Source organism: Quercus lobata, chromosome 10 (assembly GCF_001633185.2).
Source record: "Quercus lobata isolate SW786 chromosome 10, ValleyOak3.0 Primary Assembly, whole genome shotgun sequence".
Taxonomy (NCBI): Eukaryota; Viridiplantae; Streptophyta; class Magnoliopsida; order Fagales; family Fagaceae; genus Quercus; species Quercus lobata.
This window is the reverse complement of record NC_044913.1, coordinates 63,196,481-63,268,569: the sequence shown is the minus strand read 5'-3', so window position 1 is coordinate 63,268,569 and position 72,089 is coordinate 63,196,481. Positions and strand designations below refer to the sequence as shown.

The window sequence follows — 72,089 nt, the reverse complement described above, 5'->3', positions numbered from 1 at the left end:
AAATTGTTCAAGTGGAAATTACATAGATCCATTAATCTGAGTAACTATTTAGCTAATTAATTAGGTTAAACAAGTCTAGTTTGTTAGGGTCTAAACAAAACAAACAATTGGAAATTTCTATCACAACCCAAACCCCTCCCCTCCCTTTCAAGTCCTAGGTGCTTAGGTGCCAATGGACCATCGATGTGGTCAGCAGTTGAAATATTGGTTAAAGTGTTCAAAGTATCAATTTTTTTTTTTTTTCACTAGCTTCAGTCTTTGATATTTATACTTTATTTTATAATCCCCCTTTAAAGTTAACAACTTTATGATTTTTATTTTTTTAAATAAATAAATAAACTGTTAACAACTTTTTTGTGTTGGGCTTCACTCAATAAAGAGAAATTTGGTTCCATGTGGATCTTTTTGTTAGACGCCGGCTTCAGTTCTTTGCAACAATAAAGATGCAAGGGAGCACGCGCATTCTCTTTTACAGCCAAGAATAAGTGTAAAGTGGTTCACATTTGGTCTTACTCCTTTGAGTACTGATTACATAAGCAAAAGATTTTACAATCTAAGTTTCTTTTATTATTCCTTCTTGTTCCTGTCATCTTATTTCTTACGTGTCAATACTCATGCTGCTAAAATCTCAAACCCAAATGGTTCTTAATTCAAGACCTCTGGTTTTGCTCCACATTCTTGTCTGGTCATTGCCAGATACGCTTACCCTGAGTTCTGGTACCCTGAGCGATATCTCTTGCTTGAAATCTATTAGAGATTCCTTGGAAGATCCTCTCAATCACATAGCCACTTCTTGGACCTTCAACAACCTCACAGAAGGTTCTATCTGTGGATATGTTGGGGTCAGTTGTTGGTACATATCTGAGAATAGGGGCCTTGTGGACTGCAGCGAACTTATAATCTTAGACCTTTCAGGCAATGAAATTTCAGGATCAATCCCACGTGATATCAGTGAAATACTGCCGGCTGTAGAAGTGCTCAAACTCTCAAACAATAACTTGTCTGTCTGGAGAAATCCCATCGAGTATGGGTAATTGCTCTAATCTGGAGGTTCTTATACTCGACAACAACAGGCTAACGGGTCAAATACCTCAGCAACTCAACCAGCTCATCCGTCTAGAAGTCTTTAGTGTTGCTAATAATTTGTTGTCAGGGCCAGTGCCAGACTTTGTCAACATCACTACAATCAAGTCTGAGAGCTATGTAAATGCTCCCTCCGTCCCACTTTGTTTGTCCTGTTTGAAAAGTCAAACTTTTTAAGAAAACACCATTTATTATTTTGTCTACCTTTTAAAAATGTATAAATTTCCAAAACTACCCTTAAATAAATTTATCAAAAAATTGAATTATTAATAAAATAGGGGTATAATAGGAACATTAATAAACTAATGACTTTTATTTTTAGAAATAGGACAATATTTTGGGACATCCCAAAATAGAATAGAGGACAAACAAAGTGGGACGGAAGGAGTAATAGTGAACTATGTGGAGGGCCTTTGGATTGCTGTAAAAAGCATAGATGGAGCTTTGAAATTGAAATTTCTTTCAGGAGTGGGTTTGTAGTTGGTTTTGTGGTTTTTGCCTTTTCATATACAGCTTTTTTTACCTACTATTTTAATCATTGCTTGGGATCAAACAAGAGGAATAAGATAATGCCAACAAGTACTACAGAATTGACAGCGACCAGGAAGAACATCGGTAAAAAAGTTGATCAAGTTACTCAATTGCCAACCAAGGGCATTGGGAAAGAAGAATTCATGAAGGTACTTTTTCTCACTCAAAATTTTTTTTTTTTGGATGAATTTTCTCAGTCTATTAAAAGTGCTAGGGGCAAGTACATATATGATTTATAATAAGGAAGAGTGCAAAGTTACATGAGATATTGATTGTAAAGAAAAATCAGTTTTTTGGAGAAATTAGTTGAAATGATAGTATCTTACAATGATTCGTGATTGGTGTATTTCTTTGTTATTTGTTGTGGGTCAAATAATTCGTGATTGGTGCATTTAGTCTATTCCATGAATTTGTTAATATCGTTAGTGATAAATGAAATTATTTCTTTGAAGTAAAATTTCAAATGCTTAAAAATATTACTAAACCAAAAATTATCTCATGACATGTGAACAGAACTAAAAATACATTACAAATATGTTCAATTTAAATTTGATATTTTATATATACTACCTTTTTTTTTTTTTAGGTTTTTATATAAAACTGTTAATAACTTATGACACATTTAATTTTATATAAAAGAAATGAGTATATAAATTTATGATGTTATAACCTGTAAAAAAATTGATTAACAAATTTTATATAAATTTTAGTTAGTTTCCTCACAAAATATAAAAAATTTGCTCACCTTTTTCAAGCAAAATAGCAAAAGAATAGTTAACTACATATGAACGTGTATGTGTGTGTTGTATATATTGGTATATACAAAATATGTAGAATATAATATTTGAAAGTGGAGAGAATTCAATTAAAGATTTTATGTGAATCCTTAAAGAGACGTTGTAGGAAGGTCTCGAAAGCTTTAGTCGACTGGTCCAATCCTTAGTGGATTAGTAATTTAGTATTCAATGAAAATATTCTTAGTGGATTAGTATTCAATGAAAATATTATTAGTGGATTAGTGCTCGATTGCAAGTCAATCCTTCTAGTTACGAATTTGACTGGTCGAAGTGTGTTTACAATTAGTTGAGATGTGAGAAAAATAGTTTTTGCAAACTTTTAATGTAATGGTTTTGAAAGAATTTCCTTTGTGCCCAAGGCCGACCCAAAATAATTTGAGACTTAAGGCGAAAAATTTAAAGGGGTCTTTTATATCTACATATCACTTAAATAATATTTAGTGAAGTGTCATCAATGAGCTGAAGTGTCCTGCTATGTTTATAATGTTCTAAGAACACTTGGAAAACAGAAATCAGAAAATATTCTTCCAAATGATTTTATTCTTTTTCCAAAACCCAAAATACATTATTCACTTAAAATTTAGCTCATGAGCAATTTTATATTCACTCCATAAAGTTTAAAGTGAATGCTTGTAATATGTAAAAAATTTAAAATATTGCTTTTAGTCCTTACTAAACTTAAAGTCATTGTTTTTAGTCTTTGTGGAGTTATGATGTGTCATTTTTTAGTTTAATCATATTATCTAAAGGACTAGAAGTGATAACTTTCAACTTGGACTACTATAATTGCTCATGTTCAAAATTTTAGAGACCAATTAAGTTTTTTATTTATTTACTTATTTATAATGCTAGTTTACAAAACAAGAAACTAATTTAGAGTACAGTTCAAAAGAAGCCCAATTTCTCTTCCTCTCTCAATGTGTCAGTCGTGGACAAGCAATATTGCCACCTAAAAAACAATATAAATGCTATTAAATACTGTTGTAATTTCTGATTAGCACTAACCCAGAATGGCAAATGATTATTGATCCACAGATTTCTCAGTTGGGCAGAAAAGTTACTAGAGAGAGCTTTGTGGAACTTAAAGAAGCAACAGGCAATTTCAGCAGACACAATTACATTGGGTTGGGAAAGATTGGGATAACGTACAAGGCAATGCTTCCAAATGGTTGTCCCCTTGCAGTTAAGAGGATATATGGCTCTCAGTCTTTTGAGAAACAATTCAAATCTGAGCTATCGGCTTTGGCTAGATTGAGACACGATAACATAATTTCCCTCTTGGGTTACAGTGGAGAAAGGAATGAAATGCTTCTAGTATACCAATATATATCAAATGGTAACCTGTATGACTGGCTACATACTGGGAAAGACAAGGATAAGATCTTGGATTGGCCTTCAAGGATTAAAATTGCCATTGGGATAGCAAGAGGCCTAGCATGCCTTCACCATAACTGTCATTTCTCAGTAGTCCATCTCAGCTTGAGTTCAAATGCTATATTACTTGATCAGAATTTTGAGGCCAAGATATCAAATTTTGGAGAGGCAATAATATTGAAACCTGGAGGGCTAATGTTTGTGAACTCAAGTGACAATGACTTGAGCAATAGAGTTTTTGATGGCAGTGCGGTTAGGGAGTTGGATTTTTACAAAAAGGATGTCTATGATTTTGGCATTCTGCTTCTTGAGCTAATTACAGGAAAGGCACCCATTCAAATAAATAATTATTCAAACCGTTTGGATGGGAGTTACGTTGATTGGATTACTTGTCTTTTGACTTGCCCTTCTTTAATGTGCAATTTCATTGATAAATCTCTTATTGGGTCAGGTTTTGATAATGAAATCTTTCAGTTGCTCAGAATTGCCAGTGCCTGCATTAAGCCCTTATCTTGTCAAAGGCCCACAACCCTTGAATTGTACCATGCGATAAGCATCCTTGGAGAGAATTATGGCCTCATAAATAATGATGCTGAGATATTGAGGCAATCTGAAATTGCTACTGCCGGTACTTCAAATGAAATTGTTGAGGTTGAAAGTACATAGAACTACTGAAGCATGACAAACAAAGTGGAGCATTAAGTCAGAATTCCTACAGTCGAGGAGGTTGTTTGCTTCTCGTAATCTTTTGTTGTCCTCAGCATCTTTTTGTCACTTGTGGGAAAAGGTGTTTTTTTTTTTCGCATCTATAGGTTATGATTTAAGAGTGCATGGTCCGGATTGCCACAATATTGATGTTCTTTTTTCTTTTGGGTTGTATGCTATTGGCGGAAAAATTATATAGTTTTTATTTTTTTAAGAAAGATTATATTATATAGTTGCTATGAATAGGTTGTTGATACTGCAATGATACATCATGAGTGCAATTATAACATTTAGACAGAAAATCCCCAACACATATCAATCAAAAAGAAGAAGATATTCAGCCTCTCTTGCTCTGTTCTCTGAGTTCTCCCTCTTGCAAAGCCATTCCGCCGTAGATCGTCGTATATCGGTGACCAATGATGTCATTCCGCCCTTGCCAAAGTTCTGCCGGTAAGCTTTAAAATTTGAGTTGATTTTGGGGTTTGAGTAGTGATAAACAGAGAAAATGAGACAGAATATCAATCAAGAGAGAGAAAGCGGGATTGAGAGAGGGAAAGCGATAGAGAACCACCGCCTACAAGGTGCAAGTTGAGTTATAGTACACATCTCTATTAAGATATAGTTTAGGTTCTTCCGTATTTGTGCTTTGTTTAAACATGCTTGGTATTTGTGCTTTGTTTTGTAACCAATTTGTCGGTGTATTTTTTTTTTTTTAATGTGTTTTGCAATAAACCAGGTTTGAAAAATGTTGACTTGATTATGGTTTTACATCATTTTATTATTATAAGAAAAATATTAATGGATATTCTAAAGACATTGGTTTAGAAACTATTTTTAGAAACATTTTTATAGGAAAATGATTTAAAAAAATTAATTTTTTGACAACTTTTTATATTTCTCATTAAAGTGGTTTTAAAACTTTCATAATATGGTTTATTAAGACACTTGTTAACATGACCCTTATTGTAATTATTATTAATTTTTTGAGTTATGCTTACCAATTACGATTTGGCATTTGGTCCATTTCAGTTTAATTTGATCCAATTCTATCAATTTCAGTCCATTCTAGTCTGTATCAAAAAAAAGAAAAAAAAAAAAAAGAAAGGTCCATTCCAATCCACTACGCTCCATTAAATACACTTCTGTCTAATTTAGTCCACTTTGATGTACCTACTTAAGAGCATTCACATCAGTCTATGTATAATAGAAAAAAGTGCAGAATTTACATAGTTTTGCTTAAAAATTACTCACATCAGTACATGTATATAATTGTGTAAATTTACCATCTGACCTATCTTCATTGCTCTGGTACGTGACCTCCCTTGATCTCTCATCCAAAAATTTTTCTGGTAAAATCCCTCAAAGCATAGTGAATTGCACCTATCTAAGTGTCCTTCGACTTGACAACTACCAGCTAACGGGATTTATCCCTCCAAAAATTAACCAGCTTCCCAGACTCCAAACGTTTAGTGTTGCTAACAATCTGGGACTTTGTGGGGCTCCGTTGGAACCTTGCAAACCTTCTCCTAAGAAATTTATTGTTCTATGCAAGGAAGGATTTTTGATAGGCTGGATTGTCGCTACGGTCACGGTGGTAGTTGTTATGTTTCGTAATACGCCAATATTGCTTGTGAAGAAGGCAATAACCAAGAAAGAACGAGAAATTAATGAAAGCAGGAACCCGATGGTGTTCCACTGATGAAAGAAGCAAGAACATGATGGTAATCTCTTAGAGCCTGTTTGTTTCCATCTTCATTGTTTCTTTTTGTCCAATACATGATTGCACTAGACTATTTTCAAAGAAAAAATGACAAATATATTTGTCTCCTAATTACAATCCAAAACAATGTTAAAAATATCGAAGAAGCCCTCTTACACTGTCACAGAGAAAGCTTTACTTGCATATTCTAGATCCTTTCAATTCGACATTAATTACTCTCTGCTTCTCGCCCTTTGAAAAATTATGTTATGATAGCCCCTCTCACATTTGGGCGCCATAGATATTTAGGGAAGAACCAAATACGAGAGGGGTGCCTCATGAGATGAGATTTATTACTTGTTTAATACTTGCAAATAATGCTCCTCTCACATGGGCATAGACCTTGTAAGAATGGGACGCATCTGTATGTGAGAGGTGTATTGTATGCAACTGTTATACAATATACCACCTCCATGAAATGATCTCCAATGAGATACTTTCTCCTCAATTCGTCACGAGTAGACTGTTCGTACAACCACTTAAAAGAAACATCTGTGTTAAATTTTGTTATATAAATTCTGATTAGCACTAATGCAAAAATTGCAAATGATTTGATCCACAGATGTCTCAGATGGAGAGAATGGTTACTAGAATGAGCTTTACAGAAATTAGTGAGGCGACTGGCTATTTCAACACAAACAATGTCATTGGAATGGGAAAGATTGGGATGATGTACAAGGCAGTGCTTCCAAATTACTGGTCTCTTGCAGTTAAGAGGTTAAATAATTGTCAATCATATGAGACACAATTCCTATCTGAGCTATCAGCTCTGGGTATATTGAGACATGATAACCTAGTTCCCCTCTTGGGATACTGCAGTGAACAGAATGAGAAACTTCTAGTGTACAAATACATATTGCATGGCAACCTTTATGATTGGCTACATGTAGGAGAAGGAGAACTCAAGGATAAGATCTTGGAATGGCCTTTGAGGACTAAAATTGTAATTGGGATATCAAGAGGCCTAGCATGGCTTCACCATAAATATGAATTCCAAGTGGTCCATCTCAACTTGGGTTCAAACTCTATCTTATTAGATAGGAATTTTGAGGCCAAGATATCAAATTTTTGGGGGGCAAAAATATCAAGTTCTGGAGGGTTAATGTTCATGAATTCAAATGTCATCAACACAAGAAATAGTTCTTTTGTAGACAGTGGGGTATGGGAGTTGGGTTTTGTTAAAAAGGATGTCTATGACTTTGGAATTCTGCTTCTTGAGCTAATTACAAGAAAGGAACCCACTGAAATTAACAGTTTTTCATACAGATTTAATGGGAGTTTGTTTGATTGGATAACTCACCTTTTGAGCAATTCATCTGATATTTACAGTGTTATTGATAATTCTCTGATTGGCAAAGGATTTGATGGTGAAATCTTTGAGTTACTTAGAATTGCATGTACCTGTCTTAACCCCTTCCCTATTCAAAGGCCAACAATGCTTGAATTATACAATACAATAAGTACTTTTGGAGAGAGAGATGGCATTAGAAATGACTCTGAGATATTGATGCAACCTGAAATTGCTATTGCAAATAGCTCAATTGACATCAATACAGTAAGTACTTTTGGGGAGAGATATGGCATCAAAAATGACTCTGAGATATTGATGCAATCTAAAATTGCTATTGCAAGTAGCTCAAATGAAATTGTTGAGCTAGAAATTGCAGAGACCAATTGAAACATGAAATAAAAAGTGTAGCTTTCACATTTCGAAATATATGCATGTAACATATTTGCTGTCCCAAACATTATTTGGGTTACATTTTCTTATTGTGATATTTTTTCTGCCCTTCACTATCTTTTTGTTATCTTTATCCCATGAAATAAGAATTAAAAAAATAAGGATTCTAGAGGTTTTGGAGCCACTGCAGTGGGAAGGGGAAACCGGACATTTGTTGAGGTTACAAAGAGAGACTAGTTGTATAAATGTTTTTCAAGTAGACTATCGTAATTGGATCTTCCAGTGAATGTTTTATACAATTGGATACTGGAGTGGTTTTTCTTTGAAGGAATTCTTCATTGGTTTTCGATTTTCCAAAACGTTGTGCTTGATTATTGTTTATTGCTTTGTGAAGTGTACAGCTTTTTTTTTTTTTTAATCTTCTAGTGTATGGAATTCCTAATTTATCTTCTAGGTACAAAAGAAAACAATTGGTGGAGACATATCGTCCACCCAAATTGCACGAAACCAACCGTCCTTTCAGTGTATGCATTCACGCAATTATTGGACAAGCTCATAGAAATTTCGTTTAAATGCATTAATTTGACAGCATTGTTTATTGACTTCGTGTTCCATGCTCTGGAGTCTCAACTAGTGTTCTTGACGGTGCAATGACTTGGAAAATTAGACTCAGCAACCACTTTTGGAAAATTACTTAACTTAGTAGTTTTGACTTGGCTTCAATTTTTATATATTCTTTGAAGCTCCAAGAATTAATGGAAATGTTCTATTTTCCAATCTGAAATTTCCTGGAAAGGATTTTGCTTCAATATGTCTCTTTCTAAGTGGTTACACGTAACGGCTCTTTGCGCCTGCGTTTTCCTGCTAAACATGGATGAAGGGACGGACCCAAGCGGCCCCGGCCCAAAGAAAAAAAAAAAGAAAATTTTGGATCCCTCTAGCCCAGAGAAAAAAAAAAAGAATTTTTTTTTATTGGTTATATTTTTTTTCTTTTTAGAATTGTGCTTCCCTCTTTCAAAAACTTAGACCCATTTTCTTTTAATTAGCCTAACCTAATTAGCAACTACTCAACTCAAAAATCTTAACAAAAACAAAATTTTAAAATAAAATTTGTAAATTGCAAATTGCACTTTTAAAATTTGAGGGTATTTGGATTTTACACTTTGAAGTTTTAAACTTTGGATTTTATCCCCTAAAGTTTCAAATTTTGGATTTTACCCCCTAAAGTTCGGAAGTGTTTGGATTTTACACACCAAAATTCTGAAACTTTAGGGGTGTAAAATCCAAACACTCCCAAACTTTAGGGAATAAAATCCAACTACTCCTGAAATATAGGGGATAAAATCCAAATTTTAAAACATCAAGGTGTAAAATTCAAACACCCCCAAACGTTAGGGAGTAAAATCCAAATTTAAAAACTTTAGGGTGAAAAATCCAGCTAAATGCAAAGTCATAAACTATTGACCTTAAGGGCTGTCTCAAAACAATTGAAACCTTATTTTGACTTTTTGAGTAAAAAGTTATTAAGGAAACAAAAATTACTATAAATGGCAAAATCACAGTTTTTAGGGCCTAAATGAAGGAATTTGCCATTTTAAGGGAGTACCTTGTGGAAAAGCGATAACTATTGCTTAGAGGGCCGTTTCGCTTCAACTTGTCAAATTTCATGCGATTCCGACTTCGTGACCCATGATTTCTACTAGTGTCTTTTTGCCTTGCACGATGATTTCAGGCGCGTGTGGGAGTCTAGGAAGGCCATTGTGGTCTATTTTACATCATGAATTTTGACAAATCCACTATTTGGATTACATTTTCTTTTTATATATTTCATGCTTGCAAAATTTTCACAAAATCAAAGATCAATAGCTATGTCATCAATCAAATATTTAAATTTTAAGATTTTACAATTTAAAATTATGCATAATTAAAAATAAGTTTATAAATCAAATAGTAAATAACATCTAATCCACGTGAAATTTGACATGCATGATAAGAATATTTTCAAGATATGTAATTATGTTAATTTTTTTAGTGGGAATTATAGTTGTTGGCTACAAACTACTTTATGGCTAAACTTTGTCTTGAAATATATTGCTAGCCATCTGTTTTTAGTTTAGCCTATGTCCAATTCTAAAATTTAAATTTGACATCTACAGCAGCTTGGCCCAACACACGACTGCTCTACAGAAAAACAGAACAAATCTAGACGTAGTCCTTTTCAGGAATGTGGCCAACACTGCTCTGTTACATAATTACTTGGTATAACAACTTAATCAATTTTTCTTAAAATCAATCGTGGCGTATAAATTACTTTCATTATAAAAAAAAAAAATCTGGAAGTAGAAACTATAGCAAGGATTGTGGCCTACGTTGACTCCGTGATTGACGATTAGAAAAATAAAAAGTTGGGTAACATAACAAAAAGGTTGCAGTTTTTTCTTGGCCAAAAGAAAACGAAAAACAGACATGTTCTTCTTGGAAAATGCAAGGAACCACCCTTTTCTTATTCTTGTTTTATACCCAAGATTAACATAATGGATTTGTGTTACAGCCCGATTAGCCATACTTTCATTCCTGTTATCATATCATCCAAATGAGTTGTTTTCGTATACACACTTTGATGCTTCTACAAGCAAAAGATGTTACAATTTAATTCTTTTTTGGTGTAATTTCGCGTCCTTCGCATCTTATTTCATGTCAATAGTCATGCTGCTAAAATCTCTAACCCAAATGGTTCTTAATGCAAGAGCTTTGGTTTTGCTCCACATTCTTGTCTGGTCATTGACGTGGCAAAACGGGTGGGTCGGGTCGGGTCGGGTTCGGGGTCGGGTCGGATCAATCGGGTTTGCGGGTCACGGGTCACTGGTCATTTTTAAAACGGGTCAATCAGGTTGCGGGTCAAATGGGTCGCGGGTTGAGTCGGGTCGAGTTGACTCGTATTTTTCAAACAATTTTTTTTTTTGGAAATAGATGCAATCTGTCAATTGTTTATAAGTTCCTTAATTGTGATTAGATTCTCACTAGTGATATTGTTACCAATTACCACTAAACACTTGAATTGATACCCACATTTGGTGCAACTCTTGTTCCAGCTTTCTAGAAATTAATCTTGGTATAATCTTCAATCTATTTAAAGTAGGAAGAGAAAATGAAGGTGGCAAGTAAAAAATGACAAACTATAATGGAGTACATAACATATTAAGTAAAAAAGAATAAGTAAATATTTTATAAAAATTACACCTCAATCTCAATCTACTCAACATTGGTAGACGTGGCAAAACGTGCGGGTCGGGTTCGGGTCGGGTCAATCGGGTTGCAGATCAAACAGGTCAGGTCAAACGGGTCTGACCCGTTTTGCCATTGCCAGGTACGTTTAGCCTGAGTTCTGGTAGTTTGAGTGATATCTCTTGCTTGAAATCTATTACAGATTCCTTGGAAGACCCTCTTAAATGGTAAGTTTTCTCTTGTTACTTTTTCTGCTCTTCACTGTCTTTTTGTTATCTTTATCCCCTGAAATAAGAATTAAAAAAATAAGGATTCTAGAGGTTTTGGAGCCACTGCAGTGTGAAGAGGAAACTGGACATTTGTTGAGGTTACAAAGAGAGGCTAGTTGTATAAATGTTTTTCAAGTAGACTATTGTAATTGGTTCTTCCAGTGAATTTTCTATGCAATTGGATATTGGAGTGGTTTTTCTTTGAAAGAATTCTTCATTGGTTTTCCATTGGCCAAAACGTTGTGCTTGGTTATTGTTTATTCTTTATTCACGGAGTACAACTTAAAAAACATATATATATATATATATATTAAATTATCTTCTTGTGCATGGAATTCCCAATAAATTTGTGTGATATATCAATAAATCCGCTATATTATTATTTGAGGTGAAAATAGATTTTTCCATTTGGTATTAAATAAGAATTTTTCAACATTATAAATCACAAAAATGATTTGAACATAAAACCCCTTTTCAATAAACTAAACTCTGCCGACAAAGTTCTGGTGATTAAAAACTTTTGAGGATAAATACGAATAGGAACAAAAGAAAACAATTGGTGGGGACATATCCTCCACCCAAATTGCAGGAAACCAACAGATTGTTGTACAAGCTCAGAGAAGTTTCGTTTACACGCATTAATTTGACAGTACTGTTTATTGACTTCGTGTTCCATGCTCTGGAGTCTCAACTAGCGTTCTTGACGGTGCAATGACTTGGAAAATTAGACTCAGCAACCACTTTTGGAAAATTACTTAATCTAGTAGTTTAGACTTGGCTTCAATTTTTATATATTCTTTGAAGCTCCAAGAATTAATGGAAATGATCTATTTTCCAATCTGAAATTTCCTGGAAAGGATATTGTTTCAATATGTCTGTTTCTAAGTGGTTACACGTACGGCTCTTTATGCCTGCGTTTTCTTGCTAAACACTGACTAGCAAATGGATGAAGGGGCGGACCCAAGCGGCCCCGGCCCTGAGAAAAAAAGAAAGAAAAGAAAAAAAAATTTTGGATCCCCCTAGCCCAGAGAAAAAGGAAAAAAAAAAAAAAAAATTTTATTGGTTATATTTTTTTATTTTTGGAATTGTGCTTCCCTCTTCCAAAAACTTAGACCCATTCCCTTTTAATTAGCCTAGCCCAATTAGTAACTGCTCAACTCAAAAACTTAACAAAGGCAAAACTTTAAAATAAAAATTGTAAATTGCAAATTGCACTCCTAAAATTTGAGAGTGTTTGAATTTTACACCCTGAAGTTTTAAACTTTAGATTTTACCTCCTGAAGCTTCAAACTTTGAATTTTATCCTCTAAAGTTCAGAAGTGTTAGGATTTTACACCCAAAAATTTTGAAACTTTAGGGAGATAAAATTCAAACACTGTCAAACTTTAGGGAGTAAAATCCAATTACTCCTGAAATATAGGGGGTAAAATCTAAATTCTAAAATGTCAAGGTGTAAAATCCAAACACCCCCAAACATTAGGGGTAAAATTCAAATTCTAAAACTTCAAGGTAAAAAATTCAATAATCTCCAAACTTTAGAGGTGTAATTTATAATTTACCCATATAAAAAAAAAAAATCATGGTCAGCCCAAAATTAGAGTACCAGCATAAGGTGTTCTAATTACTAAATATTTAGTATTTAGAACACCAAATTCCAAAAAAACTACTATACAAGACATTTCAAATGTTATATTAAAGTTGCAAGTTTTGATCTGTGAAAATATAAATATAAATATATATATATATATATATATATATATGTATATTTTGGCAATAACTGATGCTCTTAAGAAACAATATTATTATGCCTTTTTCTTTTTTTTTTTTTTTTTTTTGGAAAGAAAGTTTCAACCTATGGCGTCTGCTTCAAATGGACCATATTCTTAATTTCTTATCTCGATTTGTTTCATGTACAAGACTTATAGTCAATGCTTGGCATATAGAAGTTGAACATCTTTTCTAAAGTCCATCCTCTAGAAACTTGAGAAATAATTCATTTAAACCAACACAATATAGAAATTAAAAAGGAATCAAATAAAAATTGTCAAAAATAATAAAAATTTAATCTGTGCATAAATACTTATAAGGATGAATACAGTAGCAATAGCTTTTTTTTATATAAAATAAATAAATGAAGGTAAAAAAAAAAAAAAATCTATGCTTATAAAAAGTATATATTTTATTATTTTTATTTTTATGCCAAAGATATCTAATGGTCTTTTTTCCTGGGTCGAAAGCCTTGAATTAATCTTTCATAATTCAGCCTACTCATTTATTTTTTACGCCCAAGCAAAAACAAAGCCCAAAAGTTTTGAATTTCACAAACGGTTCGGATAAGTATCGGAACGTGATCTTACTATGAAGTTTCTAGCTGTAATAGTGTTGTATTTGCATAGTGTTACGAAAATATGGCGTGTTTTCGAAAAATTAGACAGCCAACTATTTTACTGTAGGATCATTCATTTTACCCATTATAAATGAGTTGAACATAATGCCCATTTGCGAGTGTTGAAGACTGAATTCTGTATGTCTTGAGTGTATTACTGTATATAAAACTCTACTAGTACTAGGGAATGCCTTTATATAGGCACATTATGTGTGTATTATGTGGTACAAGCAATGTGAGTGTAGGGCAAGTACAACAACAGAACAGGCCCAATACTCTTTTCTTGATGTATGATATAGGGCATAAGACAACAAACCTTGCAAAACGATTTATATTAACAACCGCGTTATTAATGAATGTTAATAGAAAAAATCGATATTTAAATGATAAATATTCTCTCACGTTTGTATACAATATCTACAATTGTGGTGATACACATATTTTAAAACGCGAGAAGGTGATGTAAACATTTAAAGCATAGAAAGTTCATAGGTATGAAAGAAGTGAAATAGGTTGTGTGAGAGAATTACTGTTGATTATAAATATAATTCTTGAAAACTTTATGAAAAAATCATAGATTTAATATTTGAAGGGCCAAAATCACAACTATCGAAATTTAAAAATAAATATAAAAAGAAAAAGGGGTCGCCGGATCTTTCGCTGAAATTATTAGGAATCAACAGTCAACAGTCCTTTCTCTTTCTTGGCTTAAACCCATTTGACTTTGCTTTGCAGGCTTTAAATTTTCTACTAGCGTTCTTCACGGGGTATGACTACATGACTTGGAAAATTAGACAGCCCACTACTTTACTATGGGGCCATTAATTCTCTTCTTTTTACCCTATTTGGTGGTTGTGAGAAATGTTGAAACTCTTAACTTATTTTGATACACAGCCAAGTCTTCCAAAAACAGTTAATATGTTATTTGAAGATTCAAGAACTATTGAAATTTTTTGTGAAAATATGTTGCAACTCTAGATTTTGTTTCTATAATTCTATCTTTCTATTTCTCAGTAGTTACATATATGGCTTTTTAGTTCTAGCTTTTCTTGCTAAGCACTCACAAGCAAATGACTCTTAATGCCAGAGTATTTGCTGCTCTTTTTCACATATTTGCTTGCTTATTTCTGGATATTCTTGAAATAAGCAATGGCGTACAGAGTGATATCGCCTGCTTGAAGTCAATTAAACATTCGCTTGAAGACCCTTACGGCTACCTTAATACTTCATGGAACTTCAATAACAATACTGAAGGTTTCATCTGCAAATTTACTGGGGTCGAATGCTGGCACCCTGATGAGAATAGGGTCTTAAATCTCAGACTAAGCGACATGGGGCTCAGCGGCCGGTTCCCTCAGGGCATTAAAAACTGCACAAGTCTAACCGGGTTAGACCTCTCCTATAATGAACTTTCAGGACCCCTCCCATTTAACATAGATCATTTAGTTGTGTTTCTCACAATCCTCGACCTTTCCAGCAACAACTTTTCTGGCAAAATTCCAGTTAGCTTATGCAATTGCACTTATCTAAATGTCCTTAAACTTGACCACAACCGTCTAACTGGTCAAATCCCTCCGCAATTTGTCCTCCTCCCTCGTTTGAAACAATTTAGTGTTTCTAACAATATGTTGTCAGGGCCTGTCCCTTACATTGATCCCATTATCTCTATTACAGCCGATAGCTTTGCTAACAACCCGGGTCTTTGTGGAGCGCCTTTGGAACCCTGTCCAACTCCAAAGCAAAGAAGGAAGTCCGATTTTTCATTCAAAGATGGGTTTCTAGTTGGTTACGCGGTTTCTGCAGTTTCAGTAATAACTATTTTTATGTTCCGGTCCCATTATGTGGCTTGCATGAATGACAAGCGACGTACTAAGAACAAGAACGAAGAAGCTGATCAAGTTAACCAGCCGCCAACTAAAGGGCTCCTGCTAGAAGGGAGCAAAAAGGTACTCTCAAACTACGAAAATTAAGTAACTTCTTTCAATTCTTTGATTTAAATACTTTTCGGAAAAATATAGGTGGGTTTTCCTTAAAACATAGGAACGCGTCACACATAGGGTCTGTTTGGATAGAACTTATTTTACTGAAATTGAAAACTGAAAATTGAAAACACTGTAGCAAAATAATTTTTAAATATGTCAATAATGTTGTGGGACCCATTTTTAATGAAAAATTTGATAAAAAGTAGAGTTTATGGGACCCGTGAACAATGCATAAGTGCATTATTCACAGAAGAACGGGTCAACCATTGCGGCTGTAAAGAAAAAAAAAACTGAGGAAACGCAGACGCAGCACTAATAAGTGCTATTCAAACGAGCACATAATCATATTTTTACCATTAAAAAAAAAAAAATTGTAACCACCCTAAAAGAATTTAACGTGGCCACAAATATTCTTTAAGGGCCTAAAGCTACAATTCCATTGAACTTTTTTTTTATTGGATTTAAATTTTGACAAATTCATTATTAAATTATATTTTTTTTCTTATATTTTTCATACTCGCAAAATTTCAAAAAGATAAAAAATTAATAGTAAATAGTTATGTCATTAATCAACTGTTTAAATTTTGAGTTTTTGTAGTTTAAAATTATACATAAAGAATAATTTTATGGATCTAATTTTAAATTACATCTGATTGACATGAAATTTGATACGTGTTTTAAGAACATAAAGAACATTCAATTTAATGGTTAGATTTTCAAAATATGTAGTCATGTTAATTTGTTTAGTGAGAGGTGTAGTTTTAGATTACAACTATGTTTGTAACTAAACTTTATCCTTAAATTTCAGTCCTCTTAATACATTAAGCCCTTACCACCAAAAAAAAAAAAAAAATCCTAGGAAAATTTTATTGAACTAAGAATTTTGAAAGAGATATAGCTTATAACATTGATAATGAGAATATCATACAACGATTTCAAAATAAGAAAATTGTAGGACTTTACATGTGCGTGTGGTTTTTTTTTTTTTTTTTTTTTCAATATATAAAGTTCTCTTTTTATTAGATTTTGTATAATTTAAGTTTTTTAATGGCCACCATAGAAAAGAAATTCCTAAAACCACCCCTATCTACAGTTTTGAGTCTAACACCTCATTTTGTACTGTTTTATATGAAAATAATACGCAAAGTTGTGATCATATGCATAACTTAGTGTTTGTTTTCACGAATGTGTAGCACGTTACACAAAATGGTAAGTGAAACAATGATCAAAATAATGCAATCATACAGCCCCTAAAGAAACATCCATGTAATAAATTTGGTTGGAATTTCAATTTAGTACTAATCCAAAGTGGCAAATTGTTTGATCCACAAAATTCTCAATTGGAAGGAAAAGTTACTAGAGTGAACTTTATAGAACTCAGTGAGGCATCTAACAATTTCAGCCCAGATAATGCCATTGGGTTGGGAAAGATCGGGTTGATGTACAAAGCAATGCTTCCAAATGGTTCACTTCTTGCGGTCAAGAGGTTACATGATTGTCAATCATTTGAGAAACAATTCATAAGTGAGCTCCTAGCTCTAGGTAGATTGAGACACAATAACATAGTTCCTCTCTTGGGATTCTGCAGAGAGAGGAAGGAAAAGCTTCTAGTGTACCAATATATATCGAATGGCAATCTTTATGATTGGCTACAAGCAAGGGAAGGCAATGATAAGATCTTGGAATGGCCTTTGAGGATCAAAATTGCCATCGGGATAGCAAGAGGCTTAGTATGGCTTCACCATAAGGGCAATTTTAGAGTAGTCCATCTTAACTTGAGTTCAAATTGTATCTTACTTGATAAAAAATTTGAGCCCAAGATATCAAATTTTGGAGGGGCAAAAATATCAACTTTTGAAGGAGCAATGTTCAGGGATTCAAATGAGATTGACTCAAGCAGTAGCTCTTTTGTAGACAATGGGGTTTGGGAGTTGGGTTTTGTCAAAAAGGATGTCTATGACTTTGGAGTTTTACTTCTTGAGCTAATTACAGGGAAGGAACTCAATCAAATCGATAATTATCTAAACAGTTTGTGCGAGGGTTTGGTTGATTGGATTACTCATCTTTTGACAAGTTCTTCCGATGTCTACAATGTCATTGATAAACCTTTGATTGGCCAAGGATTTGATGGTGAAATCTTTCAGTTTCTCAGAATTGCATGTACTTGTCTTAAGCCCTTTCCTGCTCAAAGGCCAACAATGCTTGAATTGTACAATACAATAAATCTTTTGGGGGAGAGATATGGCATCACAAATGACTTTGAGATTTTGAGTCAACCTGAAATTGCTACCGCAAGTACGTCAAATGAAATTGTTGAGGTAGAAATTACATAGACCAATTGAAGCATTGCATACAAAGTGCAAAATTATGTTGAGAAAAATCAGAAAACAGATTTTCTTTTGGGTTATGTTTGTTTGCTATAATCTTTTTGTCTTTTTGTCATCATTGCCCCTGAGAAACAGAAATAAATGAATGTTATATTAGATTTATTTATTACGACTAAAACACAAAATTTCATTCTTTTGTGAATGCACGGTCCACTAATAAAATTGTCCTCCATTTTTTTTTTTTGTCATCGATTAATTATACTCAAGAGGATATCTGTGTTTAGCAAATTTGTTCAAATCGCCAAAAATATTGATATTAATTTCTTGTGGAAATAAAGTACATTCATCTTGACTTTCGATTGGTGGATAACTTGTATGGCTGCTGTCAGCTAGTCTTTTAGTTCATAACTGAAAAAAAAAAAAAAAAAAAAAAAAAAAAAAAAAAAAAAAAAATCCTGATCTAGACCCCCAAACAACTATGAAGCGGATTTATTTTATTTTATTTTTTTGATTGAATATATGAAGCGGATTTATTTATCAAGTTGGTTTATTGTAAACTAGTAAAGGACAATTGGACATTACAGAAAATTATTAATTTGTGATTTTATTAAGTGTTAATTTTTTTAGAATGTTTTAACTCATAAATTTGATTACAATGGTAACATGCCTGTTTAATATAATCTATTTAACTAATTTTTTTTAAAACAAATTACTTGCTACAGGTATGCATCTTAAAACCCTTTGAACAGAATTAATGCATTATTATTTACTTCTCTTTTTTTTTTTTTTATTTATCTACAAACAATTATTTAAGCTCTCTTACAACAACTACTTTACTCATTTATTTCTAGGAGAAAAAAAAGACACTAAAAATTAAAATTTATAATGCTATGAAATTAGTTATAAATAAAAATCTTGTACATCACTCCGGATACAAGCTACTATATATAATACCAATGGCATAACACCAACCTCTGTAATTTATCTGAGTCTTATAAAAGATTGTTGATAGTATAATTCATTGCTTCCGATCACCTTTCTTAAAAAAAAAAAAACAAAAACAACAAAAACAAAAACAAAAAAAAAAATCAAAAAACAAAAACAAAACAAAAAGAAGAAGCTAATAGGGGGGAGGGGAACATTTTACGTAGTCCTGTGTCCGTGTCCATCTCCTAAAGAGCGAAGCTATATTATATCCGAGTTTGGGAATGGAATTAGGCCCATTTCAATAACAATCGAAAGCCCAACAAAGCACATCATGTGCTAACAATTTGCATCCCTTTCCAAGTTTGACTTTCAAACAAACAAAATATTTTTTTTGTTCTCTTTTGTTGATAATGTAGACGTTCAGAGTTCAAATCCACCATCCTCAACTATCAAATTATAAGGAAAAAAAAAAAAAAAAAAAAATCCATAGCTAGTCTATGCAGCCCGAGTCACTACAAAAAAATTACTGCATTTGCTCCTACTAAATTACATTGTCATTGCCGTTAGATTTACTCAATGAATATATAATGATCCATAGCTACTTCGGAATAGAGTAGTCTAATGGGACAAGATGTCCCTAAAGATGTAATACTTCTTAAATATTTTTAATAGACATTCAGTGTTATAATCCTCTGTTTTCAATTGAAATGTTTTTCTCTTTTTTTTTCTTTTTTTTTGGTTCAAAAAAATGATGATAACTCACATACAAAGTGTGGCTGACACGGGTTTGTAGGTTTTTTTTTTTTTTTTTTTAATAAATATTTTGAGTTTTAGGCTGTGTTTGGTTGCTGTAAAACATTTTCCGGAAAATACATATTTTCCGGAAATGCTAATTTCTGGAAAAGGAAAATGTTTCCATGTGTTTGGTTGCATTTCAAAAAAATTTCCGGAAAATATTTTCTGGTGTTTGGAAAAGAAGAAGGAAAACACAAATCCAGAAAACACAAGCCACAACCCAGAAAAAAAATCATCAACGATCGCGATCCGAGATCGCGATCTCGCCGGCGCGATCTCGCGACGGCGCGATCTCGCGTTCACGATCGACGCTTCGCGATCTCGATCGACGGCGCGATCTCGTTCGCGAGATTGCGCCGTCAATCGCGATCTTGATCCGGCGCGATCTCGCGAAGGCGAGATCGCGATCGACGGCGCGATCTCGCGAAGCGTCGATCGCGGTCGTCGGACTGGAACTTGCGAGATCGGCGCGGACTGGAGCTCGGAGTACGCCGGCGATCGTCGGACTGACTGGAGCTCGGTCTTCTCCTCTCGTGCGCGCGCGCTCTCTCTCTCTCTCTCTCTCTCTCTCTCTCTCTCTCTTTTCGGAAATACTTTGAAGTGAAAATGAGGGGAGAAAATCATTTCCGGGTCAAAGGTGAAAATATTGGTCAACCAGAAGTCATTTTTCGTGACAGCCAAACACGTGGGTTTTACGGAAAATGATTTCTGGAAACGGTTTTCACCCAATTCAAACACAGCCTTAATTTATTGTTTTCTTATGTTAACGTGTATTAGGGTATGTGGGCTTTAGGCCCACCTTGTTTACTTGTATAGCACACTTACTTGTATCGCACACTCTGCCTCCTATATAAAGGCACTTATGTATATTCTATTACTCAATGAAATACAATACAGTTATTCTGTATTTCTGACATGGTATCAGAGCTACTGCTCTAATCCTTTGGTGTGCCGCTCTTAAGCAGTCTTGTCTTCTTGGGTGTCCTCTGCAGCCGTTTTTGTGAGCAGCACTGCTGCCTTCATCGTGACTCCAGTACATCAAAGACCACTGCCTTGCCGCCACCACCGCTTCCGCTTCTCCGATCAGACCACAAATAGCATCATTGAAAAGTAGTCTCTCCGATCTGCCTTTCTGTGAAATTTCGTCTTCATCGGACCTTCCACGCGCCTCCACGCGCCTCCTGTACCAGTCACGCGCCGCCACGCGCTCCCACGCGTCTCCACGCGCCGGACTTGTTCGGTGACGTCATCATCCTGCCTGCTTACGTTAGCCCCACATCATCTGCTAATGTATTCACTTGTCAACCTGCTGACATCATCCGTTGACTTTGACCAGGTTGACCGTTGACCGTTGACTTTTGACCAGAGTTGACTTTTTGCAATCCGGGTCCTCCTTACCCAGTTTTTCACGTAGATTTCATTTTTGCGCTCCATTTTTGCATATTTTGCTTCTAAATGAGAAATAAGGACAGCAAATGGTTCCACAGCATACTTGGGATTTGGTGAATCTCCCCCCTGGGAAATCTGTGGTTGGTTGTAAGAGGATCTACAAGATTAAGACCCTCTTAATATTCTGAACTTAAACCTGCACCATACCCTCTTAATATTAAGAGGGTGTGATGCATTATCTAAAAACCATACTTGGGATTTGGTGAATCTCCCCCCTGGGAAATCTGTGGTTGGTTGTAAGTGGATCTACAAGATTAAGACTCGCTCTGATGGGTCCATTGAGCGCTACAAAACTCGTCTTGTTGCAAAAGGTTTTACACAGGAGTATGAGATTGATTATGAAGAGACCTTTGCTCCAGTTGCTCGTATCTCATCTGTTCGAGCTCTCTTAGCTGTTGCTGCTGCCAGAAAATGGGATCTTTTTCAGATGGATGTCAAAAATGCATTTCTTAATGGGGATTTAAGTGAAGAAATTTATATGCAACCTCCTCCTGGTCTTTCTGTTGAATCAAATAAGGTTTGTTACCTTCGGCGTGCTCTTTATGGCCTTAAACAAGCTCCACGAGCTTGGTTTGCCAAATTCAGCTCTACCATCTCTCGCTTAGGTTACATGGCCAGTCATTATGATTCTGCCTTATTTCTTCATCGCACTGACAAAGGCACTATTTTACTTCTCCTGTATGTGGATGATATGATCATAACTGGTGATGACCTCAGTGGCATTCAAGAACTTAATGATTTTCTCAGTCAGCAGTTTGAGATGAAAGATCTTGGTCATCTCAGCTACTTCTTGGGTCTTGAAATCACTCATTCTACAGATGGACTTTATATTACTCAAGTCAAGTATGCCTCTGAACTCTTGTATCGAGCTGGACTCACTGATAGCAAGATTGTTGACACTCCAGTTGAGCTTAATGCGCATCTGACTCCGTTAGGGGGGAAACCGTTGTCTAATCCCTCTCTTTACAAACGCTTGGTTGGCAGCCTAGTTTATCTCACTGTCACTCGTCCAGACATTTCCTATGCTGTTCATCAGGTGAGTCAGTATCTATTTGCTCCACGATCGACTCACTATGCTGTTGTTCTGCGTATTATTCAATACCTAAAGGGCACTCTCTTCCATGGTCTTTTCTACTCTGCTTAGTCTCCTCTTGTTCTCCGTGCATTTTCTGATGCTGATTGGGCAGGAGATCCCACTAATCGCAGGTCCACCACTGGTTATTGCTTTCTTCTTGGTTCTTCTCTGATTTCTTGGCGAAGCAAGAAACAAATCATGTGGCCCGCTCCAGTACTGAAGCAGAATATCGTGCCCTTGCTGATACCACATCTGAGCTCCTTTAGCTACGGTGGCTTCTCAAAGACTTAGGTGTATCCACATCCTCCGCTACTCCTCTTTATTGTGACAACCAGAGTGCCATTCATATTGCTCACAATGATGTTTTCCATGAACGGACTAAACACATCGAGATCGATTGTCAATTTATCCGTTATCATCTTGTCCATGGTGCTCTCAAGCTGATCTCAGTTTCTTCTAAAGATCAACTTGCAGATATCTTCACCAAGTCACATCCTAAGGGACGTCTTCGCACTTTGGTTGACAACCTCAAGTTGGTCTCACATCCACCTTGAGTTTGAGGGGGGGCTGTTAACGTGTATTAGGGTATGTGGGCTTTAGGCCCACCTTGTTTACTTGTATAGTACACTTACTTGTATTGCACACTCTGCCTCCTATATAAAGGCACTTATGTATATTCTATTACTCAATGAAATACAATACAATTATTCTGTATTTCTGACATCTTATAATGCATTCTGCTTTTGAGTGTTTTAATATTAAATTCTCAAATTGAGAAATGTGTATTTCGATAATGCAAGTATTTCACTTATTCTTGGAAAACATTAAATTACTCTTTTAATTTTTTTTTCTTTTTTTCTTTTTTTTTTTTATATTCAATTGTTACAATAAGAGAGGTGGAGGATTTAACTTGAATTCTCCTTATAAATGAGATCAAATCATGCCACTAAATTATAAGACTTCTCACTTTATTTTTGCCTTTAACAAAAAATAAAATATCATTAACTAAATTATAGGGTCATTTTAGACTGATTATTCTTCCTTAATATTTTGTTTCTCAAAAAAAAAGGTGTTTCCTTAATATTTTGATGGGTCCAATAATCCATTACTAGACCACACACTCTTTTTATTATGATTACTATTATTTTCTATGCCAAAGATATCTGATGGACTGCTTTTCTGGGTCAAAAGCCTTGAATTAATCCTTCATAATTCAGCCTACTCATTCATTATTTAGGCCCAATAAAAAACAAAGCCCAAAAGATTTGAATTTCACAAACGGTTCGGATAAGTATCGGAACATGATCTTACTATGAAGTTTCTAGTTGTAATAGTCTTTGCATTTGCATATGATTTCGTAGTTTCTTCAATGACCAATACTCCAACAATCTCCCAATTCCCACGAAGCCAACCAAAGTCTCTCAACTTTCAACGCGGTCCATCTGAACAACAAAGTTAGACTAGCTTCCCCCTTTTTTCTTTGTGCTTTTGAAAAAGTATATATGGTTTATTGTTCAAATGGGAACTTGCATTGGCTTTATAAGACTCATGATTCATGGAAACTTCATATTCTAATAATTTATAATAGAAAATTGCTTAGGGCTTATGTTTTTTTTTTTTTTTGAGAATGCTTAGGGCTTATGTTCATTTCATTACTTATTTATAGTGTATTTAGATGAACGTATTTTTATCAATTAATTTTATCTATTGTGTAAAGGTAAATTTATTCCTTAAAAATGTGATGTTTTCAAAAGCTATTTGTAAAATAAGCTCACGCAAATAGGTTCTAAATAATTTTTAGCTCATTTGGTTGTTTAGTTATTAAGATACTGCAAATTATACTTGATGATGCTTAAGATTAGTTATTGCATTTCTAATACGTAGAGGTGTTCATCAAACTATTCAAACTGCACCTAAACCGGAAAAATCACCCTCACCAAACTGCTATATTATTATTTGGGATCAAAATAGAATTTTTCAACCAGTTTTAAGGCATTTAGAGCACTTATGGATCTAAATAACATTGTTCAACATTATAAATTACAAATTGAGTTGAACATATATAATTCCCATTTGCGAGTATTGAAGACTGAATGACATACTAAATTACCATATGTAAAACTCTACTAGGAAATGCCTTTGTATAGGCACATTATATGTGTGTATTGCATGGTACAAGAGTACAAGCGGTGTAAGTGCAGGGCAAGTGCAATAACACAACAGGCCCAATAACACAAAAAACCTTGCAAAACGATTTGTATTTTTTAATTGAAAAATTATGTTGTTTTGAGCTTATGTGACATTTAACAACCACTCTATTTATGGATGTTAATGAAATAATCATATTTAAATGATAAATATTATCCCATACTCCATTTTTCACACACTTGTACACAATATCCACAATTGCATGCGGTGATATACAAATTTTAAAAACACAAGAATGTGGTATACATATTTAAAGTTCATGTGTATGGAAGATGTGAAATAAGTTGTGAGAGAATCACTCCCTATATTAAAAATTCTTGAAAACGTACGTTATGAACTAAAATCTAAAATTTAATACTTTTAGGGCCAAAAGCACAACCATCCAAATTTAAAAATAAATATATATAAAAAAAAAGGGGTTGCCTGACATGTATCGTTCGCAGAAATTACAAGGAACCAACCGTCCTTTTTTCTGTCTTGGCTTAAACTCAATGACTTCGCTTTGCAAGCTTTAAATTTTATACTAGCGCTCTTCACGGGGTATGGCCACATGACTTGGAAAATTACAGGTTGCTTTACAATAGGGCCATTCTTTTTACCCTATTTATTGGTTGTGAAATTTCGTGTGTAATATACTAATATGTTGCCACTCTTAACATATTGTGATACACAGCCAAGTCTTCCAAAACAGTTAATATGTTATTTGAAGATTCAAGAACTAATGAAATGTGTTGTAACTCTAGATTTCGTTTCTATCTTTCTATTTCTAATTAGTTACATATATGGCTTTCTAGTTCTCTCTTTTCTTGCTAAGCACTCACAAAGCGAATGACTCTTAATGCCAGAGTATTCGCAGCTCTTTTTCACATATTTACTTGCTTATTTCTAGATATTCTTGAAATAAGCAATGGCGTACAGAGTGATATCGACTGCTTGAAGTCAATTAAACATTCGCTTGAAGACCCATACGGCTACCTTAATACTTCATGGAACTTCAATAACAATACCGAAGGTTTCATCTGCAAATTTACTGGGGTCGAATGCTGGCACCCCGATGAGAATAAGGTCTTAAATCTCAGACTAAGCGACATGGGGCTCATGGGCCGGTTCCCTCGGGGCATTAAAAACTGCACAAGTCTAACAGGGTTAGACCTTTCCAATAATGAGCTTTCTGGACCCCTCCCATTTGACATAGCAGAGTTAGTCCCCTCTGTCACGACTCTCAACCTCTCCAGCAACAAATTTTCTGGCGAAATTCCAATGAGCTTATCCAATTGCACTTATCTAAATGTCCTTATACTTGACCACAATCATCTAACTGGTGAAATCCCTCCGGAATTAGGCCACCTCGTTCGTTTGAAACAATTCAATGTTTCTAACAATATGTTGTCAGGGGTTGTCCCTTACTTTGGTCCCAATACCTCTATTACAGCCGATAGCTTTGTTAACAACTCGAAACTTTGTGGAGCGCCTTATTTGGAACCCTGTTGAACTCCAAAGCAAAGAAGGAAGTTCGATTTTTCATTCAAAGGTGGGTTTCAAGTTGGTTACGCGGTTTCTGCAGTTTCAGTAATAACTATTTTTATGTTCCGTTCCCATTATGTGGCTTGCATGAACTACAAGCAAAGTAGTAAGAACGAGAATGAAGAAGCTGATCAAGTTAACCAACTGCCAACTGAAGGGCTCTTGCTTAAAGGGAGCAAAAAGGTACTCTCTAGCCACTACGAAAATTAAGAAATTAACTTCTTTCAATTCTTTGATTTTAAATTTTTTCGGAAAAATATAGGTGGTTTCACCTTAAAACATAGGAAGGTGCATCACTTAATCCCTTCTATGATTCTTTACCCTTATAAAAAAATTTGTGACCACCCTAAAAAAGTTTAAGCTGACCACAAATCTTTAAGGGCCTAAGGCTATAACTCCACTGAATTTTTTATTTTTTTATTGGATGTAAATTTTGATGAATTCATCATTAAATTATATTTTCTTCTTATATTCTTCATACTTGCAAAATTTCAAGAAGATAAAAAATTAATAGTTATGTCACTAATCAATTGTTTAAATTTTGAATTTTTGTAGTCTAAAATTATACATAAACAATAAGTTTATGGATCGAATTGTAAATTACATCTGATTGACATGAAATTTGACGTGTATTTTAAGAACAAAAAGAACATGCAATTCAACGATTAGATTTTTAAAATATGTAGTTATGTTAATTTGTTTAGTGAGAGTTGTAGTCTTAGGCTACAATTACGTTTGTAACTAAACTTTGTCCTTAAATTTTGGTCCTCTTAATAGAATATTAAGCCGTTACAAACAAAATGAAAACGTCTAGGAAAAATTTTATTGAATTAAAATTTTGAAAAAGATATAGCTTATAGCATCGATGATGAGAATATCATACTATGATTTCAAAATAAGAAAATTGTAGGACTTTACATGTGTGTGTGTGTGTGTCAATATATGAAGTTCTCTTTTTATTAGATTTTGCATAATTTAAATTTTTTAGTAGCCACCTTGAAAAAAAAAATTCTTAGAACTGCTACTCCTTTTTTTTTTTTTTTTTTTTTTTTTTTTTTTTTGATGGGCTTAGAACTGCTACTATCTATAGGTTTTGAGTCTAACACCTCATTTTGTACTGTTTTATAAGAAAATAATATGGAAAGTTGTGATCATATGTGGAACTTAGTGTTTGTTCTCACGAATGTATAGCACGTTACACAAAATGGTAGGTGAAATAATGATCAAAATAATGCAATCATATAGCCCCTTAAAAAGAAACATCCATGTGATAAATTTGGTTGTAATTTCAAATTAGTACTAATTCATAGTGGCAAATTATTTGATCCACAGAATTCTCAGCTGGAGGGAATGGCTATTAGAATGAACTTTACAGAACTTAGAGAGGCAACTAACAATTTCTGCACAGGCAATGTGATTGGGTTGGGAAAGATCGGGGTGATGTACAAGGCAATCCTTCCAAATGGTTCACCCCTTGCAGTTAAGAGGTTACATGGTTGTCAATCATTTGACAAACAATTCATATGTGAGTTATTGGCTCTGGGCAAATGGAGGCACAATAACATAGTTCCCCTCTTGGGATTCTGCAAAGAGAGGAAAGAAAAGCTCCTAGTGTACCAATATATATCGAATGGCAATCTTTATGATTGGCTACATGCAAAGGAAGGCAACAATAGGATCTTGGAATGGTCTTTGAGGATTCAAATTGCAATTGGGGTAGCAAGAGGCTTGGCATGGCTTCACCACAAGTGGGATTTTCGAGTAGTACATCTTAACTTGAGTTCAAACTCTATTTTACTTGATAATAATTTTGTGCCTAAGATATCAAATTTTGGAGGGGCAAAAATATCAAGTTCTAAAGGAATAATGTTTATTGATTCAAATGACACTCACTCAAGTAATAGCTCTTTTGTAGACTTTGGGGTTTGGGATTTGGGTTTTGTTAAAAAGGATGTGTATGACTTTGGAATTCTGCTTTTGGAGCTAATTATAGGAAAGGAACATATTCAAATCAACAATTATTCGAACAAATCAAATGGGAGTTTGGTTGATTGGATTACTCATCTTTTCACTTCTTCGTCTGATCTCTACAATGTCATTGATAAATCTCTGATTGGTAGAGGATTTGATGGTGAAATCTTTGAATTCCTTAGAATTGCATGTACATGTCTTAACCCTTTTCCAAGTAAAAGGCCTACAATGTTTGAATTGTACAATACAATAAGTACTCTTGGGGAGAGGTACGGTGTTACAAATGACTCTGAGATCTTGAGGCAATCGGAAATTGCAACAGCAAGTACCTCAAATGAAATTGTTTAGGTAGAAATTAGGTTGTCCAATTGATGCATGACATACAAAGTTGTATCTTTTCCCCTGAGAAATATATGTAGACAAATTTTCTTTTGGGTTATGTTTGCTTGCTATTATCTGTTTGTCATTCACTTTTTTTCCCTCATTTTCCCTATGACTAAAACATAAAGTTCAATATTTATGTGAATGCATTGTCCATTCAAAAGAAAAATTATCCATGCTTATCCGTCTCAATTATTCTAGTCATATAAGGCACCACAAAAGATACCGCTATCACTAGACTATTAGTTGAACCTTGAGCCCCATACCTCCTAATGTTCTGTTGGTGGACAAATTGTATGGCTGTTGTTAGGAAGGGTCTTTTATTTTATAACCAATACAAAACAGTCAACCAATGTGTCTGATATAGAGATACCTCTCGCTTGGTACATTTACATAGGGATGGCTATTTATACAACTTTTTGTTAGGCTGTAACAATTGATAACATGATTTTCCAAAAAACCAACAAACTTGACACTTGTGGATGGAGTCATTATACCCCTACGCTAGTTTATCCTTTTTGTCAAGCAAATAGTTCTAATAATTCTAATAGGTTAACCACTCCATGCATTCTATCCAATCAAGAAAGGTTTGTGTGTATTTAATCAAGAAGCAGGCTAGTATTGAATGTGTGCTTTTATTAATTGACCAGTGACCACTTCTCTGGTTGACCCTAACTAAAATGATCAGTGGCACAAATTTGTAGATATCCTGTAAACATTGTAACACCCCAACCTAATTTCATAATTAATTTATGGGTTTATATGCATGTTATTATCTTAATTACTTTTAAGTGCATGAAGCTTTGATATTGTGATATTATAGAACATATATGCTCCTTTAATGTGATGGATATAACTTTATAAAGGTAAGGATATATATATTTGTGTGTGTAAAGTGATATTATTTTTGTAGAAAAGTGTGAGTGTGAATGCATGAAAGTTGAAAAGTGGGTGTGATTTTTCTTTCCCTAGCCTTACATGTATTCCACCCCAAAAGTCCTCTTCTCTTATCTCCTTTTGCTGCCCCAAAAGTCTTCTCCCTTACCTTATTTTCTTGGCTGCATCAGATCAAAAAGTCCAGCCCCTCTTTCCCTGCTCTTTTCCTTGTTCTTTGTTTCTTTCTTCTCCCCTTCTTACACGGCAGCACTCCCTCTCTCACCAAAACAAAATATCCCTCTCTAAAGAAGAAATTAAAGGGTTAACACTAAAATTTCAGCTTCAAATTGTTGGGGGTAAGTAATCAAAACTTCATTTGTTTATTTCTACTTCTTTATCCTCTACCCTGATTTTAGAGGCTGAACTATGATTCTGTTTTAGTGATTTGAAATTTTGATGATATTGTGATCAATTGAATGCTTATTAACATATTTTAATATGTATACTATAGCTATAAAAATACCCAAATGAAATTAAGACCTATTGCTTTTTGTTGATGATTTTGTAAGAATGTGTACTGAAGCTGTCTCTGTGACAGATTTAATGTTTACAACAAGAAAAATATGTATTAATTCATATTTCGTGAATTAGGATGCTAGGAGTAGTTTTTATGAATTATAAGACACACATGGTTGTTATAGAAGTGGTCTCACAGCATTTGGATGGACATAAAAATAATGGTTTAATTTGTAAGTTGCAAGAAATTCTGTCAGGACAGATTTGAGTATACTATCTTGTGTGATTTTTAGTAAATGATGGGTTTATGCTTTGACTCCGAAATTTTTATGGTATATACTGGACATACAGGGGAGTAGTTCTGTAAAAATTCATGACAATTGAGTGTGTGTGTGGACAGCCCATTTGTATTTTACAAATGGAGCATACGCTGCTGAAATGAGCAGTGAACAACATATGCTACACCTGACTTTGTGAATTTAATTCTCAAGTTAGGGTGAATATTTTGAGCTATAATTTAATACGCTCATCCTTTGGTATGTTTGGAGCATATATAAATTTTATGAATTGGTTTCTCTATGGTTTGGGTGCAAAATGTGTTCGATGATTTTATCATGTGCTTTGGGGAACTTTATGTGATGAGAATTAAGATTTTCTTGAGTTTGAGAGCTAGGTTGTGATTGAAGTATAAGTTTATATATGAGGAAGAGTTTATTCGTAATAAGTTTCGGTTTTTCATTTAGGTGGCGAGAACGATAACACGGACACTTGAGCTCCTCTTGTACAATCTCTCGCGCCTTCTGTTTTCAGGTAAGGGACTTATGACATGTGCTTTTGATAAGTATAAAAATTGTTTAGAAAAGTTACTATGCATTAAAGCTTTTAATTAGAGATATTACATATATGCATGATTTAAGTAAAATATGTGTTCGTGAGTTGTTCAATCTTATATACATAATAATTTTAGCATATTAATGCTATTATTTGTATCACAAATATAATATTTAAGAATAAAGTGGATATACTACTGTTGTGAAACATTTATGTAAAAGCAAAGTTATCAAAAAAATATAGTTTTCAGTAATTCCATTGTTATGATCTGAACTCAGCCAATAGGGGTTATAGTACTGGCATTTCCATGGAGATTCTGATTGGCCATTAAAAGTGGGACTGGCTCTACTGTACCCGCCCTTGTTGGTAACAGTCAACTTGTAGAGGATGTCAACCTACCCCCATGGTTGAAAATATGTATTATGATATGATTCTGAAATTACTTGACATTGTGGGGAATGTTGGATGCCTAGCACTCTATGCTGGAAGCCTTCTAAAGTAGTGATAGACTTACAGTTGGATTAACTAATATGTATTATAAATGAGGTATAAAGCTATTTGGAAATTATAAGAAAAGTATGATGATAAGAAAGGTATATTGAATGTGTTATAAGTCGAATAAGAAGTTATGATAAAGTATTTGATAGTCTGTTCAAAGATAAGATTACTGAATTATATTTCTTTACTATATGAAAGGAAAATGAAGTATTCTCATCTAAAAGCTCTTAAGTTATTTTTAAGAACAATATGAACAGTATGAAGGCTATTTTATCAAATCTGGCATATCCATAAACTATTTGATTTACATTCATTCTTCATGGAGCTTTAAAACCTTACTGGGCTTCGTAGCTCATTCTATTATATTTCAGTGCACAGGTTTTCTTGGAAGCAGCGAGAGTATTAGAGGTGCCTGATTCTGTGTTTTCTTGTTTGTTAGAATGTAGAGTTTTGTCTTATAGCAGTTAGCTTTTTTGTTATATAAGAGGAATCAAGATGTACTTGATCCTTTGAATACAGATGTAATTCGGTACCTTAGGTTTGTAATAAGAGTTTTGCTAAACATTTAGTTATGTAATATTTACACGAATACCTTAAGTTTCAGCCAGGTGGTATTTTTCCAAGTTCGAAGGAAATGAAATTTCAAGGTTGCCATCATTTTTATATATATTGGCTTTTATGCAAGAAAATTAGTAGGAATTCAAGAAAGAATTCTTGATAAGTACCTTCAATTTAGGTTGGTTTATGTTAATGTTGAGGTAAATTTGATATTAACATGCCGGTCATGCTTTAAACTCTGAAGTACAGGTTTGGGTCATGATAAACATGGTCCTAAAAATTATTGTTTAAGAGGCCAATGCTAAACACTAATTGGGGAACTTGAACCAATTAGAGCTTTGATAGGCAAGTCTTGCTGGACTTCTTTATCATGCACTTAATTTTCCTTGAATACTAGTACAATATAAGACTTTTTCTGACAACTCTTTTCGGTGAAAGAATCATTATTCTAGTCAAATATTTGTGACGTGTGAGCTTTGCAGTCTTCACAATGCTGACATGAAACATTACAAAAAGAATTTAGCGTTTTCAAATTTAGTCACACCCAATGAGCTGACAATGAATCCCAATCAATCCATCTTTATTATTCAGAATAGGCCAAATTTTCCTTCCTGCTTTATCTCAGTTATTTAAAAAAATTGGAGCTTCAAAAGGATAGATGATCTTCGATATGTTAATTACTTTATTTATTTATTTATTGTTTTCTTCTAATACATATTGACCTCACATGAGCAATGGAGATATATATATATATATATATATATATTTTTTAATAAAGAACGTGTGATTGTTTTAAATTTTATAGTAAGTCCAATGGGCACACCCAATTTCACACCTTCATGAGTTGTCAACTTATGATAGGAATAACCTTACTTTCACAATTTCGCACATTACTTAGTTGTGACAGGTGGAATTTATTTTTGCAAAGTTATGATAGTTTTAAATTCTAAAAATTGAATAAATTGTGTTGACAATCTTAATTATGTATGATTTTTTTTTTTTTGGATGACCAATTATATGTGAGATTAAGATTATTTTTAACTATAAGTTCCAGGCTTTCAGCTAGTTCAACTAATAAATTTGTTAATGTTAAACAATAAATTTGCGATTCAAACTCTACCCAATAATAAAGTATAATCATTATGGAATCAACTCGGCAAAATAAATTTCTCTCATATCTATCCAAATACCCAAAAATCATTCTACCTTGACTTTTTTTTTTTTTTTTTGTCATAAGTCCATGAATGGTTTAATGCCATAGGTATCCAATGGGCTGCTTTAGTGAGTTGAAAGCCTTGAGTTAGTCTTTCTGAATTCAGCCCAATCTTTCTTTATTTAGCCCGAAGCAAAAACAAAGCCCAAGAGCTTTGGGTCTTTCACAAATGGTTCAGATAAGTTTTGGAACGTGATCTTACTATGAAGTTTCTAGCTTTAATAGTCTTGCATTTGCACATGATTTCGTGATTTCTTCAATGACCGGTGCTCCACCATTCACAATCTTCAAAAAAAAAAAAACAAAACAAAACAAAACTCCACCGTCCAATATAATCTCGTACCTTGTTTGTTCCCAAATCCCATCAAACCAACCAAAGTCTTTCAACTTTCTACGCAGTCCAGATGAACAAGAGCAACAAAGTTAGACTAGCTTCCCCTTTTTTTTGAAAAGGTATGGTTATTGTTCATATGGGGACTTGCCTTGACTGTATAAGGCTCATGATTCTTGAATCTCTCTGACCTCCTAGGCCTCCAAAATTTCACTTGCTTTTTCACTGTAGAGAACCCTTTTTGTGAAAACAAAATCAAGCATAACAAAAGGCAGTATAAACGTTTCTTTGTTTTTCGTTTTTTTTTTTTTTCTTTTTAAGTAGACGTTGACCTTTAAAGATTCGGATCAACAATAATTCTGCTGTTTCTTTTTTGAAGAACAATTATATGACTATTGTTTCAAGAAAGCGTTGTAGTAGGTATTATATTGGAATTTTACCTAACCCAAAAAAAAGGGGAATAAAGTAAAAGCCAAAGCAAAAGAGACAACAAAAGAGAAGTGTGCTTTGGAACTAACCACCCTCTTTCTCTCACCAAAATTTTTTATGTGAAAGAAGGGAGTGCGTTATTATTATTGCACTTTTCAATAATTGTATAATGGGTAAATGTTGTTATACATAAGTGTAAGAAATAGAAGCTTACAGCGGAATATAAGTAATCGGTTTTTTTCGGCATACCTCTCTTGGCCTAAACCGATGATCACACGAAGCTTTGAGATTGTTCTACGCTGTCTAGAGCCAACCTCCATGCAGACCAGCTATTCAAACATGTTCTAAATTCCAGTTTGTATGATCCACAAACCAAAAACATTTCTCCGACGGTGTTGCACACTACTAGAGTGATGCAAACATAACCCACAACCTAAGAGCCTCACAACACTCTTGGTGTTTATATACACACCACTCCATTAATATTAAGTGGGATAGTGAACTTAGTGGGGTAGTGTAACGGTCCAATACCATTACTCCATAACTCCTAAATGTTACAATCTGAGGCAAATAAAGGGACATGCTCACATTGGGTGTCTGTCCATATTCTTTCAGTTTCTAACAATAAGCTAATTTATACAGTTTTGCATATACACCCCCAAAACAACATAACTCGTGGGTTAAAGTGTGTGTAGTAAACACTACTCTTATACAATTAGTCACAAATGAGTTATGGTTAAAGTGCTTTTGAGCTTCTAGAATGGAAGGACTCTACATTTTAATTTATTTTTGGGTATATTCCAAGTCCACCTTTCTATGCGGTAAAGTGATTGGCATCCTCTATATAAATGCAACGCTAATATGCTACTATATCTCAAACACAAATGCCTCTTAATTCAAGAGCCCTGGTCTTAGTCCACATTCTTTTTTGGTCATTTCTAGATACATTTATTTTGAGTCATGGTACTCAGAGTGATATCAATTGCTTGAAATCTATCAGAGATTCCTTGGTAGACCCTCTCAATCTCTTAAAGACTTCATGGACCTTTAACAACCTCGTAGAAGGTTCCATCTGTAACTATGTTGGGGTCACGTGTTTGAACCCAACCGAGAATAGGGTATGCAGTATCGTACTTGCGAACATGGGGCTTAAGGGAGAGTTCCCCAAAGGCATTGAGCACTGTAGGGAACTTGTAAACTTAGACCTTTCAAGTAATGAGTTTTCAGGATCAATCCCATCAAGCATAGGAAATTGCTCTTATCTGGAGGTTCTTAAACTTGACAACAACAAGCTAACAGGTCAAATTTCTCAGCAACTCAGCCAGCTCAAGAATCTTAGAATCTTTAGTGTTGCTAACAATCTCTTGTCTGGTCCAGTGCCAGAGTTTGTCAACATTAATATTACGCGTGAGAGCTATGTAAATAATAGTGGACTTGTGGAGGACCTTTAGAGTACTGTAAGAAGCATAGATGGTGTAAAGGACATATTTGTGTAATTGGCTAATCTTTTGACAAAATGCATTTTACTTGTATTTAGGTAGATCTAGGATTTGTTTAATACTTCAAGAAACATGTTGTTTAAGTCTAGTATTAAAGCCATGAAGATTGGATCAAGAAACAAGTGAAGACAAGTTGTTCACTAAAGTTGGACAGATAGCTCGACACCTGCGGATAGATAGCTCGACAGCTTCTCGACACCTCTCGACAGCTAGGCTATCTATCGAGCTCTTCAGTTGATTGTTATCACAATCTCGACACCTCTCGATAGCTGGTGGATCGATCGAGAAAGCTCCTGTCTCCTCGATAGCTCCTCGATAGCTTCTCGATAGTTGTATCTGTCGAATTTTAAAGCTTGACACCTCCCGATCGATCGAGGTTACGAGAATTCAGATTTCCAGATCTGATTTTCGGCCCAAGCTTTTGTATTTGTATAGGTTTCTTTTCTCACAACCCTAGACATATATAAGGCTTGTTTTAAAGGCAGTCACATAAGAGAATACAAGGAGAACGAATGCAAAAGGTGATCGATGCCTTATTCTCTTTGAAAGAAGTTACTGCGTCTTTTGCGCCTTAGGGTTTTGTAACCAAGTTCTTCTTGATATTCATTGTTGATGAAGTGAAGAACTTTGCAGCCAACACCTTCTTCGAGTTGGTGATTAAGTCGCGTATTGGGATCCGCGCAATTGGTTAGTCACGTACTGGGATTCGTGCATCAAAGGGTAGCGTTCATAGATTGAAGAGTTTAAAGGTTCTGAAGCGGAAGAAGGTTTTTGCTGTAAGTTCATCTACGGAGATTGTAGAGTCTAGGGACAAAGGTTTTGTACTAGATCTGAAACTTCTCTTTATTATAGTGGATTGCTTTTTGAGAAGGTTTCCCCCTAGGTTTTTTACTGTGAAACTAGTTTGTTTTATTGGTTTTCCTAGGTCATCATATCTTGTCTTATTTATTTTTCCGTTGCATGATTTGACATGATATTGATGTTTGTTTGTTTGTTTTAACAAGTTTTATTCATAATAAATCTAATTAACAACTTGGGTTTAAAAATTGTTAATTCTATCAACTGGGGTCTAAATTTCCCAACAAGTGGTATCAGAGCAGATACACTCTAATTGGATTAATTTCCTAAGTGTGATCCTTGACCCCTGTTGTCATGGATCGTGGACAATCTCTTTTGATTCCTCCTTTATTTGATGGAACTAATTATGCATACTGGAAAGTTCGTATGAAAGTTTTTTTGCAGGCTCTAGGTGAACAGGTATGGCAAGCTGTTGAAGTTGACTGGATTAAACCAAAGGAAGCGCCGGTGGATTGGGATGATGCAACAATCATAGCAGCAAATTTCAACAGTAGGGTCTTGAATGCTTTGTTTTGTGGGGTGACCAATAAGGAATTCAAGAGAATATCATCCACAGAAGTTGCCAAGGAAGCATGGACTATTCTTGAGACCACCTATGAAGGTACCAAGGCAGTAAAGACTGTGAAACTTCAAAGACTCACTAGTAGCTTTGAAGAAATAAGAATGGAGGAGGATGAGACCTTTGATGAGTTCTATGCTAAACTCAAGAATATTGTGAATTCTGCCTTCAATCTTGGAGAATCTATTGCGGAATCCAAAATTGTTAGGAAAATCCTTAGATCCTTACCTGAAAGATTCTATGCCAAGATCACTGCCATTGAAGAAGCAAAGGACATTGATCAAATTCCTTTGACTAAGCTTATAGGGAACCTTCAAACCTATGAGATGGGATTAGGCTCAATGGGAAAAGGTGGAAAGAGTAAAAACTTGGCTCTTAAGGGTATAGAGGAAGAGATTGAGGACTTTGAAGATGAAGATGAAAGTGAAGATGAAGATAATGATGAGGATGAGGATCTAACCTTCATAACTGATGAAATTATCAAGCTTCTTTAGTTCAGGAAAAAGAATAAGGGTAAACCTCCTAGGAAATCTAAATCCTTTAGGAAGGGCAAGAATGAGAAACCCCTCATCAAATGCCATGAGTGCAAAGGTTTTGGTCATATGAGGATAGAGTGCCCAAACTATCTCATGAAGGAAAAGACCAAGGAGACAAAATATAAAAGGTTGGTTGCTACTTGGAGTGATACTGAGAATGACTCTTCTGATGAGTATATAGATGAATGTAGTCACGTTATGGCCTTTGCTGCCTCAACCGATAAGGTAATTGTGGAGAGTGCTAGTGACAATGAAGATTCTTCTGATAATGAAGTATCCAAGAAGATGACCCTTCAGGAAGCCTATGACAAACTATGCACTGAATTCATAAAATCTGAAAAGACTTCTCATCTTTGTAGAAAAGAGCTTAATGAGGTAAATACTGAAAATGCTGATTTGTTAGTCAAACTAGATGAGACTACAACGTTAGTTGAGATTCTTGTTGTGGAGAACACCTCATTAGAAGAGAAGGTCAAGAATCTTGAGGTAGAGCTTAGTTAAGCTAGACCTCAAATAGAAAGGATGCTTAGTGCAAAGCTTGATGAGGTCTTCAGTGTTCAAAAGCCTAGTTCTGATAAGACTGGCTTAGGATATGCTGTTTCCTCTGGCCCCTCCTTTTCCATGGCTTCTGGATCAAAGACTGTCTTTGTCCCACAATCTGAGAAAGGTAATAAAGGTATGAAATCCAAAACTAATCTGGCTAATTCTAAATCCTTTGTTAGACCTCATGTCTGTCACCATTGTGGTGTTCCTGGACACATTCGTCCTTATTGCTTTAAGTTATATCCTCAAAAGCAAGTGTCCAAACGGTCATAGGTTTCCTCTCAAGGACCTACACCTTTGTTTGGAGAGTTATTAAAAGTTTTGATCTTTTTAACTCAATTTCAGGAGAATTTTAATTTTTTTATGTCCTTTAGTAGACATACTAAGACATGTGTCTTTTCATCTTCACAACCAAAGACTCGTGCTGTGTGGGTGAGAAAGGAGCCTAAGATTTAATTGTCTTTTCTATTTGTCCTCTGCTTTAATTCTTTCTATCTAAAGTAGGACTCTCTTTGCTTGATTTCTTATCTATTTTTGAAATCATGCTTTTCTGCATCTGCACCTTCCTATCATGCCTCCATGCATATGCATCTTTCTTTCATGCTTTTATGTTGTTTGTCTATTTTTGGTTGATTATTTAGTTTTTTTTTTTAAATTGAAAAATCAGAAAAATACAAAAACAGTGTGTGTTTTGTGTACATTGGTACTTGTGTACCTTGGATGGCCATTGAAACAAAATTTTCTAAACTTTGTATCTTTTGTAACTTAGATGAGCATCTCTATGCATAACTAAGCAATTGAGCTTTGTGGCTCTTGTTTGTGATGAATAAGATTAAGTTATCTCTTGTACTTAACACTTGTATCATTCTTTTTGACAGGAAGGACTAGAAAATCATAAGAGAAATGCATAAATAACCATCTCACCATTGTTGCCCGCCAATCATAATATGACACCTGTATGCTTCGGCATAGCAAAAGTGCAGTATCAATGACATTTGTGTGCTTCGGCATAGCAAAATTGGAATGTCAAATGCTTACCATCATTGGGTATTTTCTTTTCTCTCTCTTATATGCCTATGCATGATTTGCTTAAAAGAAAAATATGCGAAGAAAAATAAAAAGTAAAAAGATAAAAAATGCTTTAAATATGATTATAAGCGTGTCTTCTAGGAGATGTGGGAGTTATAGGATGTACCTCGAAGGTGATAGTCCCCATTAAACAATTATGATTGTGTGTGAGTTAAAGTAATTTTTTCATACCTCAAATCGTCATAACATGTAGACACTTATGCAATCTTGCGATGTTTTTTACACACAACACGCAATATTCTTTGCTACTCTTGATACATGTGCAGGTACAATGTGATTTGGCCATCACAAGGAATACATGTATTAACGTATACTCACTAAACTGTCTTAATTTGTTTTTTAAATATAAAATTGGTTAGACTTGTTTAGTGTGTGTATGTGTTTTAGGATCTATGTGCATAACATTTTTCTTGTTGAGAGATTTGTTTTTCACATGTTTTGCATCTTTCTTTTATTTTGTCATCCATAGCATCTTGTTTCATTACATTCATGCATTTATATGGATTCTTTGTACCCCCTTGATCATCTTTATATTTCTCGGGTGAAGCTTTCTAGCTTCTTGTACCCTTTGTCAATCATGACAAAAAGTGGGAGAAATTGTGGTTTCTTTTTACAAGATTCTACATGTTAGAGGGAGAAATATATGCCGTTGTAAGGGGGAGTTGTGTTTCATCTTGTTAGGGGGAGTGCTTACCTCTTTCTTATTGTACATCGGTCTTGTGACCATGTTTACATACATTGTGCTTATCTTTGATCATGTATGTCTTTTTCACCTATCCTTACATGTGTTATTTCTTTTCTCTCTTTATACGCATACTTTTTATACTTGTATGCAATCTATTATTTCTGTTTCACACAAAGATGCTTTGATGAGTTTATTTAAAGTGTTTTAGAAATACAGGTTGTCAAAGTCTACTTGCCATAAACTCTCTTCTTGCAAAGTTTTTCAAGAGTTTGTGTTAGGATAGATTTTATTGTATTCAACAAGTGAATATGAGTTGAGTGATTTATGACTTCTCTCATATGTTCATTTGTTTGTTATGGTTTTGTCACGGATTGCCAAATGGGGAGATTGTTAAGGACATATTTTGTGTAATTAGCTAATTCTTTGACAAAACGCACTTTACTTATATTTGGGTAGATCTCGGATGTGTTTAATACTTTAAGAAACATGTTGTTTAAGTCTAGTATTATAGCCATGAAGATTGGACCAAGAAACAAGTGAAGAAAAGCTGTTCACTAAAGCTGGACAGATAGCTCGACACCTACGGACAGATAGCTCGACAGCTTCTCGACACCTCTCGACAGCTAGACTATATATCGAGCTCTTCAGTTGATTGTTATCGCAATCTCGACACCTCTCGATAGCTGGTGGATTGATCGAGAAAGCTCTTGTCTCCTCGACAGCTCCTCGATGGCTTCCCGATAGCTGTATCTGTCGAAGTTTAATGCTCGACACCTCCTCGACACCTCCCGATTGATTGAGGTTACGGGAATTCAGATTTCCAAATCTAATTTTCAGCCCAAAACTTTTGTATTTGTGTAGGGTTTCTTTTCTCACAACCCTAGACATATATAAGGCTTGTTTTAGAGGCCGTCACATAAGAGAATACAAGGAGAACAAATGCAAAAGGTGATCGATGTCTTATTCTCTCTGAAAGAAGCTACTGCGTCTTTTGCGCCTTAAGGTTTTGTAACCAAGTGTTTCTTGATCTTCATTGTTGATGAAGTGAAGAACTTTGCAGCCAACATCTTCTTCTAGTTGGTGATTAAGTCGCGTACTGGGATCCGCGCAATTGGTTAGTCACGTACTGAGATTCGTGCATCAAAGGGTGGCGTTAATATATTGAAGAGTTCAAAAGTTCTGAAGCGGTAGAAGGTTTCTACTGTAAGTTCATCTACGGGGATTGTAGAGTCTAGGGACAAAGGTTTTGTACTAGATCTGAAACACCTCTTTATTATAGTGGATTGCTTTTCGGGAAGGTTTCCTCCTAGGTTTTTTACTGTGAAACTAGTTTGTTTCATTGGTTTTCCTGGGACATCATATCTTGTCTTATTTATTTTTCCGTTGCATAATTTTGACATGATATTGATGTTTGTTTGTTTTAACAAGTTTTATTCATAATAAATCTAATTAACAACTTGAGTTTAAAACTTGTTAATTCTATCAACTGGGGTCTAAATTTCCCAACATATAGGAGTTTGAAGTTTCTTTCAGAAGTGGGTTTGTGGTTGGTTTCGTTTTACTGCTACTTTGTATACACCCTTTTTCATGTACTATATTAATCTTAGGGTTGTTTGAAGATGAAGAATCACAATAAGACGATGTCAACAACAAAGATGATAGCGTTAATGGCAAGGAGGAAGAACATAACAAAACCTTGTTCTGTGAGTCAAATCCCAACTAAGGCATGACGATAGGAACTGAGCAAAGAGGTACTCTCTCTTTCTCTCTCTCTCTCTCTAGAGAAGTATTAATTCAAAAAATTAGATATTCTTTCAAACTTATTATTATTAATATCATTATTATTATTAGTAGGACATTTTTTTTTTTTTTTGATGAACATTATTATTAGTAGGACATTTAGTACATAATTATACACATTTGCATGAATAGTATATGATACTATAAATTATTAATGTGTATAATGTTGTATACATTTATTTTGTTTATAATGTAAAATATACATGAATGGTGAATGTAAAAACATATTTTCCATATAATTATTTATTATTTTTTTCTTTGGTAGTCAACCAATAATGTTAGATCAACTCAAAAAAAAAAAAAAAAAAAAAAAAACCTAATAATGTTAGTATTGCATACTTTCAGACACTTTTTTTTGCTACAACTGTCACAATTATGTGGATCCACAATTTATTTTTTATCATTTTCAGTCTGCCAATTGTGAACATGTGTGTGAAAGTTTAAGGGTTTGTTTGGTACATGTATTTAAATACATATTTTCAATTTTTAAACAACATTACGCGCATTTTCACATACTTTTTTACCTACACATATTTCCAAAAAATACAAACAACGTTACTAGAACAACATTACCAAATGGCCCCTAAGATACTAGTTTATTGATGGTTTTTTTTTTTTTTTTTTGGCTGAATAAAAATTCGATAAAACACCCAAAAAAATCAAACATACATTGAGACACAAAAAGAATTATTGGTAGTTGACTGACTTTGAAATTAGAAAGTTGACAATGTCAAATCTTCCTTTATCTTCTAATTTTTTTTTAATATGCATACATCATAATCATAGCAAACTTTTCAAAATGCATTGACAATGCCCTAGATCTTTGTAAGTGACACAGAAAGTCTTGCTAAGTGGGCCTAAATCACATTGTTAGGAAATCAAGCTCTTTGACCCATAATCTTTCTAGATGGCTCCCTTTTGGCTCATTTGGGGTTGGAGCGCATCTCCTTGAGTTTTAACGACATATATTTTGTCACAACTTACATATATATCAATGGGTGATTTTATTAGTTTTTCACCAAATACTAATGGTGATCTTATGTATAGGTTATGTAATTCAATCACAAATTAACATATATGTAAGTTGTAGCAAAGTATATGGTCCTACAAGAATTGATATTCTTCATGACCTTGTGGTTGAGGGAGTTGGTTTCTCTTCCTCATTTGTTTATATTTGTCTGATTAATTAATTTATTAGTTATTCAGGGGGTAAAAAGTGACTATAAATCAAAGAGTACTTTCTGATTATTAGGATTTAATTAATGTTGAAATGGTGCCCCAGATCACCTAGATAAAATCTTGAACTCTTCATCAGAATTCATTTAAGCTTTATATTTTTGTTTGAGTACTAATGGAGAGTGATTTGCTTTACAATTTTTAATAGTTGAGGGTATGGTTACAAAAATAAGTTTTACGAGGCTTAGTAAAGCAACCAACAATTTTAGTGCAAGCAATGTCATTGGATCCGGTAAAATGGGAACCATGTACAAGGTGATTCTTCTGGATGGTACTTTCTTAGCAGTTAAGAGGCTAAATGCATCTCAACATCATGAGGATCAATTACTATCTAAGCTAATGACACTAGGTAGGTTAAGAAATAATAATTTAGTTCCCCTCATGGGATTCTGCCTAGAAATGAAAGAAGGGCTTCTTGTATACAAATATATGTCAAATGGAAGTCTTCATGATTGGTTGCATGCTGTGGAAGATAAGGGTAAGATCTTAGAATGGCATTTAAGGGTTACAATTACAGTTGGTATTGCAAGAGGCTTGGCCTGGCTTCACCATTGGTGTGACTCCAAAATAGTTCACCTTGACATTAGCTCAAAATGTATCTTACTTGATAAGAAGTTTGAGCCCAAGATATCAAATTTTGGAAGGGCAAAAAGCAGGAGTTTTGCTATCAGTGATGAATTTGGTGATGTGGAACTGGTTAAGAAGGATGTGTATAGCTTTGGAATTATGCTTCTAGAGCTAATTATAGGCCAAATAACTAATCTTCCTAATTGTCTTGATGGAACCTTGGTCTAATGGAATAATCATATTTCAAATACCTCCTCATGTGGTATGAATGATGTCATTGATAAATCTTTGTTAGGGAAAGGATATAATGGTGAAATATTTCAGTTCCTTACAATTGCATGTAGCTATGTTCAGCCTTGTACCGATCAAAGGCCTACGATGCTTGAAGTATGGGACAAACTGAGGGCTATCAGAGAGAGATATGGCCTCACTGACAAAGAAGATTATCAATTACTAAGGCAGCCCCAAATTGGCAACTCTGACACTAAAGACGACCTTGAAATCATTGAGGTTGAGACCCACTGACTTGGAACATACATATATATTACAATGCTGATAGATAAATCCTTATCATCTAGTAGTTGTGCTTGTGCACCATCTCCTTGTTATTTGATCTGTCTTTTGAATATTAAAATTTACATTTCAAAGACATTGTAAAGATCGAAGAGTCATTCTTTGCCTTTATATTAACTTGCATAACAAAATCAAACTAAATGAAGCTGTAGAAAAAGGTGAAAGGACCAAAATACCGAAAACGATAATGTCTCTCAGCTATTATTTGTGAACTTAAAATACTTTATGTTGTTAAGCATTCAACAACTACTTTAACTTCAGGATCTAGAACTATCATGGATTTTACAGTGATATAAAATACAACAAAATAGTCATGAGACTTGCCTGGGTCTATTGATGCAATTCTCTTGAAATCTAGTGAATAATATTAATTCTCTATAGGATTGGTTTCTCTCTCTTCATCCTTTTTGCTGCTCAGTTCATTCAGATTCAATCTACAATGAGAAAAACTGAATACCTTAATGGGTAGAGAGAGGATTAGTTTCCTAGTTTATTTTAACTTCCACTCTACCATCAAAGTTGGGAGTCACGTTAGGAAACCACTTCTCTAATTGATCAATCAAATAAGACACTAATGGATATGTCTTTATATCCCATTAAACCTCTAACTTATCACATGTGCCTTATCATGTGGGTCACCAAATTAATTTAGTCTTACATTATTTGTTTATGGGCATTTTTAGGTTTTATTTATGTTGACAATTCATTTTTAGGTTTTATTTATGTTGACAATTCGCGAAGTAAACATATGTTGTAAGTATCTTTAGAAGTTTATTTTTGGAGACAAAGATGCTACAAAGTTATCTGATTTAGAGTGCAAATTTGGAAATTTGATTCATGTTGGATTGATCAAAATTAAAATTTTGACTGATCAAGCACTTAAATTCGACCAATCAAAAATCACAGGTTAAATTAGTTTGCAAATTTTATAGCCTAGCCTACCGTGCAAGCAACTATGTTTAGTGCCATTTATTCTACACTATAAAAGAGACCCTATATGACAAAATAGACACTAAATATCCTAACACAATTGGTTTTCAAGCCAAATGATGAACTGGTGATTGAACTTAAGCAAGCTGAATTGCTTTAAATACATGTCATGATAACTATGGATGATTTATTGAAGTTCAGGAACTAAGTATTGTTCAGGAGGGATGCAACTTGAAAATAGGAGAAAGCTTGTGTTAGATAGTAAGAAACCATAAGGGTAATTTGGTGAAAGCTTGGGTGCTTAACCTAGTTGTAGCTATATTTGTAGATGTCACAAATGTTTGAGTCTTGCAAAGAGCTGTGGAGTTAGCTGGGAAGTGATGTACTGAACCATAGGGGAGAGGGATTCTCTAAGTCAAATTTGGATGCAACTATTAAGTAAAGAAGCCAATTTTTTGGGAAGTTGCTCCTATAGTTGAGGATATGAAAAATCTGTTAACTCCTTTGATTGAGTTATAGTGAGTTATCTTGGGTTCCTAGGGCTAGTAATGAAAGTTATGAAACTACTCACCTGATTGCTAAATGGGCCTTTGGATAGGGTGTGAATGAGTTGATCCGGCTATTTTCTCTATTATTAGATTTTTGTGACCTAAAGGAAGGATTTAGGGCTCATTTGGTAGCAGAATTTGAAGATTGTTGTGTGATTTAAAATACGTGAGCCCCATTTGTAAGTTGTGTTTGGTTAAAAAAATCTCATAAGGATGTTTAGATAACGATTCTCATTTTAGGTGATTTAAAGCTAGCAAGTATTTGGAGAATCCTTCAATAGATGTTATTGGTACTAAAGTAATAGTTTTAATTGGTATTGTTGTAATTATTAATTCCTTTGAAGTGAGTTATATTGGGTTCCTAGAGCTAGTAATGAAAGTCATAAAACTGCCCACTTGATTGCTAAATGGGCCTTTAGGTAGGGTGTGAATGAGTTGGTCTGGCTATGGTCTTTATTGTGAGATTTTGTTTTGGGCCAATAGGAAGGATTTAGCTTCTTGATTACTTACTTTTGCTGCTCCTTTTGTTAATCTGTGTTGGTGTATGTTTCGGTAGCAGACAAAAAAAGATATGCCCTTAAGTCTTTTTTCTTTTCTTTTTTTAATCTTTTAGAATATTCTCTTGCTTTGAGCTCAATCTCCCTACCCAACCTTTTATTTTTTTATTTATATTTTCTTAAATTCAGATTCCATTTGGTATGAGCATCGTAACTATATAAAATGATTTTACCAAACCTAATTTTAGTGTGGACTACATTAGAAAATTGCATTAACGGAGAGTTTTTTTTTATTTTTTTTATTTTGGGAATTTACATGGAGAGTCAATTTGGATGAATATATTTTATATATTGTTGTTTAGATTTATACTATATTTTTTGCTAAGGGCCTTTGTAAATTGTTATTTTCTGGGGTTTTCCATAAGAGACATTGAAGGCTCAAATCCCCTCCTATTCGTTGTAACTATTGAATTATTAAAACAATTTAAAAAAAAATTAGCAAAAGGTAAGAGGAAAAAAAAATTATGTTTTTTATGGGTTAGATTTTTTGTTGTCTTTTTTTTTTTTCTTTTTTTTTCCAAACTTATTTCTGAGGTTACTTTTGACTTTTTTTTTTCTTTTTTTTGAGAAGAGCATTCCTCGTCAAAGTTCAGAGTCATGTATAAACTTTAAAAATTATAATTTATACATTAAAATAAAAACATGTAATTTATACTCCCTATTTTCAAATTGAATAACTATGACAAAAGTGAGTGGTTAGCAGTTAGCATAACATAGCTTATCTCAAACTCACATACTTAAACTTTCGGGCCAAGTGATGTCTCTATATATTTTGTTTACTCAATCTGAGCCTCTCCAAGCAATTTTCTCTCCAACAAAGTTAATTATAAGTAACTAACTTTTCATCTCTCTCCAAATTATACAAGTCTAAATGTACATCGGACTTCTCACTAACACATAATGGCAAGTCTCGTAATAATTTTATCAATTAACGGTTAAGATCCATCTTATTGGATCGCTAAAATTTTTGAAGAAAATTTTAGTAAAGACTTTTCGAAACTCTGGTAGAAAAACATTGGTTTGTGTAGTTTACTATCTTCAATTATTAGACAAGCCTCTAGAAGTTTAATTTCAACAATTATGGTATGGTTGATTATGAATGATAAAGAAAAAGTAATAAGTTTATGTGAAAATATAAACAGCTACTCACAATCTGCCATCTTAGAATTGTAATAAAAGAACCCGTGACATAAAGTTTGTGGGCCCGGGAAGTTTACAATCCGGCCCAAACTCTATCTGGGCCCAGGGCCCGTGCCGAGGAGGTCTTTTGCCGAGGACGAATGATCGATGGCCGGGGTGTCAAGGGGAACGGCTGAGAAACTACCCTGTCCTCGGCACTCCAGAACTTCAGTGGGAAGATCAACGTCTTGGTGAAGGCTACCCCCAAACAGCCCCCTGAAGGGGATGTGAGTGGAATGGGGCCCACAGGGAAGCAGGGTGTAAAATTGGATCAAGGAAAATGCGTCCCCTCCGCATTAAATGCACCTGCCAACGTCCAGATCCGATTAATGAGAAAAGACGTTTGGACGGTGTAAACTTCGATCTTCGCAACTAGTAGAAAGTAAAGAGGGGACGGTTGATGGGATGGATACAGAAATAAGCACCTGCCTGACCAACAAGTGGAGGGCTAGGATCAACCAAGACGGACTATATAATAAGAAGGTAGGTGCACCAAACAAGGGGCTGGGAAAAATGGCCAAAAACCAGAGCCTCCCAGCCCACCTCCAGGAGAAAGACTCCAGGGGTGAAGACAACTTAACCATGTATGAACACCACGAAAAACCCACCGCCTGGTGACCAAGGCCTAGCCTTTCAAACCCACGCTCTACAAATGATATTGTTTGGGCCGTTTTACGTGCGAACCCAACACTGTTACGGTTCGTTACAAAATCGTGTCCTTACAATTGGCGCCGTCTGTGGGAAAGGCTTGTGTGTTGGCATAGACGGTAGGTCGAGAGAGTTCCTTTGTCATCTCTAACAACTGGTTATAGAGTTTTAGTGTAAAGTTCCGCTAAGGTCTATGCTTCTTGACTAGGGGCTACGCTTGGTAGCGTTAATCGCATGGATAATTCTAGGGGCTTGGCCGAGGAGCTAACTCCCCTAAAGCCAAGGTCCCACGCAAAAAGAAAACTGAGTTTTGGACAGAACCAAGGCATTGCATGGTCCTCGGACTCAAGCCTATGGGGAAACCAACTACTTGGATGAGAAAACTGAGTTTTGGACAGAACCAAGGCATTGCATGGTCCTCGGACTCAAGCCTATGGGAAACCAACTACTTGGATGAGAAAACTGAGTTTTGGACAGAACCAAGGTATTGCATGGTCCTCGGACTCAAGCCTATGGGGAAACCAACTACTTGGATGAGAAAACTGAGTTTTGGACAGAACCAAGGCATTGCATGGTCCTCGGACTCAAGCCTATGGGAAAACCAACTACTTGGATGAGAAAACTGAGTTTTGGACAGAACCAAGGCATTGCATGGTCCTCGGACTCAAGCCTATGGGAAAACCAACTACTTGGATGAGAAAACTGAGTTTTGGACAGAACCAAGGCATTGCATGGTCCTCGGACTCAAGCCTATGGGGAAACCAACTACTTGGATGAGAAAACTGAGTTTTGGACAGAACCAAGGCATTGCATGGTCCTCGGACTCAAGCCTATGGGAAAACCAACTACTTGGATGAGAAAACTGAGTTTTGGACAAAACCAAGGCATTGCATGGTCCTCGGACTCAAGCCTATGGGAAAACCAACTACTTGGATGAGAAAACTGAGTTTTGGACAGAACCAAGGCATTGCATGGTCCTCGGACTCAAGCCTATGGGAAAACCAACTACTTGGATGAGAAAACTGAGTTTTGGACAGAACCAAGGCATTGCATGGTCCTCGGACTCAAGCCTATGGGAAAACCAACTACTTGGATGAGAAAACTGAGTTTTGGACAGAACCAAGGCATTGCACGGTCCTCGGACTCAAGCCTATGGGGAAACCAACTACTTGGATGAGAAAACTGAGTTTTGGACAAAACCAAGGCATTGCATGATCCTCGAACTCAAGCCTATGGGAAAACCAACTACTTAGATGAGAAAACTGAGTTTTGGACAGAACCAAGGCATTGCATGGTTCTCGAACTCAAGCCTATGGGGAAACCGACCACTTTCATGAAACCTAGGTGCTAAGCAGGACTTGGCAGTTACGCGCGATATCTAAAATGATGCCTATATCTTAGTAGGACTTGGCAGTTACGCGCGATATCTAAAATGATGCCTATATCTTAGTTGAACGAGGGTTAGAAATGAGTCTAAAGGCTCTGCGGGTGCAAGTAAGCTAGGGTTTTGAAACATGATGTTAAATGTATTGCATGCATAAATATTCGTACATGTTAAAATGAATCAGCACAGAATTCATGAACAATATTACGTATCAACGAGGGCAGCTAACAAGTAACCAGAAGGAAAAAGGAAAAACAAGATTTCATATATACATGTTCAAACGCTTGCAAATTATCAATAGATTAGAAAGTTTTTGAAATAAAAAGAAACAAGTTAATCGTTAAATTAGAAACGGATACATAAGCCTAGCCAGGATTTCTACTTGTCTACTTTTGCGTCGGTCACGTCCTGAGAGGAAGGAACGGGATCAGCTTCGACACCCTGGAGGATGGTCCCTTCTGGGGAAGGCTGAACAGGGTCAGCATTGGTACTCTGGGGGACCACAGCAAGGGGAATTGCCTGTGGCGGCTGGGCAAGTGTGGCTGGCTCCTCCGTACTAGACACCTGAATGCCAACCACGAGCTCAGTAACCTCTTTAGGTGCCTCAGGATCCATATGCTGAGATATCACTATCACATCCTGAAGTTCTCCCTCTTTGAGCGCCTTGCCAGAAGAGCCGCTGACCTGTAAGTCTTCCGACGGGATGACCCCTTCCTCGGGTTGGTCATCCATAGCCACGGAGCTGGTGGAAGTGGCCTCGCGGATGGCCGTAGGGTAGAATATGTTCTCCGCCTTCCACAAATCAGATGAAGCATCCACCCCAGCTCGCTTCAATGCCTCTTCCCAAACCTGGGAGCAATAGAACCTGCATACTCCAGGAATCTGGGCCTTAAGGGTGGCTTGGGTTTCAGCCACTCCCATATTATAACCATCATCCTCGCCTGTTTCCTTGGCAGCCTCTGCCTCATTCCTGGCAAACTCGGCCTCATGCTTTGCCCTTAGGGCTTCATCACGGGCATATTCTGCCACCCCTTTTTCATCCACAACCGCGGCCAGCCGCTTATTTAAACCCTCGATCAGGTCTTTAGCTATTCGCAACTGGTCCTCGGCTTCAAGTACGCGCTTTGTTTGGTCCTCGACCTGTTTTTAGGCGCTAGCTAGGCCCGCCGAGACGTTATCCCTCTCACGGATAGTTATTGTTAAGTCAGCCTTGACTTTGGCAAGTTCATCCTCAGAGGCTTCGAGGGTCTTCGAGGCCGTTATGCGCCTCTTGCGTTCGATCTCGGCCACCTTACTCCTGTTATTCACCTCTTCCTCCATCCTATAGGTTGCCTGGAGAGCCTGGCAAGGGAGATGAGCGTGTAGTTAGTGGCAAACCGATGGCAAGAGTTAATAAGGCTTTAGGTTTTAAGAAATCTTACCATGCCCAAGTACCTCTTAGTACTGAGGAAGACCTCCTGCATCCTCATTTTCCTCAGTTCATCCATGTCATTTGGGAGCAACATGGTTCTCCCTAATGCGTCTGCCACGTAGCCACCCTCGCCATCTCCAAGGTCCCTCAGGGATGCCAAGGTCCCTCAAGCCAAAGAGAAATAAACCCAGAAAAGAAAAAGCACAAGTTAATGGAGGTAGGGAACTTACATAAGAGAAAAATTACGCTTCGGACAGGCTTTATGTGCTTGAGATAGACTTGAATTTGGGCGGAAGTCCAGATGAACCCAGAATACACGCACTAAAACTCTTAAGTGCAGAACTGAAGAGACGGATCCGTCCCCAAAAAATCTTTTATACTTTCTAGGGTAACTGTACTCCTTTTCCCGCCCAAAGAGGCCAGGAGATCACCACCGTTCGATTTCCATCATACCGTAGAACGTGGGAAGCACAAAGCCGCCCGTATTTAATGAGGCCACGTTTCGCCTTCCAAGGGCTCTAGGAACGTGCCTTGGGCAGGTGAAAAGCCTCGGGAACCGATAGGTGACAAGGATTGACAGGCATTGGCGGATCTCTGATGTCATCAAAACCCTCCTATCAGTCCGAAGAGACGGATAGAAGGATTTTGAGGGGCTATTGTGGGCCCGGGAAGTTTACAATCCGGCCCAAACTCTATCTGGGCCCAGGGCCCGTGCCGAGGAGGTCTTTTGCCGATGACGAATGATCGATGGCCGGGGTGTCAAGGGGAACGGCTGAGAAACTACCCTGTCCTCGGCACTCCAGAACTTCAGTGGGAAGATCAACGTCTTGGTGAAGGCTACCCCCAAACAGCCCCCTGAAGGGGATGTGAGTGGAATGGGGCCCACAGGGAAGCAGGGTGTAAAATTGGATCAAGGAAAATGCGTCCCCTCCGCATTAAATGCACCTGCCAACGTCCAGATCCGATTAATGAGAAAAGACGTTTGGACGGTGTAAACTTCGATCTTCGCAACTAGTAGAAAGTAAGAGGGGACGGTTGATGGGATGGATACAGAAATAAGCACCTGCCTGACCAACAAGTGGAGGGCTAGGATCAACCAAGACAGACTATATAATAAGAAGGTAGGTGCATCAAACAAGGGGCTGGAAAAAATGGCCAAAAACCAGAGCCTCCCAGCCCACCTCCAGGAGAAAGACTTCAGGGGTGAAGACAGCTTAACCATGTATGAACACCACGAAAAACCTACCGCCTGGTGACCAAGGCCTAGCCTTTCAAACCCACGCTCTACAAATGATATTGTTTGGGCCATTTTACGTACGAACCCAACACTGTTACGGTTCGTTACAAATAGTGTCCTTACAAAGTTGTTTTCCTCTAACAACTTGATTGAATTTCAATGGACACGGCTTGTGTATGTGTCCCGAGCATTAGAGTGATGCATTGTACACAAGTTTAACCGAATTTTTACTAGCGTACTCTGGGGGCATGACTTGGAAAATAGATCTAAAAACTATTAAAAACTCTCGGGGTGAAAGACCATTTTTCTTCTCGTTTTAGAAGTGGAGTGGTGGCTTTTTATCTGCTCCTATACCTGAGTGCAGATTGACTTGACTTTGATCCTTGTTGTCATCCAACTTAGTGGTTTTTCTTTAGACTCTTAGGTGCTTCTAGAATCAAAAGATTTTACAGTTTCATTCTTCATGCTACTAAAATCACAAACTCAAATGGCTCTTAATGCAGGAACTCTGGTTTTGCTCTGCTTTATTGTCTGTACATTTAGTGAGAGTTATGCTCAGAGCTACGTGAATAATAGTGGACTTTGTGGACGGCCATTGGAGGAAGACTGTAAAAAGCATAGATGGGTGTTTCAAATTTCTTTCAAAAGTGGATTTGAAGTTGGGTTTGTGGCGTTTGCTATTTTATATACAGCTTTTTTTATTTACTATTTTGATCTTGGGGTTGGCCTAATGGAGAGAGGGAAGATCATCAAAAGAATAGAACCTGATCATGTGAGTCAATTTCCAAACGTAGAATCCCGATATGAACGAAGCAAAGAGGTACTCTCTCTGTTTGCAAGCCATATTTTGAAGTTTAAACTTTAAAGCAGCTATCAATTCAAAAAAATCAGATGTAACTCCAAACTTTTTTTTATTTTTTTTATATATTACTCAATTATAAATTACACCCTCCATGTTAGGATTTTTCAATTTTGGCATCTGAAGTTTTGATATTCTTAATTTTGCATCTAAAGTTTCCATTCTCTTGGGGCAATGAAAGTGCAAAAAAAAAAAAAAAAGTGTAAAGAAAAAATTAAGAATAAAATGGTGAAAAAATCAAAATTACAATGCTTAGAAAGCTTTAATAATAGTAGTCCAATTGGTAGACAGAAGGACCATATGAACACAGAATAAAAGTTAAATGATGAAAATTAAAAAATCAAAATCAAAATCAAGGTTTTATTAGCTTCTTCTTCTTCTTTTAATTTTAAATTTTTATTAGAAAATTGGACTTGCTTAACTTTTCATAATGCATTTTCATATACTACATCTTTGTATGTGGCATCACATATCTGCAGGTAAAACTTCCCAAATTACTAGCTTTAATTGTTGAAATGTCTAGACAAAATCTTGACTTCTCCATAATTCATTTTAAGCTCTACGATCATGGTTAAGTACTAATGGAGTGATTTGGTCCACAGATTTCATTATTAGAGAAGATGGCTACAAAAGTAAGCTATGAAGCTCAGAAAAGCAACCAACAATTTTAGTGCAAACAATGTCATTACGTCTGGAAAAACGGGGACTGTGTACAAGGCAATGCTTCCCTATGGTACTTTCATGGCGGTTAAGAGGTTACATGCATCACAACATTATGAGAATCAATTTATATCAGAGCTAATCACATTGGCTAGTTTGAGACACAAAAACTTGGTGCCCCTCATGGGGTTCTGCCTAGAAATGCAGGAAAGGCTTCTTGTATACGGATATATGTCAAATGGAAGTCTCCATGATTGGCTACATGTTGTGGAAGATAGGGCCAAGATGTTGGAGTGGCCTATAAGAGTTAAAATCATAGTTGGTATAGCTAGAGGCTTGACCTGGATTCACCAAATGTGTCATTTCCAAGTAGTTCACCTCGACATTAGCTCGAAAGGTATCTTACTTCATCAAAATTTTGAGCCCAAGATATCAACATTTGGAGAGGCAATGTTCATGAACCAAAATGACATCGATTTGAACGAGAGCTGCTCTATAAATAGTGAATTTAGGGAGGTCGAACTTGTTAAGAAGGATGTATATAGCTTTGGAATTGTGCTACTAGAGCTAATTACAGGCAAGGAGCCAAGTCAGATGACTAATTTGCTTAACTTTCAGGAATCAAAATTTGATCTGTATGATGTCACTGATAGATCTTTGTTGGGGAAAGGATATGATGGTGAAATATTTCAGTTCCTTAGGATTGCTTGTAGCTGTGTTCAGCCTTGTACCGATCAAAGGCCAACGATGCTCGAAGTGTGCAAGAAATTTAGGGCTATCAGGGAGAGAAATTGCCTCACTGTTAAAGATGATTTTAAGTTAGTAAGGCAACCTGAAATTGCTGCATCTATCACTGAAGACGATGTAATCGTTACGGTTCACACAGACTCACCATGAATCATATGTATATCATGTATATGTTGTAAATGAAATACTAATATCATGTATATACTCTTGCAGTTCTTCACAATCTCCTTGTATTTCAGTTTTTTTTAATATAAATTGTTTACATTTTTGAAGACATTGCGAAGACTAAATGGTCAGTTTTTGCCGTTTTGATAAAAGGTGGACACAAAGAGAGAACAAAGTCAAGTGAAATGGAAGCTCTAGAAACAGAACAAGGATCAAAATGCTCAGACTTCTTTGCTATTGATTTTTTATGGATGAACTGTACAACCATTATCAATGTGGCAATGTGAATCCAACGTCTCACACTCTTCTATTGTGCACAAATTGGTCTTTACTCTTTAATACATAATAACTCAATACTCATTTTGAGTACTAGATGATTTCGAAAAAACCCTTTTCCTAATGCCATTAAGGTTTAAAAACTTATTTACTAGAAAAATTATGAAGTAGAGTGACATGGATAGAAATATTGTTTCCTTTTTCTTTCTTTTTTATTTTTTATATATAAAAATTAAAGTTATAATTAAAGCAGGTATAACTTGAAAATAATTAAAGTAGGTATAACTTGAAACCTAGGATGCACCGATATAGAGATTTTGGCCAGGTACCCTTCCTCAGCAAGTGACCAACACTTCCCCACACTGACACATCTCGTGTATTTAGATAAATCTCGAACAAGATAGATCTCCTTCCACCTACACATCTCCGCCATCTATCGAGCACAGTCCGTCTCTAAGCCTTCTCTTTTCCAAGCTCTAGTTCTCGCTCTCTTTCGTTGCTACTAGCCTAGATCATTGATCCAAGGGCGGCTCCACATTGAAGCCTTGACTTGGAAAAATAATTATTTTATATATAAATTTTTAAAATTATAGATTTAAAAAAAAAAAAATTGGTGACTACTCTAAATTTTTTTTGGCCTAATATAATTAAACTCTTGGACAAAATTTGGCAACAAACTTATGCTACAACTCCACTTTTTATTTTTATTTTAATTTTTATTGGATGTAAATTTTGACAAATCTACCATTGAATTACATTTTCTTCTTATATCTTCCATGTTTGCAAATTCTCAATAAAATCAAAGATCAATAACTATTTCATTAATCAAATATTTAAATTTTGAGTTTGTGTAGTCTAAAATAACATCTGATTGATCGAATATTTAAATTTTAAGTTTATGGATTGAATAATAAATAACATCCGATTGACATGAAATTTGACATGTTTTTTAAAAACATAAAGAACTTGCAATTCAGTTATTAAAATTTCAAAGTATATAGTCATGTTAATTTGTTTACTAAGTTTGTAACCAAATTTTGTCCTTAAACTTTGGTCTCCTAAAAAATATATTAGGCCCTTCCAAATAAAAAGGAAAACCCAAGAAAAATTTTATTGAACCAAAATTTTGAAAGAGATGTAGCATGGATAATGAGATTATCATATAACGATTTCAAAATAATAAAAATAGTAGAAGAAAATTGTAAGACTATATGTATTTGCATGTTTTTTTTTGTCAATATATGAAGTTATCTTTTTATCATATTTTGTATAATTTAAGTTTCATAATGATCACCTTAAAAAAAATTATATGAGTTCTAATTAGTTCAACTGATAAAGTCTTTAATAGCTAAATAAGAGATTTGGGGTTCAAATCCTACCTATACTAAAAACCAATTGATGTCTTAGTCTGAAGATAAAGAACTATCATCAGGAGCAAATGTCATAGATTGAAACTCTCTAAAAAAAAAAAATTCCTAGAGCAATCATTGCATCGATAGACAGTTCATCGCTACCCATCCAAACTAGCGACTAATGATACTTTACAACTCATCGAGACAAGCGACTAGTAATTGGCTTTTTTTTCTTTTCTCACTTGCAATGTACACCTTAATATTTTGGAGCATTGATTAGTTTACATGGATAGTACTATGTATGGGGTTTAATTCCTACTTACAAAAAAAAATTTATTAGTGTCTTGGTCAGATGATAAAGAACTATTATCAATAGTGAACATCATATATTGAAACTTTCTTAAAAAAAAAAAAAAAAAAAAGAATAGTACCATATAAACAGTATATTGTGGGCAAAAATGTGGCTAATATTTGCCACATTAGGAGAAGTGTACAATCATTTTGCAGGTGCTTGTCAAGATTTCCTGTAAGGATCTCACTTAATAAAAATGACTAAAATTTATTAAAAAGATTGTCAAAAAGGTTTAAAAAAAAACCTCTAAAAAATTGTCAAAAAGGAATAATGTTGCAAAAAGCTACAAAAAAAAGTTGTTAACAGCCACACCGTTAACACCACCCTTCAAATTTGATCACACCCAATCAGCTGACAATGAATCCTAGACTCAATCGATCCATCTTTATTATTCAGAATAGGCCAGGTTTTCCTTCCTGCATATGATTTCATAGATTCCTTCAATAACGAGTACTCCATCATCCACAAAAACAACTTCACTGTCCATTATCATCTCGTACCGTTGTTTGTTCCCACTATCCATCAAATCAACCAAAGTCTTTCAACTTTAAACGCGGTCCATCTGAAAAAAAAAAATATGGGTTTACTGTTCATATGGGGACTTAATTGCCTTGGCTTTATAAGACTCATGATTCATGCATCCCTCTGAGCCTAACCTCCTAGGCCTCCAAAACTTCATTTGCGTTTTCGCCGTAAACCCAACCCCCCTTTTTTTTTTGTGAAAACAAAATCGAGCATAACAAAAGGCTGTATAAACGTTTTTATTTATTTATTTTAAGTGGACATTGGCCTTAAAGATTCTGATCAACAATAACTCTGCTATTTCTTTTTGGATGAGCATTAAGGTTGCATTTGGGATTAAAGTTTAAAGTCGGTTTGTTTTATTATTTAGTTTATTTTTGTTACTATTCAGTTTATTTTTAATACTATTCATAGGTCCCACTACATTTTTTGGTACTATTCATGAGTCTTACTGTACTATTTCAACTAATTTTTATCTTTATCTGCAGTACTTTCAGTAAAAAATTTTCAAATTCAACTAAATAAGTTGTTCTCAAACGGACCATAATTAAGAGTCTATTTGGGAACAATAATAAGTATGCTAAAATATACTTATATCTTGATAAAATTTGAAAAAATGAGAAAATGTGGAAAACAATAATATTTTTAAAAGACTGTACATAAAAGTTAAAAAATAAAATAAAATAAAATAAAAAATAAAATAAAAAAACACTAAAAGCTAAAGGTTGAGCTTATAAGTTGATGCCAAACACACTTTAAATCTGCTGTTTCAAGACAACCTTCTAGTTGGTATTATATTGGAATCATACCTAATCGGTCCTCTCTCTCTTTCTCTTTTGTACTCAAGATTTAGTGGACTTTCACCACTCCCACTGTCATCCACATGATGGTAAATCATATAATTATCCAAATTTCCTATTCATGTAAGGGAAATGAGTGTGTCGTTATTATTGTACTCCTTGATAATTGTATAATGGGTAAATGTTGTTGCATATAAATTAGGGATTAATGTTAATTTTGATAGCTTTTTTAATTTTCCATAAAAGTGATATCAAAACTTTCTTTAACTAGATTCTTAATGAGTGCTCTAAGGGCACTCGTTAGCATTTCCTTATAAATTAATCTACATAGTTTTGCACACACTCCAAAACAACAAAACTCAGTGGATTAGAGAGTGTAATGAACACCACTTCTGTACAATTACTTACAAACAAGTCAAGGATTTTGTATGCTTTTGACCTTCTAAAATCAAGAGACTACATTTTAATTTATTTTTGGGTATATTCCACGTTCTCCTCTCTATGTGGTAAATTGATTGGCATCCTCTATATAAATGCAACGCTTCATGTCAATAATATGCTACTATAATCTCAAACACAAATGTCTCTTAATGCAAGAACTCTAGTTTTAGTCCACATTCTTTTTTGGTCATTGATGGGTACATTTATTTTGAGCCATGGTGCTCAGAGTGATATCAATTGCCTGAAATCTATTAGAGATTCCTTGGAAGACCCTCTCAATCTCTTAAAGACTTCATGGACCTTTAACAACCTCGCAGAAGGCCAGGTTCCATCTGTAACTATGTAGGAGTCACTTGTTGGAACCTAGCTGAGAATAGGGTATGTGGTATCGAACTTGTGAACATGGGGTTCATGGGAGAGTTCCCCAGAGGCATTAAAGACTGCAAGGAACTTGTAAACCTAGACCTTTCAGGTAATGATGAATTTTCAGGATCAATCCCATCAAGCATAGGAAATTGCTCTTATCTGGAGGTTCTTTACTCTTTAGTACGTACCTCAGTACTCATTTAGAATACTAGATGATTTCGAAAAAAACCCTGTTCCTAATGTCATTAAGGTTTAAAACTTATTTCCTAGAAAAATTATCAAGTAGAGTGACATGGATAGAAATATTGTTTCCTTTTTTTTTCTTTTTTTTATTAATATATATATATATAAATTAAAGTTATAATTAAAGCAAGTATAACTTAAAACCTAGGATGCACGGACACAGAGTTTTTGGCCAAGTACCCTTCCTTAGCAAGTGACCAACACTAGTACCACACTGACACATCTCGTGTATTTAGATAAATCTTGAACAAGATAGATCTCCTTCCACCTATACGTCTGTACCATCTATCGAGCACAGTCCTAAGCCTTCTCTTTTCCAAGCTCTAGTTCTCACTCTCTTTCGTTGCTACTAGCTTAGCTAGATCATTGATCCAAGGGTGACTAGATGCGGAAGAGGGAAGCATAAAATAGGAACATAAGAACACAAAAGTTACGTGGATCAGCCTTACGGCCTATGTCTATAGAGGAACCCTTAAGGGCTACATCTTTATTATATAAGAGTGTAGTACAAAACATGTGTTACAATGACCCATAACATGAGTATATAGTGGACTAAACCCTATACTAATAGACTTCTAGTACAAGTAAGAGACTTAACTTGGACACAAAGTAGTATTAGGCTTGGACCTATGCTAATGGGTTAATATATCTCTAACAATTATATATATAAATTTTAAAAATTTTATAATTTTCTTTTTATCTTTAAAAAAAATTTGTGACTACCCTAAATTTTTTTCACAAATTTTTTTTTGGTCCAGTATAATTAAATTTAGGACAAAATTTGGCAACAAACTTAGACTACAACACCACTTTTTTTTTTTTTTTATTAGATGTAAATTTTGACAAATCCATCATTGGATTACATTTTCTTCTTATATCATCCATGCTTGCAGAAATTCAATAAAATCAAAGATCAATAGCTACTTCATCAATCAAATATTTGAAATTTTGAATTTTTGTAGTCTAAAATATACATAAAAAATAAGTTTATGGATCGAATAGTAAATAACATCCAATTGACATGAAATTTGACATGTTTTTTAAAAACATAAAGAACTTTCAATTCAATTATTAAAATTTCAAAATATGTAGTCATGTTAATTTGTTTACTAAGTTCATAACCAAATTTTGTCCTAAAACTTTGGTCCCCTAAAAACTATATTAGGCCCTTCCAAACAAAAAGGAAAAACCCAAGAAAAATTTTATTGAACTAAAATTTTGAAAGAGATGTAGCTTGTAGCATGGATAATGAGACTATCATGCAACGATTTCAATATAAGAAAACTCGTAAAAGAAAATTGTAAGACTTTATGTATTTGTGTGTGTGTGTGTTTTGTCAATATATGAAGTTATATTTTTATCATATTTGTATAATTTAAGTTTCATAATGATCATCTTAAAAAAAATTCCTAGAGCATCATTGCATCAATTGACGGCCCATCGCTACCCATCCAAACTAGCAACTAATGATCCTTCTCAACTCATCGAGACAAGCGACCGGTAATTGGCTTTTTTCTTTTCTCACTTGCAATGTACTCCCTAATTTTTTGAAGCAATGATTAGTTTACATGAATAGTACCATGTAAACTGTATATTGTGAGCAAAAATATGGCTAATATTTGCCACATTGGGAGAAAGTGTACAATCATTTTGCCTACAATATTACACTTTACATGGTACTATGCATGTGAACTCATAATATTTCTTTTGTTTTGTTTTTTTATTGCTAGGTAGTGACTAGGTTTTCTCCTTGTTAATTTATGTATTTTTATTTATTTATTTATTAATTTATTAATATAATTAATTTTTATTGTATTACATTTGTTTTTTGTGTGGTGTGTAAGTTATTTACGTACACTATTTCAATTTATTTATTAAATTGAATTATTTAAACTATTCCTTTGTAATTTGAACATCATTGAAGGGTTATCAATATTACTTTTTTGCAATCTATTATTACTTTTAAATTAATTTTGGATATATTTTTTTAAAAATTGACTGTTGGTACTTATTTTTTAAACCTAAATTATACCTAAAAATAAATAATATATGCATAAAATTAATTATTAATTATTAATTTAGGTATATCTACTGTCTCATATCTTAATTTTTCAGAAAATGATGTGTCATTATAGTGCATATAATGTTGTACCTCGAATCGTGTCGATACTCGTTTACCATAGCTAGAAATTAATTAATTCTCCATTCTAAAATTCTCATTTTTAATTAAATTCAGATAATATAAGTGAAAAAATATTATTGAATTTTCAATAAAGTACAAATTATATAGTTAAAAATAGTTATGAAAATTGTGTGTGTAAACTTTTTATGGTAATAAAGAGAAATTCAGATAGACAACAAAATAAAATTAAAAAAAAAAAAAAATTTACTATGCATCAGGTGCATGTATCCCTCTTTTACATAGAGGATTCATGGACAAGAGCCTTACGGTGATTTTGCCCATGCATTTCAGTAGGTCCACACCACATGTGGCCAATTTGGACAAGCAAATGCCAAAGTATTATTCGCATATGTCATCTCCTCAGTCCACAAACCACTATTGGAGCAATAATTCATACCTAAAACCACGTGTAGTTGAAAATTAAAACCGAAAACAATCAAAACACACATAAATAGGTAGATGATGAGAAAGAAAATTTCTAAAATGGTTAAATTTGTGCCATCGTGAGTGATCGAAAAAAAATGATTGGTTTATGTGAGAGTAATAGGACAATCAGTTACAATTTGATACATAAAAAAGTTATATTAAAACCGATTGACCATGAATCATGTTTATATCATGTATATGTTGTAAATGAAATACTAATATTATGCATATACTCTTGCAGTTCTGCACAATCTCTTTGTGTTTCAGTGTATTTTTTATATAAAGATATTAGATTTTTAAGACATTGTGAAGACTAATTAGTGTTCCGCAATCTGTAGCTTCTTTGTCTTTTTAATTGACGTACTCTCATCTTTGAATTGAATGAAATTTCAGTTTGGAATCAATTTTTTCCTTTTGATCTGATCTTTGATTTTTTTGAAGAGAGGAACAATTGGAGAAAGAAAACTGGTTGTTTTGCATTTTCATTTAGTAAGTTAAAGGTAAGGACCAAATTAATTGTAAGCTGAAAATAACATAAATTAAATTGACTACTACATACCTAAATGTAAAGATCAAATTAACTATGACTCCAAAACATATAAACCAAAATGGTATATTCATCATTTTTAAATAAAGTACAAATTAGTTAAAAATAGTTATGAAAAATTGGTGTACCGAACTTTTTAAAGTTGATAATATTTTAAGGAGGATCAAGATAGACAAAGATCAAATGGTTAATCCTTCTGTTTACCCATTGCAGTAGCTGATTTCTCAAAGTGTTAGAGAACACACGTGTTATCTCCTTAGTTCACAAACTTCATTCCCTATATAAAAGCAACAAATAATTGAGACCTATAATACCACGTACGAGTAGTTGAAAGTTGAAACTGAACACAGACGGAGAGAGAAACACACAAAGCTCTCAGAAAGACTAAAAATGGCTACTAGTGTTGTTGTTGTCGGTGAGGAAGTGATGAGGAACAAGCAAGTAATATTCAAGGACTACGTGTCTGGTTTTCTCAAAGAGTCAGACATGCAAGTGATCAATGGAACCCTGAAACTGAAGCTTCCAGAGGGCTCCAATGGAATAGTAGTGAAGAACCTTTGCTTGTCCTGTGATCCTTACATGCGTAACCGGATGACGAGAGCTGAGGGTCCTAACCTTTTTACTTCTTTCACTCCTAGCTCTGTAAGCCTACCACTCTCTCTTTGTTTCTCTCTTCTAGCTCTCAGCTTTCTTGGTTTTTCTTCGAATCCTAATATGAAAATAATAAATTTAGCTATTCAAAAATTTTCATACCTTTGAAAGTGATGTTATCCCTCTCAAAATTATGAGCATCTTTAAAGTATTTTTTAATAGATTATAAAAAGTTTTCAAAAAAATTTAATTGTTTTTTTTTATACAAAATTTAGCTACAAACTTGATTAAAACTTAAAATTACAACCTTCCTCCCAAACCCCTTTAGTATAGGATTTCTAGATTACTTTGATAGCTTGATGCCGAAACACCTGCGAAATTAAAGTATTTTTTAATAGATTATAAAAAGTTTTCAAAAAAATTTAATTTTTTTTTATACAAAAATTTAGCTACAAACTTGGTTAAAACTTAAAATTGCAACTTTCATCTGCTCTTGCAAAAAAAAGTTTCGTTGTGTTAAAACATATTGTGGGTTGTGCATGCTAAATACGTTAGGTATTGCCCCCCAATTAACATCAAATTCTAACCCATAATTTCAGTTAACTATGCAAATGATACAAATTTGATAGTTTGATGTCGAAATTAATTCCCCCCAACAAAGAGAAGAGTATACAATATGTTATATATCTTAAAACGAAAACAAGGAGCTGTTTAACAGCGTTTGAGACACCTGCAAAATTAGAGTTGGCTACCACAGTGTTCTGATACAAAGAGCTACTTAATATGCTTCTGTCAAATATCTAAAGTTCAAGTAATTGAGATTTTACATTTTATTGATCTAATATCATGAATATTTGTGAGAGTTAGTGCCTTATGAGGTGGCTTGTTATTCTCTGGCAGTACATGCAAGAACTTGCTATGCTGTCATGAGATGTGCTACACACTTGTATCTTTATCAACAAAGTTATACTAAATATCATACTAGAGGAAAAAGATACAAAGAGATAATACCAAATTGGACACATTGACACTTACTATTTTTTTTTTTTTTTTTTAATGGGAGATACACAACACTTAATCTTTTACACCAATTGAAATTCAATTTTCATCACACTTTTTAAGTTTAAATCAAAATTGTCTACTAAATTGTGTTTAAAATATTTCATGGCTCCAACTCTAAGTAGTGGATCCATACTTTCAAATTATGTCTTATTTTTTCATGACACTAAATCTCTAATGCTTACATCTTTCCACTAATCTTTTTTTCCCCTCAATCTCTTTGACTCTTTCATTGTTTCAAATTCTATGTTTTGGTAATGAACTTTGAGGCTTTTTAGCAATGAAGTGTTAAAAATTAATTAAAAAATTGAGTGGAAGATCAATAGATGAACGATTGTGTTTCCAAAGTTCCCTATAATTTTGCCCCTCCTAAATTGAAATCTTGGCTCTGCTACTGAGTCCAAGTCTTTTGTAAACCTATGTAGAGATAACCTAATTCCAAGTTCAAATCTTCTGTCTCACAAAATTTGCTTCATTCTATATAGGTGGGAATTGAATAAGAGATTTGAAGTTCAATTCTCATTTACACAAAAAATCAATTGGTATTTAAATATGATGATAAAGTGTACAATCATAAAAAATGTACTCTATAGGTTAAAACTCTTAAAAAAAAAAAATGACACGCTTCTATTTTTTTTCCCCCGTTTTCTCAAACTAAGAGAAAAGCCTAGAGGCTGTTTGGTTAGCAAAAAAAAAAAGTAGCGTTTTTTATTTTCATTTTCAATTTTTAGTGGGACCCATTACAAAAACTTGCTTGGTTTAAGAACTCTTACTTAATTTTCATTTTTAACATCCTAAAAGTTAAATTTGAATACGAAAAATGAAAACACATTTTCAAAATTTTCATTTTCATAAAAAAACAAATATAGTGGCAATTCCGTAAATATTGTGAAAATGCAAAGGCCCCACCTAACTTATTAACGGCAATCTGACGAAAAAGGATGAGGCCAGGACCGGAGAGTGACTTCAACCTGGGGTTGCACTTCATCTTCGAAGCAAACTTACATTGATTTCGTGGAGTTTTTTTTTTAGTGCTAAGCAATCTGGTGGGCGTTGTGGATGGCATAGCACTAGTAAAAGTACTACTAGTAGAAGTAGTGATAGACTAGTACCGTCATCCCGGTTATAAGTTTAGAGAGATGGGTCTGTGGGGGGGGAAAAGAAAGTTATTAACCCATAGCGAAATTCGTTTGGATACTGGGTTTTTTGATTTATTTTGATTATGGAATTTCAATTTCAAGTACTTTCTGGGTTTTTTTTGTCCTTGTCTTTTTATGGATTATTTATTTATTTATTTATTTTTTTTAATTATTATTATTGATGAGATATGGAAAATAAAAGTAGTAAACCTCTTGCAATATATATATATAGATTGGGATTTGTAAAATAACTCAGCTTGTACAATGCAGCCATTAACTGGTTTTGGGGTGGCTAAAGTACTGGATTCAAGACACCCGAACTTCAAGAAAGGTGACTTGATTTGGGGCACAACCGGATGGGAAGAATATAGTGTCATCACAGAACTGGAAGGACTCTTTAAAATCCAGCACACTGATGTCCCCCTTTCCTACTATACTGGAATTCTTGGTATTTTGCTGCTTATGTGTGTGTGTGTGTGTGGGGTTTGGATATCTATGTGTTAGCTTGTGAAATTCTTATTCGAATGCGATTACTCTATGCTCTGTATATGTAGATGCACTATAAAACTATATGTGAGATTCTTAGTTTCTTGCTGCCATTTGTGGAATTTTCTCTTATGATTTAATTGTCATGGTTAAAAACACTTTGATGGTGAATAGTTATTTCATTGTGATGACCCTTTCATTGAGAACCTCAAAAGATTGAATCAAAACTTGCATGATTTATCCATATCCTACATTTTCTGATCCTGATTAGCATGAATTCAATTCTTTTCTCTCGTTCAAATTTGTAGCTAGATAGTGTGGTACAGTTAGATCCTTGACCAATTCAGTGAGTTGGCTGAGTAGTTTGCTGGAATAGATTTGGTAAACACAGCTGTTTATAATTGTGGTTCTAGATCAGATATAATTGGTATATACACTATTTCAATGGAGTTGATTCTGATAAAAAAGAATGTGTTCTTAGTTAGGATTATGTGTTGAGTTGAGTAGTCTAGTGGGTTTGATACTTCTTGGTTTCAAGGAAGTTTTCTATCTGCATACTGTTTGAATAAATTTGATACCAACTATGTGAGAAAATTTAGTCATGGATATTTAGCAATTATGAAACTGCCAATGTTATGAAATGAAAAATTTACAAAATTAGGTGAGATTTTCATTTGCTTTCCCTTTCCATCATATAATGTCTGCCCTATAATTGGCTGTGTTTGAATTTTATTCTAGGTATGCCTGGTTTGTCAGCGTATGTCGGTTTTTACGAAGTTTGTTCTCCTAAGGAAGGAGAATATGTGTTTATTTCTGCGGCATCAGGTGCAGTTGGTCAGCTTGTTGGGCAATTTGCAAAGTTGATGGGTTGCTATGTTGTTGGAAGTGCTGGAAGTAAAGAAAAGTTGAGTAATTTCTATCTGGCATACTTCAAAATTAAGCACTATCTATTCTTTGTCCGATGAATGCTTTGATTTTTTTTCCCCCTCTTTTTATAAAATGATTTGGTTACACAATGACCATGATTAAGCGTGGTTAACCTGATCTTGCCATGTATCATTTGGTTTCTTTGAAAATTTATAGTAAATCCAAGCCAATATGTGGACTTAAGAATAATAGAATATATTTGTTTCTAACATGAATCTTACTAATTTCGTACTTACAGCATCGTTCTTTTTCTATGACATACCACAATTTCCACAATAATATTTCAAAATTCATAGAATTCATAATAATTATATCTAATTCATTAATCCCAATTTTCTCTTCCCATTGAGTGGCTCTATAGTTCATGAACCACAATCTTTTGACCACTATGCATACCTGGTTTTCTTCATGAAATGTTCAGATGGGATAAACTCATTCATATGCATTAATAGTTACTTCATAGGAAGCAGTCTTTGCAAGCTTTTGAAAGGATGGAGTTCTTGCTAGAGTTGTTAGCAATGCATATCTTTTTTTTTTCTTTCCCCTCTCTGTTTTAGATGGGAGTATTCAGACTGGTCAATACTAAACAAGAAATTAGAATATTTTTGTTCACTTTGTTTGCTTTGACATCATGCAGGTTGATCTCCTAAAGAGGAAGTTTGGGTTTGATGATGCTTTCAATTATAAGGAAGAAACTGACTTGGACGCTGCGTTGAAAAGGTCAGTATCTATACATATTGCTTAACGAAATTTCTTGCTCTGAAGCTCTAGTTAACAATAGGATATCCGATGGAGATAAAGTTGTTGCATCTGTGCTACATATTATTTACATTTGTGTGTGTGTCTATATTTTCATCACTATTAAGGATAACATACATGGTCTTGATTATCATAATGATACTAAATATTACTAGCTTTTGGGTGAGTTCCATGGTTTGTGTTACTAGCAGCTTAATTGTTCAGTTGGAATCATGGCCAATGAGTTGAGGTTTTGCTATAAAATATCTGTAAACTGGAGAAAGTTGGAATGTAAAACGCACCATTTCATCAATTTGTACAATAATTTTACTAATTCTCTTCTAATGTTAGCTCCTTTATCTTTGATATAACTATTAATCATGATGGAATTTTGTCTTCTTATGAATAGCAATACAGACAGATTAGATGACTTTGCTTATGAAACGTGTACATTCTTTCAACTGTAGTTTTATAATTGGTTTTTCTAAGTAGGTAGGTACATGGTGATAGCACATTCATGGAAAATCCTATTGACAGGTTAAGATTAAGATTACATGTAAAAAGAAAAAAAAATGCTAAGGTGAGGCAGAATATGTGAGAGTGAGGGGACATGAAATAAAATTTCTTCTATTCAAAGTGGAGCATATTCTTGCATAAAAATATTCAGCCCACAGATGTTAATTATGAGTTGAAGAAATTTTATGTCAGACACTAAATACAGCCTTCACTATTTCTGAGTGTCACCAGGTACTTCCCTGAGGGCATTGATATCTACTTTGAGAACGTAGGGGGAAAGATGCTTGATGCTGTGCTTCTCAATATGAAAGACCATGGCAGGATTTCTGTATGTGGACTGGTTTCACAATACAATCTTGATCAGCCTGAAGGTGTTCAGAACTTGATGTGTCTTATTTATAAAAGAATTCACATGAAAGGATTTGTTGTCTCTGATTACTATAACATTTATCCCAAGTTCTTGGATGTAATGCTGCCTTACATCAGAGAAGGGAAGATAATGTATGTGGAGGACATAGCTGAAGGCCTTGAGAGTGGCCCTGCTACTCTGGCAGGACTTTATAGTGGCCGCAATGTTGGGAAACAAGTTGTTTTGATTGCTCGGGAGTGATTTGGCTATGATTTACGTATCCATTTGCTATTATGTTGAGTTCTATGTCAAATTCTTCGATGTTAGAGGTCCACCTTGTGGTAGTTTAATAAAGCCCTGTCTGAAGCCAGGGAAAGGTTTATGGTTTGGTGTTGAGTATAATAAATCTACAAGAAGGAACTTTGACAATTTACAAAACCACATTATATGAGTTTAAACCTTTAACTTAGTCATGAATGATATGTTATATCTTATTAAGGAAACTATGTTTAGTAAGCTTTGAGACCTGTGAGATAATAAAAACCTGGCTCCATCTCTAAAGAATGTGAATTGATATTTTTAAGAATCTGATTTGCAGGCATGTGTATTATTCATTCTAGTGTACAATGAAAACTTGACAGTTGCTTAGTTTGGTGTGCAATACAATTTGAACCAGAGATATTGTCAAATAAGCCATTATCATTTCTTGGAATTAAAAAAATAGCTTTGAGAAATATATGTTTCAAGTTGAGAGATTGATGTCCTTAATCATATGCGACAACGCACAGGAACAGTTCAAGACAAAGCAACGTAGCCGTAAGCATTAGCTTAAAATGAAAAAATTAATTAATAATCTTTCATATCAAGAAACAAGAAGCATTTAAATACTATATTTAAATGAAAAAAAAATACTAATTATATATAAAATTATCTTCTTATACCTCAAACTGTAATGAGCGGCCTTGTCTTTGCATACCAATTAAAATTTACCTCTTTGTTTGAAAATGAAAATTTTCAAAATGTCAAAGTAAAACTTAAAATAAATAATAATAATAATAATTTAAAGGAAACTATTCTCTCTCTTACAATAGATGAGTTTTGTGGTTTTTAAAATAATACTATTATTTAATAAAAATAAAAATAAAAGTAAAAAGATAATGATTTTTTTTTTTTAAAGAGGGTGAATTACTAATATGGTTTTTGGACTATTAGATAAAGTGCCCGTTTGGTTCGGCTTTTTGAGCCCAAAATGCGCGTTTTGAAAAATGCTCAACCAATTTTTGCGTTTGGTAAACTCAAAACGCAACTTTTTTATAAAAGTTGCGTTTTGAGCATTGAGAAAAAACTGAGGAGAAACGCGGAAGGATTATGGACCCTCAGGGGTCCATAAATGAAAACGCGCATAGCGCGTTTTGTATGTTACCGTTGCAAATCCAAAAATTACCGAAATACCCATCAGTCTCTCACGCCCTCATCTCTCACCTGTGTCTTTTTCCTTCGTCTTCTTCCTCTTCATCTTCCTCTGCTTCTTCACCAGTCTACCCCCACAATCAACAAAACCCATTTCACCTTTGATATTCCGAACACAAAATCAACAAAACCAAACCAAAAATAACTCAAAATCAACACAAAAACAACTTAAAATAAACTCAAATCCGGAAAACCCATCCCAAACCCAACTCAAAATCAACCTAAAATCCATAGAAAAAAAAAAACCCAAAATCCCAAAATCCTTATCTTCAGCTTCAATCATCTTCATCTTCATCATCATCATCATCATCATCATCATCTTCTTCTCTGGAATGTGAAAAAAAAAAGAATAAAGGATGAGTTCTGGCGTTGGTGACGATGGTTCCGATGTGTTCCGATTTGAAGTGCTAAGAGGAAAAAAAAAGAAAAAAAAAAAAAAGAAAGAAGAAGCAGATGGTGTTCTGGACCGAAGTGCTAAGAGGCCAAAAAAAAAAAAAAAGAAGAAGAAGAAGCAAATGGTGTTCTGGACCGAAGTGCTAAGAGGCCAAAAAAAAAAAAAAAAAAAAGAAGAAGAAGAAGAAAGATGGTTTTCTGGATCGAAGTGCTAAGAGGCCAAAAAAAAAAAAAAAAAAAAAGAAGAAGAAGAAGCAGATGGTGTTGGACCAAAGTGCTAAGAGGAAAAAAAAAAAAAAAAAGGAAAGAGAGCTAGGAATGTTCTGGACTGAGAAGATGGGAGAGGAAAGAAGGAAAAAGGAAAAGAAAAGAGAGTGTGGTTGGTTACGTGGGTGGATGAGAAAAAAAGAGGAGAAAAAAAAAAAAAAGAAAAAGGAAGTAGAGCCACGTGTGTGGAGAGAAAAAAAAGGGAGAAAAAAGAAATTATACCATAATATTTTCACAATATTTTTACAATAAATTTTAAGGTAGACTATTATTAGCTAATATTGGTGAGAAAAAAATAATTTTTTTAGAAAGAGAAAAAAATAATTTTAATAGTATGTTAAAATTAAAATTACTATCAATTTTTATCACAATATTTTTACAATACTTTCACAATAAATCTTAAGTGGTAGATTATTATTAGCTAATATTGGTAAGAAAAAAATAATTTTTTTAGAAAGAGAAAAATTGATTTAAGTATGATGAAGTAATTGATTTAAGTATGAAACAAACTCACATAAAAAAAAAATTTTGAAATAAATTCCCTTATATATACATTGTCCTTTTTGGTCATTTACCCCTCAAAAAGCCACTTTTATCAGCTTTTACCAAACACTCAGCTTTTTCATTATGCACTTTTTAACAGCTTTTACCAAACACTCAGCTTTTTGAAACTCCACTTTTTACATTATGCACTTTTACAAAACTCCACTTTTTCATTATGCACTTTTTCTAAAAGCTGAACCAAACTCACCCAAAGTTTGATTTGCTAACTCATTATCATGGCTTTTGAATGTAGATTGTGGTGTCTTTAAGTTAGAACCCCATTCTCTTTCCATTTTGGTCTACTTCAGTATATTTGGTCTACTTTGGTCTATTTGCACCATTCGCTAAACTTCAGTTGGATTTGGTCCAATACGGTCCACTTCATCCATTTGCTCCACTTCAATCTATTTTGGTCCCTTTCGTCCACTTCTGTCTATTTCGGTCCACTACCACTTTTGTCCATTCAATCCATTTAGTCCACTCAGTCCATTTAGCCCATTTCAGTCCATTTAGCCTAATTCTGTCCTTTCGGTCTATTTGGTACATTTCAGTCTACTACAGTCCAATTCGGTCTAGTAGGTCCATTTAGTCCATTTTGGTCCACTTCTTTCCATTTACTTTACTTTGATCCATTTCGGTCCTTAAGTTAAAGTCACATTTATCTTTCTATAATTTCCTACTCTCAAAAATGACATTGACCTAATATTAAAGGTTGTCTAAATCAAAAGCTTTTATAATCGTGGAATGTATCCTCAAAAAATCAAAATGACAACGTTTTGGAAGCTTTAACAGTAGTCCAATTGGTGGATGGAAGAATCATATTGAACACAGAATAAAAGTAGAACAAAATCTGATAAAAAAATAAATTTAAGAAATGAAATTTTAAAAAACCAAGGTCATTTAGATGAAAAGGGTTTTTTTTTTTGGTCCCCTAAAGGTTCTTTGGACACGGTTCCTTGCTTTCACTTTGAAAGTAGAAAAATCTTCATTCAAATGGAAAAGGGAAAAAAATTGTATTAATTAATATTTTAGAATCGTTTTATATCATAATCTTAACTTTTCGTCATGCACTGTCATTTTCATCTCCTTGTATGTGATATCATATATCAGGCAAAATTTCCCAATTACTAGTTTTAAATTTAATTTTTGAAAAGTTACACTTTGTTATCTTGACATGCTCTTGAATTCTCCTAATTCATTAAGCTCTTCGATCATTTTTTTTTTTTTTTTTTTAAGTACTCCTGGATAGTGATTTGATCCACATGCAGATTTCATTATTAGAGAAGATGGCTACAAAAATAAGTTTGAAGAAGCTCAGAAAAAGTAACCTACAATTTTAGTGTAAAAAATGCCATTACGTCAGGAAATATGGGGACTATCTACGAGGCAATGCTTCGGGACGGTACTTTCATGGCAATTAAGAGGTTTCATGCATCACACAACATTTATTAGAATCAATTATCGGAGCTAATCACATTGGCTAGTTTGAGACATAATAATTATTTACTTAATAGGTGTCAAGGGAAAAAGAATTATTTACTTAATAGGAATATGCTCCAAACAAGGTTGCTCCTGATAAGGCTTTTTATAACCAGACTAAAATACTAATCGATTTTTGATGCAGTGTAGATTGAACCCTAGATATTATATTCTACCATCAGACTTTACAAATTGAGCTAATTGAAACTCATATCACCTTTTTTGTTTTCTATTGCAAGGTAGTGACTAGGTTTTCTCTCCGTCAATTTGTGTATTTATATTTATTTATTATTTGGTATAATAAATTTTGGTATTTCACTTTTAAAAAATTATTTGTAGTGTGTAGGTTATTTGCTTAAATTATTTCAATATATTTATTAAATTGAATTAACTGTTTCTTTGTAATTTTATCATCATTTAAAGGGTATTAATGTACTTATTTGCCATATATTATTACTTTCAAATTAATGTTAGATATATTTTTTAAAAAAAATTTGATTGTTGGTAATTATTTTTTAAAACCTAAATTATAGGTTAAACTAAATTATATATATTTAAAAATAAATATTAATTTAATCAATTAATTTTTTTATTCCTTCTGTGTCATATCTTAATTTTTCAAAAGAATGTTGTGTCGTATTATAGTGCATATAA

General features: G+C 34.3%; 6 protein-coding genes, 1 long non-coding RNA gene and 1 pseudogene across 9 annotated transcripts in view; all 8 read left to right on the top strand.

Annotated features, from left to right (window-relative positions):
• Positions 1-8,166, top strand: part of LOC115963202 (probably inactive leucine-rich repeat receptor-like protein kinase At5g48380) — a 10,194-nt gene extending 2,028 nt beyond the window's left edge. The window contains exons 1-2 of one of the 2 annotated variants that reach the window (XM_031082131.1): positions 6,151-6,211; positions 6,812-8,166. In XM_031082131.1, the coding sequence (XP_030937991.1) occupies positions 6,158-6,211; positions 6,812-7,927 (1,170 nt within the window). In that variant the 5' untranslated portion in view covers positions 6,151-6,157 and the 3' untranslated portion in view covers positions 7,928-8,166. Of the gene's footprint in view, positions 1-6,150; positions 6,212-6,811 lie in introns of those variants that run through there. The other variant, XM_031082130.1, reaches the window with a different exon arrangement.
• A 6,633-nt stretch (positions 8,167-14,799) lies between these two features.
• On the top strand, positions 14,800-18,242 carry LOC115965643 (probably inactive leucine-rich repeat receptor-like protein kinase At5g48380). Its single transcript, XM_031084905.1, has 2 exons — positions 14,800-15,756; positions 17,124-18,242. The coding sequence occupies exons 1-2, from the start codon at positions 14,881-14,883 to the stop codon at positions 18,123-18,125; spliced, it is 1,878 nt and encodes a 625-aa protein (XP_030940765.1). The 5' UTR covers positions 14,800-14,880; the 3' UTR covers positions 18,126-18,242.
• A 7,159-nt stretch (positions 18,243-25,401) lies between these two features.
• On the top strand, positions 25,402-28,097 carry LOC115965185 (probably inactive leucine-rich repeat receptor-like protein kinase At5g48380). Its single transcript, XM_031084369.1, has 2 exons — positions 25,402-26,280; positions 27,430-28,097. The coding sequence occupies exon 1, from the start codon at positions 25,402-25,404 to the stop codon at positions 26,062-26,064; it is 663 nt and encodes a 220-aa protein (XP_030940229.1). The 3' UTR covers positions 26,065-26,280; positions 27,430-28,097.
• Positions 26,185-28,416, top strand: LOC115965184 (probably inactive leucine-rich repeat receptor-like protein kinase At5g48380). Its single transcript, XM_031084368.1, has 2 exons — positions 26,185-26,280; positions 27,430-28,416. Exons 1-2 carry the CDS (start codon positions 26,185-26,187, stop codon positions 28,414-28,416), a joined length of 1,083 nt encoding a protein of 360 aa, XP_030940228.1.
• Positions 28,417-29,460: 1,044 nt separating this feature from the next.
• LOC115965921 lies at positions 29,461-31,832 on the top strand. Its single transcript, XR_004086223.1, has 3 exons — positions 29,461-29,681; positions 30,585-30,651; positions 31,542-31,832. It is a non-coding gene; the product is annotated as an uncharacterized LOC115965921 (long non-coding RNA).
• A 2,753-nt stretch (positions 31,833-34,585) lies between these two features.
• Positions 34,586-43,301, top strand: LOC115965182 (annotated as a pseudogene).
• A 9,737-nt stretch (positions 43,302-53,038) lies between these two features.
• Positions 53,039-53,956, top strand: LOC115965181 (probably inactive leucine-rich repeat receptor-like protein kinase At5g48380). Its single transcript, XM_031084367.1, has one exon. The coding sequence runs from the start codon at positions 53,039-53,041 to the stop codon at positions 53,954-53,956; it is 918 nt and encodes a 305-aa protein (XP_030940227.1).
• A 7,851-nt stretch (positions 53,957-61,807) lies between these two features.
• On the top strand, positions 61,808-67,801 carry LOC115962564 (2-alkenal reductase (NADP(+)-dependent)-like). 2 transcript variants are annotated; one of them, XM_031081421.1, is made up of 5 exons: positions 61,808-62,120; positions 64,538-64,715; positions 65,492-65,658; positions 66,318-66,400; positions 67,166-67,801. In XM_031081421.1, exons 1-5 carry the CDS (start codon positions 61,869-61,871, stop codon positions 67,542-67,544), a joined length of 1,059 nt encoding a protein of 352 aa, XP_030937281.1. In that variant the 5' UTR covers positions 61,808-61,868; the 3' UTR covers positions 67,545-67,801. The 2 variants fall into 2 exon arrangements, with proteins under 2 accessions (XP_030937281.1, XP_030937282.1); XM_031081422.1 differs by lacking the exon at positions 61,808-62,120 and adding an exon at positions 64,012-64,368.
• Positions 67,802-72,089: the final 4,288 nt, after the last annotated feature.

Coding starts and splice junctions, on each gene's coding strand:
- LOC115965643 (XM_031084905.1), top strand. CDS start 14,881: ATGACTCTTAATGCCAGAGTATTTGCTGCTCTTTTTCACATATTTGCT. Junction 15,757..17,123: donor TGCTAGAAGGGAGCAAAAAG/GTACTCTCAAAC, acceptor TTTGATCCACAA/AATTCTCAATTGGAAGGAAA.
- LOC115965185 (XM_031084369.1), top strand. CDS start 25,402: ATGACTCTTAATGCCAGAGTATTCGCAGCTCTTTTTCACATATTTACT.
- LOC115965184 (XM_031084368.1), top strand. CDS start 26,185: ATGAACTACAAGCAAAGTAGTAAGAACGAGAATGAAGAAGCTGATCAA. Junction 26,281..27,429: donor TGCTTAAAGGGAGCAAAAAG/GTACTCTCTAGC, acceptor TTTGATCCACAG/AATTCTCAGCTGGAGGGAAT.
- LOC115965181 (XM_031084367.1), top strand. CDS start 53,039: ATGAAGCTCAGAAAAGCAACCAACAATTTTAGTGCAAACAATGTCATT.
- LOC115962564 (XM_031081421.1), top strand. CDS start 61,869: ATGGCTACTAGTGTTGTTGTTGTCGGTGAGGAAGTGATGAGGAACAAG. Junction 62,121..64,537: donor CTTCTTTCACTCCTAGCTCT/GTAAGCCTACCA, acceptor TGTACAATGCAG/CCATTAACTGGTTTTGGGGT. Junction 65,659..66,317: donor GTGCTGGAAGTAAAGAAAAG/TTGAGTAATTTC, acceptor GACATCATGCAG/GTTGATCTCCTAAAGAGGAA.